This window comes from Myodes glareolus, chromosome 5 (assembly GCF_982192425.1).
Source record: "Myodes glareolus chromosome 5, mMyoGla1.1, whole genome shotgun sequence".
NCBI classification, from domain to species: Eukaryota; Metazoa; Chordata; class Mammalia; order Rodentia; family Cricetidae; genus Myodes; species Myodes glareolus.
The window spans coordinates 111,141,543-111,213,631 of NC_142030.1; the positions used below are offsets into that span (position 1 = coordinate 111,141,543).

Consider the following 72,089-nt stretch of genomic DNA (forward strand, 5'->3'; position numbering starts at 1 on the left):
GATACTTTTGAGGACTTTTCAAAGGGCTAACATTGTTCTTAAGAGCTTTGGAAGCTTTGATTCCCTATTCGAACATCACACTAAACATCACTGTAAAACAGATGTTGTTCCAGGCATTGTTGGTGCATGCCTTTAATCCCAGCACTCGGGAGGCAGAGGCAGGCAGATCTCTGTGAGTCTGAGGCCAGCCTGGTCTACAGAGTGATTTCCAGGACAGACTCCAAGCCTACAGAGAAACCCTGTCTTGAAAAACAAACAGCAACAACAAAAACCCAAGCAGGTGTTGCTACCATCACTTCATACTAGGATCCAAAAATGTGTAGAGGGTGGTTTTCTAAAATAATAGCCCATGTGGGAAAGTAAAACTGGATTTGAGGTATGAAACATTTTGGGAATCAAGGAGGGAAGGCTTGAAATGGAGGTGAGGCTTTGCTGTCCTTGTTGATGAAGAAAAAACAAAAAACTCCCCTGGATATTATTATATAGCTAAAATTGTTTACAGGGAGCAAATATATTGTTCAGTAATGACCTTATCAAGGACAATAAGCAGATGCCTTCATAGGACCAAAGTTACTTATACCCCAAAGGCCCCACGTTTTTCCTCCTCACTAGCCCTAATCTGGCCCTTTAAAGTCTTATATATTTCCTTAAGAAGCTCACTCTGCAGGCAGTGGTGTCAGTCTTAAATAGCAGAGCCGAGGGAAGCATAGGCAGGCAGGTGTCTGTGACTTTGAGGTCAGTGTGGTCTACAGAGTGAGTTCCAGGAGAGCCATGGCTGCACAGAGAAACCTTGTCTCAAAAACAAATCACTAAAAAGGGTTCGTTCTCATCCTCCCTGTAAACCACTTCTCTTGAGCAATATTGAAAGGGGAGTGTGGGGAGGCCCTTCTGAGACATCTGTAGGCTTGTGACACAAGAGTTATCAAAATTTTATACAAAGTCATTGTAACAAAACATAGCTGGGTGTTCCTGACCAAAGAGTCTTCTTTCCAATCCCTCTTTCAACTTTTAATAAAACCCACCCACTTTACACTAAGCTCTCATTGAAAGTCATTTTTATTTCTACTGAAACCACAAATCCTGCTATTGCTTAAATAGTGGGCCGTAAGGGAAAAGGGAAATCTTCAGGCCATAGTAGGTATGGATTGCAAGTGCACCTCTATCCTGTCGCTTTATCTTCATCAAACTCCACCATCAAGACTTGAAGCTCCTCTGACCTGTAGAATTGAATAATGAATATTCCCCTAATTCTTGTGGCAAAAATAATGAAATTGAAATTCACTAGACTTCAACCATATCGCCATCACTTTTGACTGATTGAATGATTTTTATTGATTATTTATTATCAAGCACACAGTCTTCTAATCTATGTAGTTGACATAGATATAAATGAAGCAAAACTCTTGCTTTCAAGAAAGGCATTGTGTCTGGGATAAAGAGAAAGCAACTGAGGAAAGAAGAGGATGTAAACCTTATTTTGAGCAGTTGAGTTGCTCATTAAGAAGGATTGCTGCTTTTCCAGAGGATCCAAATTTAATTACCAGCTTCTATGCTGGGAACCTCACAACTGCCTGTAACTCTAGTTCTAGATTGATGCCCAGTCTGACCTTGGTGGCTCCTGCACACGTGGAGTGGCACACACACACACACACACACACACACACACACACACACACACACACAAAGACCCTCTATAAGTACAAAATTAATCTTTCAAAAGGCAATGGAAGAACAGGAATCTACCAGATGAGTTTGAAGAGTACATTATGAAGAGTGTTAGTTGACACCCGATGTACAAAACTTTGTGGTAGTGGCTAAGAAGCAAAGTGATTAATGTGAGCTGTTAACTATACTGGGCCCTTATTCCATGCCACTACATTTACATGTATGTGTTTCTAATCCAACATTAATTTGATTAATCATATTTAAAAATAAAAGTTATGAGTAGGGTGAAATTCAGTGATGCATAGGAATCATAAAAGTGAAAGCCTGGAATTCATACTCTCTTGTTGCAGGCACTACGTGAATGATGGCCTTCTTCTTTTCCATGTTTTCTTTCACAGAGGCTTTGGATTGAAGGGATTTACATACCATTTGTGTAAGGCATAAATACAAAAAACAGTGCCTATTAGATAAGACAATCAATCAAATTTAACAATGCAGACCATCTGTTTTATGGTTTTCAAGGTATATGGAGGTGGCAGGATTGAAATGGGAAGTGCAGCGGAAAGGTATGCCTTTGTTTACAGATTCCAGCTCTCCTTGTGCAATGTAAACATTCTCTCTTCCATGTCTTTGGAGGAGTAAGGCATTAACCAGTTATTAAGTCTCTGAGTACATTTACAATAACGAGAATCTACTAAGCACTGTATCTTAACGCCTATAACAGCAGCCTGCCAAGGGTCTCCTTGCTCAGCCTTGATGCGGGGGTAGGGCGGGTCAGTCCTGCCTCAACTGAATATGCCAGGCCTTGTTGACTCCCCACTGGAGAGGCCATACCTTTCCTGAGGAGTGGATGATGGTGAGTGGGTTGAAGGTAGTTGGGAGAAGTGGGAGGAGAGAAGGGAGAGGGAACTGTAGCTGGTTAAGTAAAAGGCATAAAAATAAATAAATAAACCAAAAAAAACCCTACAAACAAAAAAACATAAAGAAAAACAGGCTTTGAGGAAAGTTATGGGATGACAAAAAAATATGCCCTGAGTTCATGGTGATCTTGGAGACACACTGAAGAGTTTTTGGTTCTCAACAGACGACTTGAAAAAGAGAACTTATGGCTTAACTAAGCTTATCTCTGAAGATTTCCATCCTTCTTTTTTTCCCTAAAGGCTTAGTTGAGGTATAATTTTAATATTGTGTAATTTTTTCATTTAATGTCAACAATTAAGTACTTTCAGGAATTTCACAGCTATCACCTTCCTCACCCCCTTGTTGCTGGAGAAAAATACAATCAGAAAGGACTGGATAAGATCTTAGAATGCATGCCAACCGTCTGTTGTATATTTATGAGAGATTTCAATATAGATTAGTTAGAAAGATACGGGAACTGTCGTCTCTTCCCATGTTCCAGGAATCCTGAGCTATTATTTATTTATTTTATTTATAAATAAAATTACTCTTCCTTTTGTGTTCATATTCATTTTATGGAAATCTTTCACATTTTAATTATTTAATACGTGCTACACTTAATATTTCATCTGAGATTGTTTAAAGATATTGTGATATTTCTTCAACATTTTTAGATGTAACATTCCTTTACCATCAGACCTAAGCCTTCAAATATGGACATCATACAAGATAGGGCAAAGTTTAAAGTTTGTTATTAATGTCCCTTTACTTTTCTAATTTTTTAATATTTAATGTATAATTTTTTATTATTTTGTGACTGTATGGAGTTTGTACATGTGAATGTAGTGTGCATGGAGATCAGAAGAAGGTGTCATATCCCAGGACCTAGCATTGTAAGTGGTCAGCCACATGACATGCATGCTGGGAACACAACTCAGGTTCTTTGAAAGAGGAGATTAACTGTGGAGAGTTATCTCAAGCACTAAATTTCTCTAACATTTGGTAAATATGGCTGTATCCACAGACACAGAATTTTTTTAGCATGTTCATGTGTTTGTTTGGTTGTTCCTTAATATATTTTGTTTTTGCTTAGATGTTCACAGACATGGGAATTAGCTGTTGACTTTAAATATAGAAAGAAAAAATTCTTACCCCTACCTGTTCTTGTTCTAGTGAGGAGGGAAGGAAAGCTTGCCATTGACTCAGGGATTGAGTTTTCAATCTTCTCTCCTAAGGAAAAGTGATGTGTGGTTCTCCTGCTGCCAAAGGTAGGTGTGTAGTCCCTTGGTAGAACATGGGATTCAGGCTGAAAATGATTTACAACCTTGTAAAACATCTCCTGGATTGTCTTATGTTTGAAAATGTCTGACTCTGTTTGAACCTGTTCTAACCCTCTAATCTTTTGTTTCACATAACAAAACTGTGCTTACTAAGTCAGAAAGGAGAGAAAAGTTTGAACAGCAAGGCCAGAGGGCACAGGGACTAGAAAGATCTCACCAAAGCAGAAGCTATTGATTAATAAAATAAAGTATTGTATTATAATACAACATACAACATAAAATGTATGCATCTATATACAAATGGATAAATACAAATACAGTGGATGAGATGATGTTCTAAATATTCAAACCAAATGAAGCAAAATAATGTATTCATACACTATTCTTCTCAAAGGATGTCAGAACTGACCTCCACCCCAAGGTGCAGGCTTCACCATGTATCCTTTCAAACAATAGGAGATCCTTCACTGTAGGAAGCATAACAAACAGGTATCAGTCTCAGTGGTGCTCTCAATATCAGTGCTTGCTGTGGATAGTAGGGACCTCTCAGAGGATGTGATAAGAGTATCAGATCACAGTAATTTGTTTCGGTGGCTTTCTTTCCTTATTAAATTAAAGTTTTTGTTATACAAGTCTTTCACTTGCTTAGTTAGAGCTAACTGGAGGTATTTAATTTTTTTGAGGTTATTATAAAAGATAATATTTCCCTGATTAGTTTTATAGTATGTTATTTGTATATAAGAAGGGTAGTTAATTCTATGTATTAATTTTGTATCATGCTAACATTAATAGCACTTTAAAAGGTATATGAATCCTACTTCTGTACATATATGAAAGGAACTTAAATGGATTCATTTTAAAATGGGAGTTACAATGTTCCAACTAGATATCTTATGACACCAAGTTAAGCATTCAGTGACAGGAATGGGTTACAAGTTGTTTAGTCATTGTTCAAAGTGTTGCATAGACCTACCCTACCCTAAAATCACAGTCCATTAACAAGAATTTTGTCTTATCTACAATGACCAATGGTAAGATCCTAGTGATGATGACAGAGTGTACTTTTCTCATTGAACATTGGAAACAATACGGTGCCCATCTAGAAGCTTTGCCTTTACTGACTAGCATTCGTGGTGCAGGGAGATACTCTGAATACTACTGGAGGAAAAAAGGTCGTAAATAATAACACCCAAGTACTAACTCTGTGACCTACAACAGTGGTCCACCTGTTAAATAGAATTGTATAACAGGGCCACAAATGTTATGGATACAAATAACCACATTTTATTATATTTAAGTCCTATCCCCTGAGCTGGAACCCACCCTTGGCACTGCTATTGTGGTCAAGAACTGGAGACCAGATAGGTCATGGGCTCTAGGGAAAACCTGCTACAATCATTTCTCTAAAGGAAAACAGTGACAAATAACTTACAATGACATACCAATATAACCATAGGTTAGGTATCATTCAACTCTCATCTGACATGTAGTAGATGGTAATTAATAGAGGGACCCACAACTGGACAATGTACAGTGAGTGATGTTAATGGAACTGATCAAATTCTTTCCATCAAAGCTCAGAGGAAACAGAAAAGATTGCAAGAGCTAAAGTCAGTGGATTACTTCTAGGAAACGCTGTCTTCCAGACAGAAGGCTGATACTTATGTGAATTCCCAGGAGTATGAGAGATTATACAAGATTGACACAGGTTCAAACTATGCTGGGGCTAGCTCCAGTAGTTGACAGGTCCCAAGATGATGTAAGGAGTCATCAGTGGAAGGATGAGACTGGCTTGATGTTCAGGAAACTCTTACAGCCTTACTGACTGACAGACAGAGGAATTCTATATTTTTCAAAATTCAAGAGAGCCGAGACTGATTCACAATGTTCCAAAACATAGATTTTATGAATTTTTGTTTTTGAAAATATGTTTTATTTTCTCTTGCATATCTTTTAATTATCATTAATAAACAATGAGACCATAGAGTTATATTCTACAATGATCTTTCCTGGAATTTCATAATCATAGGTAAACAGTTACCTTTTATAACAATTTTTCCTAATTAACCCCATAACCTACTTTTTAAGTATTTAGAGTCTTATGTCAATCTGCTCTCAGGCTACTAGCTTCTGTGGTTGAAAGGATACTAGACCAAAACAATCTCCAAGCCAGCCCAGAAGAAAGGAGGAATGCTACTAATTGCAAATGACTTCTTGGTTAGTGGTGAGGATTTTTGTTCACTTTCCTTTATCAGTGATTGGATTTTGTCTGGCTTTGAACAACCATATATGATGGGAATAGCAAAAGTCATAAAGTCAGTCAAGCTTCCTGATAAAGATCCAACAAAACAATGCAGTGTGAAAGCTGCCATGCTGCTTTTGGTTTTGATCTCCACCTGTTGGATACCCGAGATACTTATTATTTCTAAAATTTGAGAATATTGGATTATTGGAAAATTTCTTAAGAATAATTTATTGCGCTTCTGTGGGGTGAGCTGGCTTCGGGCCCTAGCAGGGTCCCGCGAGGAGGAGCTTGGGCGTTCCCCGACCCCATAGACGCCCAGGTCGCCCTGCAGTGCTGGCTACCCCCTCCCGCCTGCCATCCTGGCTCCCATCCAGCAGGGGCCCTGACTTCTAGCAGAGGACCATCGGTGGGGTGAGTTTCCTTCGGGCTGTGGCAGGGTCCCGGTGAGGAGGAGCTTGGGCGTTCCCCGACCCCATAGACGCCCAGGTCGCCCTGCAGTGTTGGCTACCCCCTCCTGCCTGCCATCCTAGCTCCCATCCAGGTACGAATTCCTATATTTCTCCCTTCTCCCTGGGGCCATAAAATTTCCCCAGCTCAGCTGCCTTGCAAGCTGGGCCTTGGCTGTAGGCGCAGCTTGGTTCGAGGCAGTTCCTGGGTCCTAAAGGCCTCCCTGAGGACAGGTGGTCCAGGTGCCAGCTCAGCCACATTCCTGAGCAGCAGGGGCCCTGACTTCTAGCAGAGGGCCTTCTGTGGGGTGAGCTGGCTTCGGGCCCTGGCAGGGTCCCGGCGAGGAGGAGCTTGGGTGTTCCCCGACCCCATAGACGCCCAGGTCGCCCTGCAGTGCTGGCTACCCCCTCCCGCCTGCCATCCTGGCTCCCATCCAGCAGGGGCCCTGACTTCTAGCAGAGGACCATCGGTGGGGTGAGTTTGCTTCAGGCCATGGCAGGGTCCCAGTGAGGAGGAGCTTGGGTGTTCCCCTACCCCATAGACGCCCAGGTCGCCCTGCAGTGCTGGCTACCCCCTCCCGCCTGCCATCCCAGCTCCCATCCAGGTACGAATTCCTATATTTCTCCCTTCCCCCTGGGGCCATAAAATTTCCCCAGCTCAGCTGCCTTGTGAGCTGGGCCTGGGCTGTAGGCGCAGCCCGGCTCGAGGCAGTTCCTGGGTCTTAAAGGCCTCCCTGAGGACAGGTGGATCAGGTGTCAGCTCAGCCACATTCCTGACCAGCAGGGGCCCTGACTTCTAGCAGAGGGCCATCGGAGGGGTGAGTTTGCTTCGGGCCTTGACAGGGTCCTGGTGAGGAAGAGCTTTGGCGTTCCCCGACCCCACAGTCGCCCAGGTCGCCCTGCAGTGCTGGCTACCCCCTCCCGCCTGCCATCCCAGCTCCCATCCAGGTACGAATTCCTATATTTCTCCCTTCCCCCTGGGGACATAAAATTTTCCCCAGCTCAGCTGCCTTGCAAGCTGAGCCTGCATTGTAAGCTCATCCAGGAAAGAGAAAGTGCCTTTGCTTCAATAGCCTGCCTGAGGAAAGGTGGGCATTCTGTCAGTGAAGTCCCTGCCCAAGAAGGGAACCTGACCCGGTAACAGAAGTTCCAATAGAGAACATTTGAAGTAAGAGATGGGCAGATGCCAAGGCAAGACCTCATCCAACAATCTGAAAAACAACATGAAAACACCAGATCCCAAGGACCCTACAACAGAAGGGCTTGAACACCTTAACCCAGAAGAAGTGGAAAAAAGTGCAATTATGAAAGCAATAGAGTCCCTTAAACAGGATATGAATAACTCCCTTAAAGAATTGGATGAGAAATATAACAAAAAGTTTGAAGAAATAAGTAAATCCGTGAATGACACCCTGAGAAACCAAGAAAAAACAATCAAACAAGTAAAGGAAACAGTGCAAGAATTGAAAACTGAAATGGAGGCAATGAAGAAAACACAAACGGAGAACCGGCTGGATATGGAAAACCTAGGTAAACGAACGGAGACTACAGAATCAAGCATAACCAATAGAATACAAGAGATAGAAGAACGAATCTCGGAATCTGAAGATACCATAGAGAAAATAAATGCTCTGGTCAAAGAAAACGGCAAATCCAACAAATTCTCTTCACAAAACATTCAGGAAATCTGGGACACAATAAAAAAAACAAATCTAAGAATAATAGGGATTGAAGAAGGAGAAGAACTGCAGAGCAGGCCCAGAAAATATATTCAACAAAATTATAGAAGAAAACTTTCCCAACCTAAAGAACGATATTCCTATGAAGGTTCAAGAAGCATACAGAACACCGAATAGACTGGATCAGAAAAAAACATCCCCTCGCCATATAATAATCAAAACACAAAACATAAATATTAAAGAAAAATTTTAAGAGCTGTAAAGGAAAAAGGTCAAGTAACTTATAAAGGTAAACCTATCAGGCTTACACCGGATTTCTCTATGGAAACCATGAAAGCCAGAAGATCCTGGATAGAGGTACTGCAGAAACTAAGAGACCATGGATGCAAACCCAGACTACTATACACAGCCAAGCTATTGTTCACTATGAATGGAGAAAACAAAATACTCCAGGATAAAAACAAATTTAAACAATACGTAGCTACTAATCCAGCCTTACAGAGAATATTAGAAGGAAAATCACTACCGAAGGAATCCAACATTCCCAACACGGCCTACAATAACTCGAACATCTAGCGACCATTCACAAGCACAAATCAAAGAAGAAAAACACATACACTCTACTACCTAAAAAAAAAAAAATGACCGGAGTCAACAACCACTGGTCATTAATATCACTTAATATCAATGGACTCAATTCACCTATAAAGAGGCACAGACTTAGAGATTGGATACGAAAACAGGATCCAACATTCTGCTGTTTACAAGAAACACACCTCAACCACAAAGACAGACACCTACTCAGAGTAAAGGGTTGGGAAAAGGTTTTCCAAGCAAATGGACCAAAGAAACAAGCAGGCATGGCCATTCTAATATCTAATAAAATCGACTTCAAACTAAAATCAATCAGAAGAAATGTAGATGGACATTTCATACTCATAACTGGAACAATTCATCAGGAGGAAGTCTCAATTCTGAATATCTATGCTCCTAATATAAAGGCACCCACATATGTAAAAGAAACTCTTTTAGAACTCAAGGCGGTCATCAAACCACACACACTAATAGTAGGAGACTTCAACACTCCTCTCTCACCAATGGACAGGTCAATCAGACAGAAACCAAACAGAGAATTGAGAGATCTATTGGAGGTATTGAATCAAATGGACTTAACAGACATCTATAGAACACTCCACCCAAATAGGAAAGAATATACCTTTTTCTCTGCAGCTCATGGAACCTTCTCGAAAATTGACCACATACTCGGTAACAAAGCAAACTTCCACAGATACAAAAAAATATTAGTAACTACCTGTGTCTTGTCAGATCACCATGGACTAAAATTAGAATTCAACAACAATGCTCCCCCCAGGAAGCCAACAAACTCATGGAAACTGAACAGTCAACTACTAAACCAACCCTGGGTCAAGGAAGAAATAAAGAAAGAAATTAAACTCTTCCTTGAATTTAATGAAAACAAAGACACAACATACTCAAACCTATGGGACACTATGAAAGCAGTGCTAAGAGGAATGTTCATAGCACTAAGTGCCCAATTAAAGAAAGCAGAGAAAGCACACATTGGAGACTTAACAGCACACTTGAAAGATCTAGAAAAAAAAGAAGCTGTTTCACCCAGGAGGTCTAGAAGACTGGAAATAATCAAACTGAGGGCTGAAATCAACAAAATAGAAACAGAGAAAACAATCCAAAGAATCAATGAATCAAAAAGCTGGTTCTTGGAGAAAATCAACAAGATTGACAAACCCCTATCCAAATTAATCAAACGGCAGAGAGAGAACATGCAAATTAATAAGATCAGAAATGAAAAGGGGGACATAACCACAGACACAGAAGAAATTCAGAGAATCATTAGATCTTACTATGAAAGTTTATATGCCACAAAGTTGGAAAATGTAAAAGAAATGGACATTTTTTTAGATAAGTACCATATACCAAAGTTGAACCAAGAACAGGTGAACAATCTAAATAGACCTGTTAGTCGCGAAGAATTAGAAGCTGTTATCAAAAATCTCCCTACCAAAAAAAGCCCAGGACCAGATGGTTTCAATGCAGAATTCTACCAGAACTTCCAGGAAGAGCTAATACCTATACTCCTTAATGTATTCCGCAATATAGAAACAGAAGAGTCATTGCCTAACTCCTTTTATGAAGCTACAGTTACCCTAATACCAAAACCACACAAAGACACAACCAAGAAAGAGAATTACAGGCCAATCTCACTCATGAACATCGACGCGAAAATTCTCAATAAAATACTGGCAAACCGAATCCAAGAGCACATTAGAAAAATTATCCATTATGATCAAGTCGGCTTCATTCCAGAGATGCAAGGCTGGTTCAACATACGCAAATCTATCAATGTAATCCATCATATAAATAAACTGAAAGAAAAAAACCATATGATCATCTCACTAGATGCTGAAAAAGCATTTGACAAAATTCAACACCCATTTATGATAAAGGTGTTGGAGAGACTGGGGATACAAGGATCATACCTAAATATAATAAAAGCAATATACAGCAAGCCGACAGCTAACATCAAACTGAATGGAGAGAAACTAAAAGCCTTTCCACTAAAATCAGGAACGCGACAAGGCTGTCCACTCTCTCCATACCTCTTCAATATAGTGCTTGAAGTTCTAGCAATAGCAATAAGACAACATAAGGAGATCAAGGGGATTCGTATTGGAAAGGATGAAGTTAAACTTTCGTTATTTGCTGACGATATGATAGTTTACGTAAGTGACCTCAAAAACTCTACCAAAGAACTCCTACAGCTGATAAACACCTTTAGTAACGTGCCAGGATACAAGATCAACTCCAAAAAATCAGTGGCCCTCCTATACACAAAGGATAAAGAAGCAGAGAGTGAAATCAGAGAAGCATCACCTTTCATGATAGCCACAAACACCATAAAATATCTTGGGGTTACTCTAACCAAGGACGTGAAAGACCTATTTGACAAAAACTTTAAGTCTTTGAAGAAAGAAATTGAGGAGGATACCAGAAAATGGAAAGACCTCCCCTGCTCTTGGATTGGGAGAATCAACATAGTAAAAATGGCAATTCTACCAAAAGCAATCTATAGATTCAATGCAATCCCCATCAAAATCCCATCAAACTTCTTCACAGACCTTGAGAGAACAATAATCAAGTTTATATGGCAAAACAAAAAACCCAGGATAGCCAAAACAATCTTATACAATAAAAGAACTTCTCGAGGCATTACCATCCCTGACTTCAAACTCTATTATAGAGCTACAGTATTGAAAACAGCTTGGTATTGGCATAAGAACAGAGAAGTCGACCTATGGAATCAAATAGAAGTCCCAGATATTAACCCACAAACTTATGAACACATAATTTTTGACAAGGGAGCTAAAGGTATACAATGGAAGAAGGAAAGCATCTTTAACAAATGGTGCTGGCATAACTGGATGTCAACCTGTAAAAAAATGAAAGTAGATCCATATCTATCACCATGCACAAAAATCAAGTCCAAATGGATTAAAGACATCAACATTAATCCATCGACTTTGAACCTGATAGAAGAGAAAGTGGGAAGTAGTCTACAAGATATAGGCACAGGAGGCCTCTTCCTAAGTAGGACCCCAGCAGCACAGACAATAAGAGAAACAATGAATAAATGGGATCTACTGAAACTGAGAAGCTTCTGTAAAGCAAAGGACACTGTCAGTAGGACAAAAAGGCTGCCTTCTGACTGGGAGAAGATCTTCACCAACCCCTCATCAGACAAAGGTCTGATCTCCAAAATATACAAAGAACTCAAGAAACTAGGCACTAAAACTCTAATTAACCCAATTAAAAAATGGGGGTACTGAACTGAACAGAGAATTCACAACAGATGAACTTCGAATGGCCAGAAGACACTTAAGGTCATGCTCAACCTCCTTAGCGATCAGGGAAATGCAAATCAAAACCACTTTGAGATACCATCTTACACCTGTCAGAATAGCTAAAGTCAAAAACACCAATGATAGCCTATGCTGGAGAGGATGTAGAATGAGGGGAACACTCATCCATTGTTGGTGGGAATGCAAACTCGTGCAGCCACTGTGGAAATCAGTGTGGCGGTTTCTCAGGAAACTGGGAGTCAACCTCCCTCAGGACCCAGCAATTCCACTCTTGGGAATATACCCTAAAGACTCCCTAACATACTACAAAAGCATTTGTTCTACTATGTTCATAGCTGCACTATTTGTAATAGCCAGAACCTGGAAACAGCCTAGGTGCCCCTCAATAGAAGAATGGTTAAAAAAGGTGTGGAACATATACACATTAGAGTTTTACTCAGCGGTAAAAAACAATGACATCTTGAATTTTGCATGCAAATGGATGGAAATAGAAAAGGCTTTACTGAGTGAGGTAAGCCAGACCCAAAAAGAGGAACAAGGTATGTATTCACTCATAAGTGGATTCTAACCATAATTAAAGGTCTTTGAGCCTATTATTCGTGATCCTAGAGAAGCTAAATAAGAAGATGAACCTGATGAAGATTATTTAGCTATCCACCAGGAGGTAGGAAATAGACAAGAGTCCCAGGTAACCTCGGGTGCATGGGGTGGTGGGAGGGTTGATGGAAGGGGAGAATGTTAGAGAGAAGGGAGTAGGGGAGGAACGGGGAAAGCTCGGTGGCCTGGGATGGGGGGGGGGGAGGGAGGAAGGATGAATATGGGATCAGGGAAGAATATATTTCAAGTAAGGGAGTCATTTTAGGGTTTACAGGAGACTTGATTATATATGGGATCCCAGGTCCAAGGAGAGATCCCCCAGATTGTTCTCTGGACAGAGGAGAGGGTGCCTGAATCGGCCGTGGCCCATAACCGTACTGATGTATATTTTGCTTATCACCATAGATCCTTCATCTGGCGAAGGACGGGGATACAGTCGGAGACCCACATTGGAGCACCGGACTGAGCCCCCCGAGGTCCAAATGAGGAGCAGAAGGAGGAAGAACATGAAAAACGAAATCAGTACTGCGAGGGATGCTATCACCCACTGATACAAGGGAACGGATCTAATGAGAGTTTACCAAGGCCAGTTGGACCGGGACTGAACGAGGACGTGATCTAACCAGATTCTCGGAATTTGGCCGGATTCTCTGACTGTGGCTGGCCCGAAGTCTTTCTGAAAAGCCATTGACTATGATACTGGGACCTGTTTCCTCTGCATATACTGGATTTTGGGGATCCAGTCTGTTTGCACACTCACCTTCCTGGACCTGGAGGGAGGGGGAAGGAACTGGAACTTCCCACAGGGCAGGAAACCCTGACTACCCTAAGGGACGAAGAGGGAGGAGGAGAGGGAGTGGGGGGAGTGGGAGGGTGTTGGGAAGAGGGGCGGAAATGGAAACTTTTATAATTTAATAAAATTTACTTTAAAAAAAAAAGAATAATTTATTGCTTCTCAAAGAGGTGCTGCTTCTAAACTTCCCCAGCAGATTGCCATGTCTAAAGCAATATATTTTTGTATGTGTATGTATGTTCACTCACTTTTTAAAATTTATTTTACATATCGACCATATTTTGTCCTCCTTCCTCTCCTCCTAGTCTCTCTTTTCATCTTCCTCCTACCTCTTACCTCCCACTTTTAGGTCAATATCTTTATTGATCTGACTATTTTCCTTGTACCTTGGAGGTTGTGACACACATAGAGAAGTGAAAGATCTCTTTACACGACTAAGAGATATTCCTGAAACATTTCTCCCTGTATTTATTCAGGAACAATATAATCAAAGAAAGTAAACTTAAAAATGTCAACAAGATTCAGTGAACTATAGGAATTGGCCAGAGATCAGATTACAAGTATTTTATCACTCTACACTCAGGCAACTACTAGACACACACAGCAAGAAAGTTAGACTAGTTAAAGCTACCTCCGTCCTATAAAGAGACTTATATCGTTGAGCAAAGAATGATGTAGAAAGATGATAAAAAAGAATGATATGTCAGATATTCCTATTGTAGAAAATGCAAGGCACATGCAGAGCCATTGTGATGTCCATGTGGATGTGTTACTTTGTGCACATACATGCTTGTAATCCTAAGGATGATGGGAACTTTCACTCTGAATTTCCTGTGAACTTCAAAAAGGACTCCAAATATCCAGAGAAGAACTCACCCTGAAGGAAGACTTTTGGGGGTTAAATAAAAGCCAGCATTCTGCAGGAACTTGGGAAAAGTGTTCCCATCTATCAAAAAGAGTCATTTTCCTTTCCTCTGGCAGAAAGTATATAGGGCTACCTGTGGCACCTATTAGCATATCAAAGCTCATTCTGATCTCCTGGTTTCCTCAGTATCACAGTGCCTGTTTTACTTTTTAAAGTTTATGCTCTGCTCCTAGACTTTCTTAAGTCCTTCCTCTAATTAAACTCCCTCCAGTTCAGAGGCTTTCTTCCTCCAATGTTAGAATTCCTTATTGCTGTGAATAGACAGCATGGCCACAACAACTCTTATAAAGCAAAGCATTTAATTGGAGCTTACTTACAGTTCAGAAGTTTAATCTATTATCAGCATGGTGGGAAGCAAGTCAGCATAAAGAGAGGAGCTGAGAGTTCTACTCTGGATCTGTAGGCAGCAGAAAGACAGAGTGAACCACCAGGCCTACTTTGAGCTTCTAAAACTTCAAAGTCCACGCATCTCCTGTGACACACTTTCTCCAACAAGACCACATCTCTAACAATGCCAATCCCAAAGAGTCTATGGGGGCACTATTTCCATTCAAACTATCATACCTAAATACTTATTTTTCTTATAATCCTGATACTTTAAAAATTCTCTCTTTCTCTCTCTCTCTTTCTAACACACACACACACACACACACACACACACACACACTGTTGTGCAAGCTTTGCTTTTAGATGATTGTTGCGTTCTTCATCTTTCACTCTCCATCATATTTTTATTTTTTTTTCTCTTTTGTTTTTGTTTTTCAGGATGGGGTTTCTTTTTGTAACAGTTCAAGCTGTTCTGGCCTCGAACTCACAGAGATTCACCTTCCTCTGCCTTCTTCCTTCATGCTGGGATTAAAGGCATACACCACAAAGGTCTGGTTATATTTTTATTTTTTTTTTTACGTCAGCATGTCACTAAACTTAGCTTTCAGTGATTATCCATCCTGACTGACCGACAAATCATAGAAATTCTACTGGCTCTGCCCCTGTGGCACTGGATCATGAGTTCCTGCTCAGCTTTTTCCTGGGCTAGGCATCCAAACTTGAGTTGTTAAGCTTTTGTACCAAACACTTTACCTGTGGAGTCATGTACCCATCCTCCTTTCATCATTATATGTCCTGAATTTTCAAATGTATATTGATGAGAGAGAATGAGCTAGAGCCTGTATGTCTCCTGAGCATATAGATAAGGGGATGAATGGACTCATTCAACAAGTGCTCAGCCTTTTGGGAAAGTTCTGACTGGAACCATAAATGACAACAATATTTAAACTGGACAGTAATAGAAATCAAGTCATTAAGATGAAAAGCTGATTCATTCACATCCTTAAATTAAGGACCCAGGCACACATCAAGCCATATGCCTCTGTCCCCCAGAAAACAGTCTGCAAATATGTTCAGCCCAGAGTTTGGAACAGAATCTAAATTAAACAATGAATAACCCTAGCAGCAGAGAGAAAATATCAGATGCTAATTCAAGCACCCTTGTGGATGAACTTTCAAATAAATCTGTTTTCTTAAATGTTCAATACAAATTTAACTGTATTTTTTAATAAATCATTGTACTGATTCAAACTGATCATTCAGCTAACAAGGCTTTGATCTTTAAGCAACAAAGTATCTCTCCAATGTATCCAGGCAAGGAACCAGGGAAAGCTTTAGTTAGCTCTATTCTCAGGGCACTGAACATTTCAGGGGCTGTAAATGCAGAATGATAGATTCCTGGACCCATCATCTGGTCACTATGGAAATGACCACTCCCCTGTATTTTTGAAGTATGACTTCTTTAGTAGCCTTTCCTGCCACTGTCTTAAGACCAATCTGGTTTCTTAAAAGTCAGCAACAGACATTCCAATGCCAAAAGAAAATAGCGTTCTATGAGAGTTGGAAACGATTGCCTAAAGGGAAGCATCTCACTTGGTTACTTTTTCTTCCAAAGCCAAGAGTTTGTATTTGGAACATAGGAGAGGTAGGATATTCATCTCAGCTTTAATGACGTTTCCTTGTGGCCAAGTGTGTGAATTTGGCAGACGAGCACATGAGCTTAGAGAATGCTCCACTCGGTCCCTCTACACGTTTCCTGTTTGTTCCTGGTTTGTCTCTGTCTTGATACTTAGAGTGCTCTGTTGTGCCCAACTTGTTTCCATATCCTTTCCATTTGGACTCCAAAAACTGAACAGGCAATCAACCAACACCTTGCTTACAGCAAAGCAAATGGTGTCATTACATGCTCTTTGGTGGGCCTCAAAGAGACAACCCCAATCTACTAACTCTAAATAGTATCTTTCAAGAAAGACAAGCGGAGACAAAAGAGATGAATTCACACTTATTTATGCTCACAAACTCTATTGATCCAAATGTCCACATCTGCAAATCCTCAACTTTTAAAATAGAGAAGAAACATAAGTTTCCTCATTTTTGGAAAGCTCTATTTCTGTTAGAATATGTTTAGATGCTTTTAGATGTTTGTGAAAGATCACTTACTATAAACAGTCTTTTTTTTTTTTCAGGAAAGAATGGAGAATCTAAGATGCCATTGGATTAGAAAGTGGTTGATTGATTCAACACCCATTATTTTCATGAAGATGGGTTTGTTTTATTCATAATGTGCTTACCTTGAAGCTTTGTTGAACAGATGCCTCCTTTGCAGATATATGCTCATGAATGTATACAAGATAGCTTCAGAAGACCGATTCTGCTCCTGTAACACCAGGAGTAGAACAAACTTGTTGGGATTCAGATTCTGGGTCCCCTCCATATGTACTGAATTAAACACGCTGCTGAGTAGATGTCTAGGTGTCTGGAGAAAGGGGGGAGCACATGGATAAAAAGGGTGTGTGTCAGGTGTCTTGTTTCTCAAGTGCATTCCATTCCATCATAGTCACTGAACCTGGAGCTCATTGATTTAGATACACTACAAACAATGACTTTTCAGGATTCTCTTGTCTCTGCTTCCCTAACACAGGGTTTAGAGAAATGCACCACACTACCATCTTGTTAAAATACGTCCTGAGAATTGAATTTGCATCTTCATGCTTGTAAGGCAATCACTTTACTGACTGAGCCATCTTCCATACCCTAGCCATCTATATTTGCACAAACATTCTAATTGAGATTGACTACTGTTCTGATATAAACGATATTATACTGTTAAGAAAAATAGGTAACATGGCAGAAAGGGTATGTCAAATAGCTAAGCTAAATTTTAAGGTACATTCATTCATATATCTCTGGGTACCAGCTCTTCTGGAAAATTCTCCCAGTTCTATTGCCTGATTCCACCCTGTCTTAGTTGTACATTGATTGAACTCCTATGACCCTTGTTTTGTAACTATTTAAATCCCTAGCCTAAAATTTATGGACTCCTTGTGTACATGTTTGCTTTCCATAAAAGGCCATCCTTACGATGTCATTAATGTTGATGTCTCATCACTAGGACATCTGACAAAAAAGAGTTGGTTGAATAAATGAAAGAAAACTGTATGAAAATGAGTCAGTAAAATTTCCCCTTTTCGATATCCATGGCCCACATTGCATTTCTCAGTTTGAAGTTTAGCGGCATGAATACAAATGAGGGAATAATAGGCTTGCCTTTTGCAGGGGTTTTCCACATGGAAAACATAAAGATTTGACAACACACACACACACACACACACACACACAAAACATTGACAAGTTCAGTGGGTAAAGTACTTGGCAGACAGTATGAAGGCCTGGACTTGGTGCCCAACAACCTGGTAGGATACCACCTGGTTGGAGTTTCAGCCACACTTACTTGTGGCTCCCAGACTGAGGTGCTCCTTTAGCAGAAAGTAACTGATCACAGCATTTGGGAGGCAGAGGCAGGCAGATCTCTGTGAATTTGAGTTCAACCATGATTTACACAACAAGGTTCAGGACAACCAGGGATTGAGATTCTATCTAAAAAGAAAGAAGGAAAGAAAGGAAGAAAGAGAGAGAGAGAGAGAGAGAGAGAGAGAGAGAGAGAGAGAAGAGAGGAGGGGGAAAAGGAAAGAGAGAGGAGAGTGAAGGAAAGAAGGGAAAGGAGTAAAGAAAAAAAAAGGAAAGAGAAAATAAATAAATCACATAACTCCCTTATGATCCCTGCAAAGAAAGAACCAGGACATTTTCAACTCTCAACCAAGGGCAGGATGCTGCTCAAATGCTCAGGCCCTCCTCTTGGATTCCTAATGTAATTCATCCAGTCAAGAGCTTCTACAACTATTTAGTGTGGCCACACCTCTTTCAGCCAGTGCCCTCTGCGACAAGGAGCTCTGGTTTCTTGAAAAGTCACATTTGAGTCTTCAAGCGCACAATTAACCCATTGCTTCCCTCCTTGTCTTTATTATATCAGCATATAGTTCTGCCCAGGGAACAACAGCCACTCCTTAGGAGATGCTTGCACTGACAGCTGCCTTACCCACACCATGTGCCAGTATGAGAAGCGTTTCTTTTGTTCACAGTAGTACAATGGTGACATTTAAAATCAACACTAAAAGCACCTTATAGGTATATAATAAGTTGTCCTTGTCTGTTGCTTTATGGCTTTAATCATGCTCTAAGATCTTAATTGGTAACCCAAGGAAGCTTAATGAACCAAAAATACATCTAATTCAAGCAGAATCTGCAGAATGTATCCAGTTAGCCAAAGGGAATAAGGGTTAGCCAAAGGCAGCGTGCTGCATTTATTGAGTTATTCAGCGGTGGTGAAACTCATCATGAGGACTGTCATTTGTCATCCCTGGCACCCATGGCAGGCATCACAAATTGATCAGGGAGCTTTTGGTGCTGTTCAGAGACAGGCTCCTGTGCATAGCACTGAGGCAGTGACCACCCCTTTATTAAATGTGTTATTCAGAGGGAAATACATCTGATGTCCCTGTCTCATTCTGAGGTTTTAAAATAAAGAATGCAGAGCACATAGCAAGGGCCTCTGGACAGGGGAGGATTGCCATAAAGAATGGTGGCATGGGGTCCCCTGTGTGGCCACACTACAAATGATCTGTTCCTTCAGCTTGTAAAACAACAGCTCTGGTTTTGATTACCACACAAATGCAAGGAAAGGTGGGAATTTGCCATGACATTTCCCCAGGACTCTTGGTCTATGGCGCTCTGCTTTTTAGGTGTTTTCATCCTCTTATAGGTTTAAAAAAATGTCTCTGCTTAGCCTCTACCCAGACTCCTCAGCTTTCTCAGTTTAACAGAAATCCCACAGGAACTGAGTTCTTTTCCTTCTTGCCAATGTTTTCAGGTTACTTGCAGGGCAGCGAGGGACTAAGAGAGCATCAGTGTATTGTGCTGTTTATAAATCTCACTGTTGAAGAACAGCCCCTTCCAATTTAACTTCTTCAAGGGCTTTTATATGAATGATATGGACATACGTGAACCCTTAAGAAGCTTTCTCAAAGACAGATGAAACTAAAATGAAAGATGGTTAGAAAATAGACACACAGACGGTCAGGCTGGCATGGAGGCAGGAAGGCAAACAGGCAGATAGATGATATTTCGGGTTGTATGTTCCATACTCCTCTCTGGGCTAAACACAGAAGAGAGTGCCTTGTGGTATCACCTGTTCATGCTTATCATACCATATCTGTCACTTGCAAACTTGTGTTTTGGGCTCTGTCACGTATACTTGGTGGATCTTTTGTTGATGTAGCTGTCTTTGAGTCATTTTTGCTTCTGTAAGCAACTTCCCACCTTAAACCCAGCATGACACCTTTGTTGACCATTCTGGTGGTATCTGTATTTTGCGTTGTTGTTGGTCAACTATCTTGAGCATATAGAATTTTTTTTAATGTTTCACCAAGAATAGGGTCTTACAATGACTACCCTGGAAGCCTCAGGGTCGTATGAGTCCCTAGCCACCTACGAATGATTGTTTATGGATTCTGTTTTTGCCAGGTTCTTTTTCAGCTTTTTTTCCATGATACCTTCAAGGAGGTTGGATATGAATGAAGTCATCTCAGAAAACCAGGAACATCTGTATCTAGCAGCTGTGTCACTTCTAAGTCACTTTTCCTGGCTGAAATGCTCAGGGCCTGTGAGAATTCAGATATCGAAACCAGCCTGCACATATTCTACATAGGCAAGGAGAAAAAGGCCAGGTACTCATGCAGATCCACCGGAGGAACACAGCTTACACTGAGGAGTGAGAATGACTTTTAGAGAATGAGGGTATTTATACATGCACAGGAGCAAGAGATTGAGCAGTGTGTTTTTGAGAAACTCATAGGTCTAACACAGAGGTCCAAAGAGCTGCATTCCTGGAATAATAAACAGGTTTGCTTCAGGCTGAGAGAGGGGTGCCAGGAGAGAGTTGCTAAACTATACTCTCAACAGGATGATAAAGTTCTTCATCTAAACATGTGAAAATATGAAGGATTTATTATTTACAGAAAATGAGCCTGAAAGTCAAGCCAGCCCCAATGTTGTAGTGACAATGAGAAGAAAAAGGCAATTTTGAACTTAATGTTATTTGATAATTGCCTCTGGTAGTGTATTTATAAAGGGTTCATAGACCACAGGGCTTAGCTATGTTCGCTAGTTATATTTACTGAGACTGCAAGACCTGAGCATATAGGGACTTTTAAGTGCTACAGAATGTTTCTTATAAATGGCAAAAGTCTGGTGTTAGTCACTTTTCCTCCTGCTATGATGAATTACTCTAAAAGATAAATTAGAATCTTCAGGGAGGATATGTTTATTCTGGGTCAGTGCTTGAGGTACTATCCCGCAAGAAAACTCATAACTTCAGGACAGGGAGGAATCTCTTCTTGTTGTTTTTGCAGTCAAGAATTAGAGAGAGATGGAAGCTGGTCCTTAGCACCTTTTTCATTTTATGCTACCCAGGATGCCAGACCAGGGAATGGAGCCATATTTAGTGAAAATATATTCCAGTTTCAATTATTATAATCAACATAGGTCCCAAAGGCATGTCCACAGGTCCATACCCCAGGTGAGTCTAGATCTCATCAAGTTGGAAATTAAGGATCAATCATCATAACCATCTTCTAGTTCAAGCCATTGTGGTTGAAGCACATAAAAAACCATACGTTAAGCCCGCTTGAGGCAGGGTGGCCTGTACTGATGCATTTTTCTTCCACTAAAGCATAATTTCAACTTAACTAAATCACAAAGGGCATGCTGTTTCTCTCCCCCTCCCCCAACTAGCTCTCTTTCTTTCTGTCTCAGTCTGTCTTTGACTCTGTGTGTGGGTTTTTTTTTTTTTTTTTTTGTGTGTGTGTGTGTGTGTGTGTGTGTGATGTTGCACATGCAAAATCCAGAAGTTGGAGAGTTGACAGCGGGTGCTTGTCTCAGTTGTTTGTTTTCCACGTTAATTTTATATTATCTAATTATGTATTTTACATCCCAACTGCAACAATCCATCCCTTCTCTCTTTCCACTCTCTCTCTCCACCTCCTCTCTGCCCTTCCAATCCATCCCTCCTCCATATTTGCACAGGAAGGGGTAGGCCTCCCACGGGCATTAGCAAAGTATAGTTTATCAAGCTGCCCTAAACTCAAGCACCACCAACCCCTCCACCCCGACACACACACACACACACACACACACACACACACACACACACATTCAGGCTGGACAAGGCAATCCACAATGGGGAATAGCTTCCCAAGAGCCAGACAAAGTATCAGGGCCAACCCCTGCTCCCACTTCTAAGAGACCCACAAATAGACCAAGCTATACAACTATGTCATATGTGCAGAGGGTATAGGTTATTCCTATGTGGTCTGCCTAGCTGTTGGTTCAGACTCTGTGAATTCCATGAGCCCGGCCAATGGTTTCTGCTAGATTTACTGTAATGTCCCTGACCTCCCAGGCTCCTATAATCCCTTCTCCCTCTACTCAGCAGGACTCCCCAAGCTCTGCCCAACATTTGACCATGGGTCTCTCAATCTGCCTCCATCAGTCACCAGATGAAGACTTTCTGATGACAAAGCAGGTAGTCCCCAGTTCAATCACAGGAGAGGGTTAGTTCAGGCTAAGCATCTACATACACCAGGAATCAGAGATTTGGTTGTCCTTGTAGACTCATGGAAGAACATGAGCTTTCACTGGACCTGCAACCCACCAAAACAACTAGACTGGCTGGTGAGTGAGCACGTGGGATACTTCTGTCTGCCCACTCCCACCCCCAACCAAGTTCTGGGATCACAGGAATGTGATAATAAGTCAATTTTTATTTTACACTTGAACTCAGATCCTTGTGCTTCAATGGCAAGCACCTTACTTGACTGAGTTCAGCCCCAAATTATTTTCTTTTAAAAATCTATTCTCTACTCTTATGCCTCATGAGACTAGACACAATTTTCTAAAAGTAAACACACAGTTATCCAAGTATTTTATTTAACCAAACACAAATATATAACCATAACATCAAAATGCATATATATTGCAGTCAATTATTTCATTTTTTATTTGTGTACATGTATGTGCGTTGGTTATACTTGTGTAGTGTATAGATGTGTGCATGTTCGTGTGTACCCCATGCATGCAGAGACTAGAGGAATTCTTGGGGTGTCCTGATGTATTACTTTCCATCTTACTCCCCTGAGAAATGAGCTAACCTCACAGCCAGCATGCCATTCCCATCTTCCTATCTCCAGATTCACAGAACCACTGTTTTCCAATGGGTGCTGGACACTCAAACTGAATCTTGCTGGCAGCACAGGTGCTTGTCCTCTCTGAACCATCTTCATGGCCCTTCATTAAGTCAATGCTTGTTAATCTTTCAGAGTTGTGTACCTAATAAGACTTACTATGTGAAAGATGGCATTAAAGTGGTGTATTTTACAGAATCCAGAATCCCTAGCATTTCTAATTCTTTTCTTATTGTGCATTTATGAAACTCTCAATCAGTTTTTATGGTGATTATTTGTGCTATAACAACTAAAACTTGCCTGAGGATCAGAGTGTGGAGCAAACCATTAGTTTTCCATAGAGGCCGTGCAGTGGTGGCGCACACCTTTGATCCCAGCACTGAGGGCACAGAGGTAGATGGATCTCTGTGCGTTCAAGGCTGCCCTGGGCTACACTAGAATGATCTAATCTAAAATAGGAATAGAGCCAGGAAGTGGTGGCTCACACCTTTAATCCCAGTACTTGGGAGTCACATGCCATTAATCCCAACACTAGTAAGATGGAGACAGGAAAGGTTATGGCTGGAAAGATTGAGAAATATAAGGCATGAGGAGGTAGGATCTCAAAGTGTTCCGTCTAAGAATTCCTGGAGACAGAATCTTGTTGACTTTGGTTTGAGGATTCAGTACAGGTAAAAAGTCTCTCCAGTGACTGGCTCCTTTACTTCTTCGATTTTTCAACATGTATACCAATAACTCTGGATTTGTATTATTAAGACCTATTAGAATTCACACTACAAGTTTTCACTTGGAAAATGAGCTCTATCCTGGGGGAACATTGTGGAAGCTAGGGTATGGGGCTAGGATAGATTGTAGATGATATTAATGTGTGAAATGAAACAATGAGGATGCAATCCCTAGGGTAAGGGTGTGTAGGAAAGAAGAGGTCACTCCCGACGAAGGTAGCAGCAGAAAAATGTGGGAGCGCATGGTACTTAGATGTGGAGAGTAAAGCATCTTCACTCTGAAGGTTGCTCTTGGGAACCAGAGGCCCAAAAAGCTGGTGCAGAATTTTCTCTTGCAGGGTTAGAGGATGTGATGTGGGTCCTCCATGGAGGTCAACTTAGCATCCTCTTGCAGAGCTATTGGTTCAAAATGCTAAAAAAAATGTTCTTGGAACTTTGGAATAGTGAATTCAGTAGAGCATTCTTATCAATAGCAGCTGTACCTTATCCTACCCCCATCCTTTGGAAACACAGCACAACTGTTATATCACAACTTCCATTGAGACCTGGTTTGCACCCGAAACCACATTCCTCAAACAGCATGGGGCTAGAATAGTAGTTCAGTTGTTAAAGTGATTACTTATTATAGAAAAAGGGTTCAGTCTCCAGCAACATATGAACTAGGTGGGGTGGTACTGGGTGGATGCAGAAGAATCAGAAGTTGTACAGCAAGTTCAAGGCTAACTTGGGATGCATGAGAACTGGCTCCCGTAAAGGACGGTGGAAGGATGAAGAGATGGGGAGAGGAAGAGAGAGAGAGAAAAAGATATAGATAGAGAGAGAGAGAGAGAGAGAGAGAGAGAGAGAGAGAGAGAGAGAGAGGAGAGGGGGGAAACTTATGAGAGAGCTTTCATGACACTAGTTTCAGATCTTGAGGAACTGTCTTCATGTTCTTCCTTTGGATGATGGGACACCATGATGGTCACATCCCAGAATAAAATGCAGTCATAAGCTAGAATATCCTGAGTTTCTAGGTCACTGAGTGGAGGAGATATACCAGCCAAACAAGAAAATGTACTTAGAACAACTTTTCTGGTTTCTATTATGTTCAGGCACTCATGCATGAGGTCAATTCCTTCCCACAGGGAGCCCATTGTGCCATGACACTTTGGTGATCCCTCACATGTACATTTGTGCCTTCTCGGCTCTGCTTTGTTCCCTGAGAGATTGGCTATGCAGTTCTTCTCCTGAGAGAATAACAGATTGATAGGAGAGGGAAAATGTATGTTACCAAATACTGCTCTTTGGTTTGTTCATCCCAGATTCCCTAACACGAGTTTTGTTACCAGCATCACGTTTCTCATTCACTTTTGGACATGAATGATAACAGCTTTTCACTTAGTACAGTGTGACCTACTTTAAGTTTCATTGTTTCCTTTTTACTACCCACACTTTGGTAAATAGACTTTCATTAAAATTCGTTCTGTTTAAAAGCCATTTTGGTCATATCTTCTATTCATTAATGTATTCTAAAAAAATCAATTAAGTGTGTGTGTGTGTGTGTGTGTGTGTGTGTGTGTGTGTGTGTGTGTAGATCAGAGATCAGAGAACAATTTGCAGAAGACATTTCTTTCCTTCCACCATGTAGGATTCTGGGATGCAACTTGAGTCTTCACACTTGGCAGTAAGAACATTTGTAACCGAAACAACTTGTCTGTCCATCATCAATTCTTTCTGAGACATCCCAGGAAACAAATAATATAACTAAATTCCCAGACAATTTCTTCAGTTTTCAAACTCTTCTGCCAACTTCTAAGAGGTAGAATTAAAACATTTTTCAAGATGTTCCCATTTTCACTACAGACAATAATGAGGTAAGGGTCCTTGGAAGGGAGTGTGTTTCCCAAAGACTTAGCAGGTCCATAGCACAAGGACTCTGAGTAAGAATGAGGGATTTCAAGAGGTCAGGTGGAAGAAAGAATAGTAAGTTTGGGAAGCTTGGCGAGATGGCTCAGTCAATAAAATACTCAGAGCATAAGCATAGGGGTTTGAGTGTGATCCCCAGAATCCATTTTTAAGCTGGGTATGGAGGACACACTTATAAACCATCATCAAGGAACTGGGGGTCATTGGTCATACAACCTTGCTGAATTGGCAAGACCCAATTTTTCAAAAAGAAATGAAAATTATTTGAGGAACGACACCTGGGGTTGTTATCTAGCTTCCTCACATGCGTGCACACACCCAGAAAATAGTGTGGGACTCAGGAATCTCACAGATCTTTTCCCACTGTCCAGGAGTGTCACTCTTGGATAGGTCAACTGTCCATAATCCCAGGTGAATGCCTCTGGAGTAGGCGGGGACAGCAGTGGTGGAAAGTTACCAACACGTGTGCGCTTTCTTGCTCACCTGGCGGTGTAGCGCCATCTTATGGTGGAGAGTGTGGTTGTGGCCCTCTACATCTCCCCCTAATTTTACTTCTTTGCAGAAAGGCAATTCCCTCAGAAGGTAAAGATAGAGGTCGCATTTTCCAAAATGGAAACATTAAAATGGGCTTACATGGAATCTGCCCCTAGGCTCATGACATCTGGAATTTATCCGGCCTGCCCTCTGCCATTTTTTTGGGAAAGGGGAATATATGGCAGGAAACCCTTATGCAGGGCGACTTATCTCTCAGAGAGGGCCATTTTCTGTACGATGCTCTTCAGCTCGACAACCTTTAGGGCTAGCTAAGCCAAGCATTTCATCCTGTGCCATGGACCATAGTCCTAGGGGTGTAGGAGCTGGTTGGCTTAAACCTTACTGCTTTAACATAGATAACCATATATAAGTAGAGGCTCCCTGTTCCAGGGCAGCCAGCGCTGTGCAAAAACCATTTTGTCCCTAAGACTTTGGGATTTGAGTCAGCAGACCATCTAGAGGAGAAACATTATTCCATAGCATAGGACTGTTCCAAAACATTTCCATCCCCACCCATTTTTTGAAGTAGGGGATGAAGGACACGACCCAGGACTGGAATCCTTTGGCCAAACTTATGTCCATTCGCGTGGAGTTGATTGTCATGATGGACCGTCTCAAGGAGGACAGCAAATCATCAAAATTCTCCTGCAAGATACAAAGACAATTCTCGGGACAAGTTAGCCATTTTTATAAAGTTCTCATATGGTACATTGGTCACATATAAGGCTGGAGTTTTTCATTCATAGCCCAATTGGGCAAGCTGCCATAAGATATCCATCTGTTTTTGTACTAGGTCAATTATTTGATTAAGAACCATTATTTTATCTCTAATAGATGTATCTATGGTAGTCTGCTGATCTAGGGCTGTAGTCATTGTGGTAGATAACTGATTGAGGGTCTCTGTTTTTTATGGTATAGGCCGTGCTGCCATTTAAAAAATCTATAGTGAACAGAGCCATGGCAATAGCCATTCTTGGCATCGGGGGCTTTTTTTATTATTTTCCCTTTTTTTAATTTTAACAAGAACTAGTAAGTTCTCCAGTCCAATTACCTAGAAGATAATTAGACAATTGCTTAATAATCTGGGATTGCAGGGGCACAACTCTCCAGCTGCATCAAGAAGTCTGTCAAGATTAATCTTAGTATCTAATTTTTAATTTGAATAACCATGGCATTTTGTGACCTGTCTTGAAGATACCCATAGTGTTCAGTAGAAATAACTGACAGGATAAGGGAAACTGATAGCAAGCAATAATTGACAAAACAAGGGGAAATCCAGCAGCATAGCAATGGCATAGCAACAACAACATTGCAATGTACTGCAACAACAGCATAGCAATAACTGACAGACCAAGGGCAGGAGCTGGACCATCCCTCAGGAACCCGCCAGCTCCACAGCAATCAGGTCAGACAGCTCCATAGTAGAGGCTTTGTCCTCAGGCCTCTGGACAGATGAATCCACAGCATGAATAATACTCAGATGTATGTCAGCATTTCTAGAAAAAAACATAAACAAAACTCTTCTCCCAAAATAACATTTAAGAGTATTAAAATACTCAGTGTAAAAATTTAGCACAGTCAGTACTGGAAGTAGGCTGGTCTTAAACTTAGAGACCTATAGGTCTCTGTTTCAAAGAGCAAATCTTGTTTGTCTGTGCCATTACAGCAGGCCTTAGAATTAAACCGTTTTAAATTTGGCACAGATGAGATTATTGCTCCAAAAATATGAGAAAACCGTTTTCCTGTTTCCAGCCTGGAGTCCTAAGATGACGTGGCCATTGGGAATCGAACTTGCAACCTCTGGAAGAGCAGGCAGTGCTCTTAACCTCTGAGCCATCTCTCCAGCCCCTCTATTCAGATGAAAAAAAAAAAACCTCTAGGTCTAGCATTGTTTATCCCACCCGTTGCCTCAGGCAATAGGTCCACCTTTGTTACCTAGGATATGGGTAATCAGGTTGACGCGCTTTTATTATGATAATTACGACCAGTCCTGCCTGAAGTCAGCATAGTTTAGCATAGCCAAATGGAACCAGAGTCATTTTAGCCTCAGAGACCCTCATAGTTTTAGGTACATTGTAAGCCTTCTGGCCTGGCTGCTTGTGGCATCGCTCTCATTTTTGGTACTGCTGTGACATCTTTCAGGCCAGGCACCAACTGAGCCGGCGCAATGTGCCCCCCACCATATCCATCCAGCAAAGCTCCGTTCCAGCCACCCTTTAGCTGTAGCTGCATTTATTCCGAGCCCAAACCGGTGTATGGAGCATTGCAGAACTCAGAGAAGCAGGCTTGCTGCTCTGCAATCATTGAAAGGACCTCATTTAATCTTTTAGGGAATTTGGGCGTCGTCAGTCTCTCTGGCTATTTCCTGCTGAATTGGGACGTTGCATTTTAGGGGTATACATTACAACATTTCAGGAGGTCTCGGTGATTCAAACCACATGGATCTCAAGCACATACTTAGGCTCCCATCCTCTGTGGAGGCGTAAACAGAACCTCTCCTCCAAAACATCATATTCTTAAGCCCATGTTTTAAATTTAAACTACCTTTTTTAGCAGTTTCTAAATTCAAATATCTTTCTCCTGTCCAGTACATAAAAAACAACGCAAACAACATTTTTTCCCCCATTCTTTATCAGAGGGTCATTTTTAACTTATCTGGGTGCACGCACAACCTCCCATTGCTGCTCAGTTTTTGATATGCTCTCTGGACTTTAGAGCGTACCTCTCTGAGCATGCACACCTGCAGTTCTGAAATCCTCCTGGTCTCCGGTGGTGCAGAGTTTGTCTTCTTCCCGGATTTCGGCACCAGTTGTTCCGCGCTCGGTCTCGCCAGCAAGAACCACGCGGGACACAGGATTCTTTTGCAGAAAAGCTTTAATGCCTCTTGGGAGCTAGAGCATAAGCCACATGGCAGAGACCCAGAACAAGGTGAACCCAGTCCTATATAAAGGAAGCAGTCCTTGCTTCGGACGTGTCACTCTTGGATAGGTCAACTGTCCATAATCCCAGGTGAATGCCTCGGGAGTAGGCAGGGACAGCAGTGGTGGAATGTTACCAACACGTGTGCGCTTTCTTGCTCACCTGGCGGTGTAGCGCCATCTTATGGTGGAGAGTGTAGTTGCAGCCCTCTACACAGGAGAATCATCCAGGAAAATGTGCCTTGAGGTTTGTCCTTAGACAGTGAGGAACTGCGGAGAGGTGTTGTCTCCTGACTTGAGACACCAGAATCTGAGCACGCCATTCTAGACCTTGTGCATTTGGGGGAGTAGACACATGTGTATCATGATAGCAAATATCACAGGTTATATTCAGCTTGCTTTTGGGAAACTTTTTGATATCCAGAAGAGTTTTTAATTAGCATGTAAAGAGGGGAAAAGAGATTCAGAATCCTAGCACATAGTTCTGATCAGAATTGAAAAGGTCATCCTGTAGTTCCCGTAATAGCTGGGTTGTTTTCCACTCTGTCCCTGAAAAGCCTCTTTGTCACATCAGAGCCTGAGCAGTGTAAGCCCTAACAAGCCAGGCTTTGTCATCTGCTCTTAGAACAAGTAAAATACAATGTATACTGGAAAGCAGAGAAAGGCAACTTACTCAATGTGACCAGACTGAGAATAGGTTGAGTGTTACCAAATCCTATTTGCTTAGGAGACATTAAATCATACTAAGTAGCATTTAGCTAAGGAAACAATGCTTCCAAATATCCCAAACATAAGCAGTCTGCTAACCTGGCCTCTTAGAGACAAGCTTGACTTGGGATGCTAGGATGTCAATGTTTGTTCACCAAGTTTTCCAGCTATTAGGTCCCATTCCCATGGCAAAGAAGACAATACTGACTTGCAATCAGTCATTAGGCCCATGGATATATCAAATAACATCCTTCTAACAGGCAGCAGTAGAGAAATATGGTGTCACAATCACTATGACATCCTGCCCAGCCATAAAGTCCCTGGTTCTTTTTTTGAGAAAAGCATAATTTTGCCAGGGAGGCAAGAAAATTCTGGCTAACAACTATATGAAAACAATAACAGCAACAACAAACCCAAACAATACTGGTGTATTTGAAATAATTCTGACAGTATCTGTACTGTGCACCTAAGTGGCCAGACTTGCACTCTCATGACTCTGTTTAACTTTACAAAGTGTAACTTGGGGCTTATGTTTGAACTAGATTTCAGTATGGCAGCATATGTAGAATGCTTAAGCTTAGCATGTAAATAAGCTAGCACAATCCTCTACTCAAGGTTGGCTCCACTTTAGGCATTAGACAGAGCTGGAGATGATTAAACTGCTGTTATGAAAGAGCTTTCTCCTTTACCGATCTTCAAGTTTGCTGAGTGATTTCTCACTGTGAAGACATTATTATGTCTTTAACATTTCCAATCCCAGGACACTGGCATCTTCTAATAACACCAGGCCAACTTGGAGAAGATTTGGCAGCTTGTGTGATTACAGTCACATCTGAAACGGGAACCTCAACAGCTGCTCAGGACTGCATAGGCCACTGGTGCTCCGAAGCACACAATCTGCTGACACAGCCTTAGGAAGCAGGCACTCTGCTGTCCCCAACTGGATTCTAGCATTCTAAGTTTGAATTTTGGAGATTTGAACCTAGAGTGACACATCAGAGCTTAAGATTACTTGTTGTTCTTGCAGACATACTGAACTTGGTGTTCAGTTTCCAGCAACCACTTCAGGAAGTTTACAACAGTACTTTACATCAGTGCTCTATTGTCTCCTGTTCTCATGCTTAGATGCTCTGTAGCCCCCTGCTCCTGTCACTAGATTACACTGGTGCAACACTGCAGGCAGTGGATTAACCACTGCCATCCTGAATGATTGGACTTACAAGTCAAAATTTCCCTTAGCCTTCTTCTGTCTTGTTTATACTATACTCCTTGGCTTCATATATTGCCACTCTGTGATGTGGGATCTTCTGTATATGTGTTGCTTTTATTCATTAATGAATAAAGCTGCCTTAGTCTATGGCAGGGCAGAATATAGCCAGGCTGGAAGAGATATATAGAGAGGGGGTAGGTGGAGTCAAGGAGACACCATGTAACTGTGGAAGGAGAAAGACACTGGAACACGGGGGAAATCTACCAGTAAGCCACAGCCTCATGGAAATACACAGATTGATGTAGGTGTGTCTTCTTTCTATGTGTTGCTTTCATTGGCTAAATAAAGAGACTGCCTTGGCCTTTGATAGGACAGCAGCTTAGATAGGCAAAGTAGACTGAACAGAATGCTGGGAGTAAGAAGCAGAGTTAAGCAGACAACATGGAGCCAGCCTCCAGGTCAGACACACTGAATCTTTCCTGGTAAGCCACAATCCCATGGTGATACACAGATTACTAGATATGGGTTAAACAAATATGTAAGAGTTAGCCAATAAGAGGCTAGAACTAATGGGCCAGGCAGTGTTTAAATGAATACAGTTTCCATGTAATTATTTTGGGTAAAGCTAACTGGGGGCTGGGCTGCAGCCTGCTGCTCCTATCAGTACAACAGATTAATAGAAACGGGTTAATTTAAGATATAATAGTTAGCCAGGAAAATGCCAAAGCTATTGGCAAAACAGTGTTGTAATTAATATAGTTTCTGTGTGATTTTTCGGGTCTGGGTGTCTGGGAGGCGAACACACAACCTCTGTCTACAACTCTTTTTTTCACCATTGTTAGGGTGCACTTCTGATGTGGGATTACCCTCTGTATGCTTTGAATATCATTGGTTAATAAAGAAGCTGTTTAGGGTCAGTGAAGGCAGAATAAAGCTAGGTAGGGAAATATTAACTGAATGCTTGGAGAGAGAAGGTGGAGTCAGGTGACACCATGTAGCCACCAGAGTGGTAAAACTCAAGCTGCAAGCTAGAATATTGCCAGTAGGCCATGAGCCTCATAGTAAAATATAAAACAATGGAAATGGGTTAATTCTAGATGTAAGAACCAGCTAGAAATATGCATAAGCTATTGGCCAATATAGCCAATACAATATAGCCAGTATTGTAAATAATATAGCTTCTATGTCATTTTTTTTTTCCAGAGTCTGGGCAGCGTAAAAAACAAACAAGTGGCCTCTGTTGGCAGACTGGTGCTCAACTTGCCATTTATGGCATTTAAATGTTTTAAGAATTTAGTACTTTTCATGACAAAGAAACCCATCTGCTTCTGGCAGCACCTATCAACTTCAAGAGGATGATGGGTATTGAAGAGGCTCCTTGTGTAGTTTGCTGGCCATTGGAAGAGAAGACTGCTCTTGCCTGGACTGCTTGATATTATGCTGTATTAGCTGGACATGCAGGACCCACAAAGAAATAACTGCTGAAGTTTCCTAAAGAAGGCGAGACAGTCTTTTGGGGTTCCTGTTTCATGAAAGAGTCCGTCAAACATTTTGCAGGGTACAGAAAAACGTGACTGACAAACTGCTAATATAGGTGGAACTATCCTTGCAATTTCCTGCTTCATGGAAAAGTCTGCCAGACACTGTGGGCCTGTAGTCTGAAGATGGACGGATGCCCCAATGATACAGAAAAACTTTGGGTGACTGTACAGACAGCAAGAAGTCTCTGTCAATTCTAGAGTTTTTGGAAGTTGCTTACAATTCACTTTCTGTTTACTTAGGTAACATTACATCCTTCTGGAGTCTTTGATGGAGTTGAAGAATAGATAGTTATAATTATAGTTTTTCTAGTTATGATAAAAGATAAAGTATATATAAACACTGTAACTGTAATTTTTGCTTGATACCTGCTTTGTTATATGTAATTTTACTACATTAAAGTTAAAACCTTCCTTTTTATTTAGACAGAAAATGAGAGATCATGTGTGATTCCCCTCTGTATGCTGTGAATATCATTGGTTAATAAAGAAAAATGTTTTGGACCTGTAATCGGGAAGAATAGAGCTAGGCATGGGTGGGGGGAACTAAACTGAATGCTGGGAGAAAGAAGGTAGAGTCAAGAGACACCATATAGCAACCAGAGGGGAAAGACACAAGCTATCAGTTTGAACCTTGCCAGTAGGCCACAAGCCTGAATGTAAAATAAAAAATAATGGAAATAGGTTAATTCTAGATATAAGAGCTATCTAGCAAAATGCTTAAGTTAATGGCTAAACATCATTACAAATAGTATAGCTTCTGTGTGATTATTTGAGGAGTCTGAGGGCCAGGAAAATGAACAAGTGGTGTCTGCCAACACTCTTCTAGCCCTAACTATTCGAAGTGAATCTTCTATGGACTCTACTCTTACCTCTCCTGTTAAACTATGATCAGGGGAGCTGGATGCCTCACCTAAAGAGAATTTACCAGCTCTTAAAGGTAGCCAACTCCACTCACTCAACCATTGCGTCTACCTGTCCACTAAAGCGCAGGGTTCCTGGGCTGACCCTGCCCTCCTCATCACTATGGATACACATTTGTCTCAAGCTACATCTTTATATAGTGACTGATCCCTTGCCACATCTCATTTATATAATAGACCTCCCATGATGACTCTGCTTTTTCCAGCCTCTTGTAATCCCCTATTCTTTGTAAATCCCAAATGGTGAGCTATTGCTCTCCTCTAAGTTCTCATTATTGTCAACCTGCCCATTCTGACCCACATCACCCTTGCCACCTACTGTCAGTGATTCAAGATAATACTGAACACTCCCCTCTACTCCCTCCATACTGGAACTCCTGTTTATAGAAACTCACTTCCTCTCACAGTCTTCATTTTCTCTCTCCCACTTTTATTTCTAACAATTGTACTGCCACACTACTGGATAATCACCTTTAAACCTGTAACCAAATCAACCATTTTCAGGTTCCCAGCAGTTTTTTTCCAGAAAATTCTCTAGGAGTACATGATGCCAATACCACAATCCACCACAGCTGATCAAGCTAATGCTGTCCCTCTGCTATATGAAGTCAATACAACCCATGCCCCCTAGATCCTGAAGACAAAACCCCTCATCCTTCAGCCCTTCTGCATGAAGTAGCCAATAAGTGAAGACAGCTTCCCTTTTCTTTCTAGTTGTCTTCAGCATTTGGAATGAAGAGCTAATTAGCTAAAAGTCACAGGTGGACTGAGAAGCCCTGGGCAGGGAAGTTGACTTGACGGACCTGTGGAACCTTCTACTAGGGAGATTCACATACGAGACCTGCTGTTTTCTGCCACCTCCAGTGGTAGAAAGTAGGGAAATGGGCCTGCAGATGGAATATTCTACCTCTAACATTCCCCCTGTTTATCCTAAAAAACCACAAACCCCAACACCATATACACACAGCTTTGAGTCCATGGAGAGACTGCAGCCCGTCAGCTGTTCTGATTAAAGAACAATTCTGCTCCTGTTGTCAATCTTCTTTCCTTCATTTCCACATTGTTTCCATCAATCCCAAAATAACATGTCCTATTGATCAGTCACAAAACAACAGTAAGTACTGCAGTGAGTTGTCAAAAATGTCATATATATGCCAATTAGTTCACCTAAAGTCAGTCAACAGACTTTCCATTCTTATTTTATATCTTTGATCTCTCCCCAAACATATACATTCTCACAACCTTATTAAGAGTGAGATAATTATGTAGGAATTTCTCTACATAGCAAGCATGCCTGGAAGGAATGAGTTCTCATTCACTCTAGGTACCTGAGCTGCCAACACAAGTATTCTGCATTAATGTTAATTGTCCACACTTGGTAGACTCTAGAGTCTCCTGGGAGATTAACCTGTGGCTATGCTTATGGGGATTAACTTGATAGCATTAACTGATATGAGAAGACCCATCCTAATTTTGGGTGTTACCATTCTCTGGGCAGGGGAATCATGGGTCTTCTAAAATGAAGAAAGTGCAGTTAGTCAAAGCATGAAAATGTATTACAGCAATGAGAAAAGAAGTTAAAGTGCACAGTTCCCTGGGGAGGTAGAATTTTCTCAGAATTCTCATTCTGGGAGAAGCGAAGGTGTCTGGTGTTGATTTTAAAAAGGTATCACAAAAGGACACCGTGTGACAGAACTCACATAGAGGGGTTTTTGATTAGGTGAAAGGGAATGTAAAAGGGGGAAGAAAAGGAAGGAGAGGAGTCTCTGGGGATGGGAGCAGCAGAAGAGAGGAGAGAGAGGCAGAGAAAGAGAGAGAAGGGGGAGAGACAGTAAGACAGGCAGAGAAACAGAGAGAAAGGAACAGACAGACAGATAGACAGAAAGAGAGAGAGATATGGGATGTGGGCAGGGCCCTTTTAAAAGGGACCTAAGTGAAAGTGCATAGGTGACGCTCTTAGTGCCTACAGCTGAGGATGTGTCCTACTAGAATCCCCAGGGTAGGCCAGTACAGAAGCCTGAATACTAATGTCTGGTGCCAGCAGAAGGGTTCATGGGGTGAGGGTTGTCCAAAAAAGAGAATTAGATTTGACAGTTGTGGAAATTCTGTCAGACTAGTTCCTTGTAGGAAGGCTCCAGTCTTTGATGGACCAAGGATGGGCAGGACCCACAGCTTGACAAAGTACTTAGTTATCCACAACCATGGGGAGCCATGAATTTAAACATAAGCCTCATGTCAGTTCCCCTAATTCAGCTCCTGGACGTCATTGTTCCTCGTCCTATTGTGACAACTCTGAATTAACATCTTTTTCTGTCTTTCACTATTAATATGAGCTGTTGGGAACAGCATTTGAGCCAGATTTGTTAAGGTTGCTGCCTGCAGCAACAATACCTGTATACCTCATCAGTCAGCAGCCTGCTCATTTCTAAATCAATGCAAGAATTGAAAGCCATATAAGATTTAGTCAAACCACAGAAGACTAAAAAAAAAAAAAAAATTTACAGCTCATCTTCCCTGACCCCTCAGCTTATTCCCAAACTTCAATCTAAACACAAATCAGACAACTGTCCCTCTCTATTAGCCTCATCTTCTGCTGTCATTCACCTGTTTACCTTCCCATACCTATGGAATAGTCAAAGAAGTATTCCAATTCAGTCTCATCAGAAAGTTCAAATAATGTGATGTGGTTCTTTCTGCTGAATTTATATAAGATGTCCCACTTTTCTAACCACAAACTTGGAGAGGGAAAAAACAGTAAAAGACATTTTATTAAAGAAAACGTGTTTTAGGATATAATTTTAGAACTGAAATAGAACTATAAGACCAGACAATTCAAATTCTTGTTAGATAAGTGATTTGGCTTTCAGAGAGGTTAAGTGAATTCCCTGAGCTCACAAAGCAAGACATTTAAAATTTGAGATTATAGTAGGGCATTAAAATTTCCAGTCAAGTTTCCATTATCTCTTACAAAAATCCATTTTCTTAACAATCCCTCAATAAGTACACACTTTAAAATAATGACTTGTAACTGGGGACAGAAAGCAAATATTATAGAGCCTGCATTTAAAGATCTATGCACTATCTCATGAGCAATTAAGACATATATGTACTTGTTTTATTTATCAACACTAATATCAAAATTAAAATCTCTCAGCAAGTTTGTGCTTTTCAAAGTTCATAATAATGCTTAATTTGAAGTCAGTGACTTATTCGTGTGTGTATGTATGTGTACATATGTATGTGAAAACATGTTCACATGTTCTCATGTAGAAGCCAGATGTTAACAGTAGATGTCCTCCTCCATTTACTCACTAATGGGCTAATCTATATTCTTATCTTGAATCTTTTCTATCTCCCACAGGCCTACAAAGTCCATATCACCTTATAAATGATGTGGGATTCCCCTCTGTATGCTGTGATTACCATTGATAAATAACAGAACTGCTTTGGGCCTATAACAGAGTTATAGGGGAACAGAGCTAGGTATAGAACATTAAGCTGAATGCTGGTAGAAAAGAGGGCAGAGTCAGAAAGAAGTCATGTAGCCCCACTGGAAGCAGATGGAACTTTAACTGGTAAGCCACAGCCACCATGGCAATACACAGATTAATAGAAATGGGTTAAATTAATATGTAAGAGTTAGCCAATAAGAAGTTAGAGCTAGTGGGACAAGCATTGGTTTAATTAACATACTTTCTGTGTGATTATTTTGGTTCTGGGCAGCTGGGACAAACAAGAGACCTCTCTACTACAAGTTGGCACATTAATGTGGTGGACTAAATCCATGTAAAACCCAAGAGGGTTTGAAAAGACTCTAGACACTAGAAAACAATGTTTAGCCACATTTATTTTCCCAAATGGGCTTTGCTTGCTGGTGACATGCTGCAGTGTAGAAGGAGCAGTGGGCTGCGCTGCTCCTTTTTGCAACACTGCAGCATTTTTAAGAGAGGTTTTCCTGATTCAGTGGTAGCACACACACACACACACACACACAAAATCCATGATTTTCAAATGCTGGCTTTCTGGATTACGCTGCTGGTACAAACTCTGACTCTTTCTGGAGGTCTGGTTACAGAGCATTTGAGTGCAGTCTGTGAGCAGATGGCTACAACTTGCTTAATGGAAACATAGACTGGCTGTGTACCTAAAAATGGGACTATAAACATGGCTCTCAGAGCCAGTGAATAGCTCCACAGTGCGGAACTGGTCTGGGCAAGCAGGAAGTGTCATAGTTACCCTAGTAATGTGGCCACTTATAAGAAGGCCTTAGCATTTTAAAAAGTGTTTCTGAACAGTAAAAAATTACAGATACACAATAGTACAGATTCAGACATAAAAGAAGTCTAAATGTGCATAGGCTTGGGAGAGAGAAGGAAAAGAGTACAAAGAGTTATACAAAGAAGTAAAAGGCTTTTTAAAAGATAAAGTCTCTAAAGAGAGAGAGTACAGTCATAGATTAAAAGGAGTAAAGAAAAATAAACCATGTAAAGATGGAATATGCAAAGAGAGTCTGGATTATATATACTATTTTGGTCTAAGGATATGTTGCTTTGTAAAAGAGGTTCTTCTTTTGTTTCTACAGAGAATTAGAACCTGTCGATTGATTCCAGACTAATATGATTTAATGGACCCAGATCCCCTGAAAGACACTTTAAATACACCTCAAAAAATTACATTGTGAGAGAACTGCACATCTACCTTCATATCCAAGCATTTGTGGTGTTGATCACCTGCAAGTGATTTAAAAATGGGTGATGTTGAGAAAGGTAAGATTTTTGTTCCGAAGTGTGCCCAGTACTACACTGTGGAAATGGGAGGCAAGCATAAGACTGGACCAAATCTCCACAATCTGTTTGGGACAAAGACAAGTCAGGCAGTTGGATTCTCATACACAGATGCCAAGAAGAACACAGGCATCAACTGGGGAGAGGATAGCCTGATAGAGTATTTGGAGAACCCCAAAAATGATCTTCACTGGAACTAAGAAGAAGGGAGAGAGGGCGTTCCTAATAGCTTATCTTAAAATGGCTACTAATGTGTAATTCCACTGCCTTATTCATTATAAAACAAATGTCTTATGACTTTTAATGTGAACTGTATTTTAATTCATACACCAAAATTCAGATCAAAACAATGCTTTGTTGGACAGTCCAGATTTCAGGAAAACTGACTTGTAGAAAAGTCGATAAGATCTTTCTTAAAAGTAACAACTCCAATTGCATAATCACTATCACTGCTCTCCCTTTCTCAAGATAAGATTACACTTAATTATTAAAATTCTACTTTCCACAAAGATGGGTGTGTCACATCAAACCTATTGACTGGTTTTACAATTAAATTTAGATAATTGGACATATGACTATGTTTAGCACTGGGGAAATTCTGTCACCATCTCAGAAACAAGAAGACTCAATGGTGTTATTTTAATTAGAATTCCCTAAGTCAAAGGATACTGTCTTTTACCATTGAAAGGCACTTACTATGGTCTATATATAATATATCAAATAAAGAGTATTTGGCACATGCTATAGTTGATCTATTAAGTTAAAATGCTTTTAGAAATCAGCAACTTAGACCTTGTTTTTTAATTCTTTATTATCTAAGACTAAATTGTAATTTGGAATTGTCCTTAAACACCCTTTAAGAAACAAAACAAAGCTGGAACGTCTATACATGTGTGATTTCTGGTGGCATTCTTTGCTAACTTTTGATCCAAGTATTAAACTAAAGGAGATGTTTGCAGCAGTAAGAAGGTAATTAATCACAAAAGATTATTTTGCCTTTTCTCTAAACAGCAGAAGCAGTTTAGAGAATAACTATGCCCATATTCCCAAATTGCCATGCCAGCATGGCAGCTGTAGTTTTGTGAGCAAGGGACCTCCACCTGTCCAAAAACATGGGCTTGCTGAGGCTATAGTCTTAAGAAAATCCTCTATAGTTCTCTGTTTGACCAAGGTTCCTTGTTGCTCTAACAATTTAGATATCTGATATATCAGTTCTCTCTTTCTGCTTATTGATCCCATTTTACCCCTATCCATCCTTACCAGTCTAAGATGACCCCTTCCACTACACCTTCTTTCCCAGATCTCAGTGGAACCTTCACTTTGCCAGGCTAGCATGGAAACTGTAGTTCTCTGATTGAGGGATGTCAAGATCAACAAACAGCAGAACTTCAAGACTTTATTCCATTTTCTCACACAGTATATATAGACCTTAGCATGGGAGGCCAAGCCAGCAAAAACAAGAAGCTCATCGCCGTAGGGGTAAACATCTTTAGAAACATTGCTGAAAACAACAGATTGTTCTTGTTTTTGTTCTTGTTTTCGGAACAACCAAACACAAGAGTGTAAAACAGATCAAGTGGGGGTGCAAAGGCCTGTCCTCAAAGGACCTAATACCAAATATTGTTTATAACATTCTTTTACATTTAAAGGGAGATATGCTACAGAGATTTGCATTGATATGGATCTTGGTTTATTGATACAAATTTAAGGTCAATTTTGTTATATGTTTATTTCTGCTCTTGATTAAGATATTATGTTTGGAAGCTCATTTAAAAACATAATGTATAATTTAGATATACAGGTTAATAAATAATCATCTATAATAGTCAAGCTTGTAGTCATGCTAGTTAAATTTTTCTAGATATTCAGAGATATATTTCAGATGGATAGGCATTCTCCAAACCTTTCAAAGACTATAGAATATGGTATTTAAAATGTTTTCAGAACTTAAAACTTTTCATGACAATGAGACACATCTGCTCCTGGCAGCCCCAATCTATTTCAAGAGGATGACAGGCATTGAAGATTCTCCTTATGAAGTTTGTTAGTCATTTGGGCAAGAAATTGTTCTTGACAGGACTGCTTGATAATCTGGACATGCAGTACCCACAGAGAAATGACTGCTGAACTTGCCTAAAGGTGAGACAATCCTTCGAGGTTCCTGCTTCATGAAAGAGTCTGATAGACATTCTTCAGTGACCAAGAGACTGCTGTTATTCCTTTGCGGTCGCTTTAAGAGCTAGCCACGCCCACCCCCCAGCCACTTCTGACCTCCCTCGTCGCCATCTTCCGTTGTCTTGTGTTTGTCTCTTGTTGTGTGTACATGCGTCTTTGTTTTTCTCTATGTTTCTCTTATGTCTCTCTGTTTTCCTCTTCTTTAAGCAATAAATGTCTCCCTCTTCTTTAAATAATACTATGTCCTGTGAGCCTTTTATCCGCCATAACTGCCCGTCTGACTCCCCCGACCGCGTGACGCTGCCACCCTGGAGATCTTGCAGGGACCCACAGCCATCCTTGTCAGACAGAATCTGCTCTGTGAGCCGCCCGGGGCATCCCATCATTATATTATTTTTAAAGAACAATAACTGCCAATATAGGTGGAAGTGTCTTTGAAACTTCCTACTTCCTGGAAAAGTCTGCTGGATACTATGGGCCTGTAGACTGAAGACGAATGCCCCAAAGGTACATAAAAATTTTGGGTAACTGTTCAGGCAGCAAGAAGTCTCTGCCAAGTCTAGAGTTTTGTAAGCTGCTTACAATGTACATCCTGTCTACTTAGGCAATATTATATCCTTCTAGAGTCCTTGATACAGTTGAAGAATAGATGGTAATAATATACTTTTCCTTAGTTATGGTAAAAGATAAGATAAATATAACTGTATTCTTGCTTGATAAATGTTTATGTATTTTTACTATGCTAAAGTTAAAACCTTCCTTTTTGTTTAAACAGAAAAGGGGAGGTGATATGGGATTTCCCTCTGTAGGCTGTGATTACTATTGATAAATAACGGAACTGCTTTGGGTCTATAGCTGAGCTATAGGGGAACAGAGCTAGGAGGGGGAAAACTAAGCTGAATGCTGGGAGAAAAGAGGGTGGAGTCAGAGAGAAGGCTTGTCACCCTGTCAGAGACAGAGAGAACTTTAGCCAATAAGCCACAGCCATATGGCAATACACAGATTAATAGATATGGGCTAAATTAATATATTAGAATCAGACAATAAGAAGCTAGAGCTAATGGACCAAGCAGTGATTTAGTTAATATGATTTCTATGTGATTATTTTGGTTCTGAGCAGACAGGACTAACATGTGACCTCCCTACTATAGAGAGACAATAGCTCTTACCCTCATCATCACCAAAAAAGAGCTCAATTATTTGTGGAGTTGAACAGGTAATCATGATAGCATGACTTCTCTTGGATAAAAAGGATATCATGCCCACTGAATCCCTATCCATCCACTCCTATTCTTAGTCCATAGCAAAATTTCTCCACCCCCAGGATGTATCTCAACTTTGGGCCCCTCAGAAAACTCTGGAGTTATAGGTATATTGAGCCTGACAACGAATTTGTATAACTATTCCTTTGAGGCTGGTACTGCTTTGGTGCCTGCCTTTCAGCAAAACTGAGAAGGTATCCTTTTCCTAACCCTGCTTAGGACTCATTCCTATGCCTGATTTTTGACATCTTGGTGTCAACACCAGTTCTCCAGGAAGTGTTGTGGGGAAGCCTCTTGACTCCCTTAGTTGAAATATATTCTTCCCGGATCTCATATCCATCCTCCCTCCCTCCCCCCATCCCAGTCCACCTAGCTTTACCCATTCCTCCCCTACTCCCTTCTCTCTAACCCTTTTCCCTTCCAACAACCCTCCCACCACCCCATGCACCTGAGATTACCTGGGACTCTTGTCTATTTCCAATCTCCAGGCAGATAGCTACATGATTTTCAACAGGAGCACCTTCTTATTTACCTTCTCTAGGATCACGAATAATAGGCTCAAAGACCTTTAATTATGGTTAGAATCCACATATGAGTGGATTCTATATATGCATACCATATTCCTCTTTTTGGGTCTGGCTTACCTCACTCAGTAAAGCGTTTTCTATTTCCATCCATTTGCATGCAAAATTCAAGATGTCATTGTCTTTTACCGCTGAGTAGAACTCTATTGTGTATATGTTCCACACCTTTTTTAACCATTTTTCTATTGAGGGGCACCTAGGTTGTTTCCAGGTTCTGGCTATTACAAATAGTGCTGCTATGCACATAGTTGAACAAATGCTTTTGTAGTATGATAGGGCATCTCTTGGGTATATTCCCAAGAGAGGAATTGCTGGGTCCTGAGGGAGATTGATTCCCAGTTTCCTGAGAAACCGCCACACTGATTTCCACAGTGGCTGCACAAGTTTGCATTCCCACCAACAATGGATGAGTGTTCCCCTCATTCCACATCCTCTCCAGCATAGGCTATCATTGGTGTTTTTGAGTTTGGCTATTCTGACAGGTGTAAGATGATATCTCAAAGTTGTTTTGATTTGCATTTCCCTGATCGCTAAGGAGGTTGAGCATGACCTTAAGTGCCTTTTGGCCATTTGGAGTTCATCTGTTGTGAATTCTCTGTTCAGTTCAGTACCCCATTTTTTAATTGGGTTAATTAGAGTTTTAGTGTCTAGTTTCTTGAGTTCTTTGTATATTTTGGAGATCAGACCTTTGTCTGATGAGGGGTTTGTGAAGATCTTCTCCCAGTCGGAAGGTAGCCTTTTGGTCTTACTGACAGTGTCCTTTGCTTTACAGAAGCTTCTCAGTTTCAGTAGGTCCCATTTTTTCATTGCTTCTCTTATTGTCTGCGCTCCTGGGGTTCTGCTTAGGAACTGGTCTCCTGTGCCGATATCTTGTAGACTACTTCCCACTTTCTCTTCTACCAGGCCTGTGTGCTTGGGTCCCACATTGGGAAGACAATGGAGGCAGGTCTGGCTGCCCTGAACTCACCCTCAGCATAGCTATTTCCAGAGAACAGATATTATTTGTGCAGAGTACTCTTCTTCTTCTTCTTCTTCTTCTTCTTCTTCTTCTTCTTCTTCTTCTTCTTCTTCTTCTTCTTCTTCCTCTTCCTCTTCTCCTTCTCTCTCTCTCTCTCTCTCTCTCTCTCTCTCTCTCTCTCTCTGTCTTTCTCTCTTCATGTATGTGTGTGTGTGTGTGTGTGTGTGTGTGTGTGTGTGTAACATGTGTGCAGATGTCAGAAGACAATTTCCACTGTTACTTCTCATATGCTTTCAATTGTTAGATTGAGACTGGGTCTTCCCTTGGCCTAGAAAATCATCAACTAGGCTGGGCTCTCTGGCAGGGCAGAATTCCAGGAACCTGTTTCTTACCTCCTCTGTTATTATAGTTTGGTATACTAGTGTGCACCACTCCACCAAGATTTCTATGTAGGTTTTATTGAGCTGAAATTTTTGTGTTTTCAAGAAAAACTCTTTATTTGCAGAGTTTATCTCTGCAGTCTTCCTATCAAGATTTGTTATTGCATATGACTCACATGTTCCAGAATTCACAAGACAAATTCAAGAGTCTTTGATGTAGTTGGTTGAGATCCATGATTGCCAAAGATGGCCTTCATAGATTTTTTTCTTTCTCTGAAGCTATGTGCTCATTCTGTCTTTACTGAGGCATTCTTATCATCATGCCCACTGAATTTGGTCAGTTTTATGAATTTACTTGATGGATTTAACTGGTAGGAATCACAGTGAACCAGTTTTGAGAATGACCTTCTAGAATCTCTGAGTTTCCTTTTGTTAAGGATGAGGAGGAAAGATAGTGGTTCTCTTCTATTTTGTACTATAAGGACACATGTGTATTCCATATTGTAGACATTAATCTATAAATACTTGTTATTAACTTAAAACATTCACACTGTTAACAATTGGTATATTCTTAGTTACTTCTCTTAGGCTAGATCCCCTGGAAGAAACGGTTGATACCAAGGGAAACTAACTTTACTCAGTAGTTCAAAGAGACCAACATCAAGAGAATGAGGAGTGAAAGGGAGGACAACAAAAGAACCACAGATGTCCCCCAAACTCAAGGACATGCCTTAGACTTTGATCAAAAACGCCAAGCTGAGCACCAGAGTGACTGATTAACTTTGTGTCTCTCCGTTATCCCTGTATAATCTCCTGACTGATGATGAAATTGAAAACACATATTATTCCACTACTTTTAAGAGTGCCTTCCCCCTCAATAAAACATAATTTTATGATTCAATTCTCATCTGTGTTCATTGGTTTCTCTAAGTGATGGGTTACAGCAACCAAATTCTCATTTCACTTTCACAAAATGAAATTGGATGCTATTTAAGATTTCTTATTGCACAGAATCTGACATGTTTAAGAAAGCCCAAGATATGTACAATGAGGTCATGGGGTGGAGCACCAAGACTTTCACATGGGCAAAGCCATATTGATGTTTTAGACTAATGGACTATTAACTTCATATGTCCAGATAAGTAATTATTTTCTGAGATAATCTACCACAACCAACCAATAGTTAAAAATATAATATTTGAAATTTGGAGTTAATTTTCAGTAAACTATATAAATACACACATATACATGTCTGTACATGTACAACAAAATATATATATATATATATAGTATATGTATTATATGTATAATACTAATAGTATATATATACGATTAATGTAATGGATTATATGCAGCCAATATTATTCTCAAAAGACTAAATTTATACTACGAAACATAATTAATATTTATGAATTCATGATAAAGGCGATAAAGGCAGTAATCTAAAAGATAACTTTCTCTACTATGATCTGAAAAAAAATCATAGATATTCTTTATATAGTAGTTCAAAGTAATGAACACCACTTATTGCACACATGATATGTATTACGTATCAATCAACAATTTTCTCTTTCAATCCTCATAAAATGTCATTGCATAAAAATTGGAATTCCTTGGATGAAGAGATGGTACTAAGATTAAGAGCTCTCAGTCTCCAATTCCCATGACCCATGTCAGGTGGCTCATAAATGACTGTAACACCTGCTCCAAGCAATATGATGCCTTATTCTAGCCTCCATGGTAATTGCATTCACACACACACACACACACACACACACACACACGTACAGAGAGGGGGGAAGGAGAGAGACAAAGACAGACAGACTCAAGGACTTTAACATCTCAGTAAATGGAGTGATGCTACCTATATTCAGAGTGACTCTTCACAAGTCATAAATCTAATTCAAAGACTCTAATGGGTTCAGTGATTTGTTTCCCAGATGATTCTTTAACTTACCAAGTTTCTAATCAATCTCTAACTAACACACAGCATTTAGAGTGTGGGATTTGACACTACCTGCTAAGAGAACAGAAATGGTGACTTCCAAATCAAATAATGATTTTATCACCCATGAATCTTCTATTACTGTAGCCAGAGATCTTGTCCTTGTCACCAAGCCAACACTGGCACCTTCTCTTTCATTATCTGTCCTAGGTGTTTTTATAGCAGCCTTGTCCCTGTTTCCAGCACCCATAGACAAGAGGAATGGACCTTATTTTAATTTGAATGAAAGACAACTGATTTAGAGAACTTTAAACAGATGTCTTTCTCTGAGAAACCTGGAGGCCTTTGTGTCCTACTGAGGTCCAACTTCTCCAAGGCCAAGAAATTATTGACACTGAAGCCCTCTCAAACCACCAATTAGTGTTACACAGAGATACCAGCACACCACATGACACAATTTGAGAGAAATGCTGCTGTAGATGAACTTTCTAGCAGATCAACTGTTTCATTTTTTTTACAGAAGCAATTGTCTTAGGAAGAAAATGAGCCAGTGCACAGCTGCTGTCCTATTTATTACTATTTCATTTTGCAGTATACTTAATATTGTCACAGACCATTTTAAAACATAAAGTAATGTGTAGCTCCAAAAATATAACATAAAATGTATTTCTGCTTTGGTGATTGTGACAGAAAGAGGCCACATACCAAACAAGAGAGGAATCACAGTAAAATTGTGTTTGTTTTACCTACTGGGCTCACGGTCATTTTTGATGTGAGGCTAGTGGTAGATGCCACACACAAAACTTTTGTATTTCATGTCCCATTCCAAAAAATAAAAACCAGTCCTTCTACTCAAAGCATAGGTATAAAGATGCCATCATTGACAGCCATGACCCCTGTGTCTCTGAACACCAGAGCCATAGCTCTTGCTGTTCCTGGAGAGGTAAGTTTCTGGGTTCCTGGCTGAAGGTCCAGAGCTCTAGACTCTAGCCCTGAGAGGTACATCCTGTGCCCAACCCCCACCCAGCAAAGCCCCACAGTCCTAGGACCAGTTTCCCTACAACTTCAGCTATCCCTCATCACATCTCTGACCACTGGAGCCTTGTCCCTGGCTGTCCCTGGAAAGGTGAGTGTCTGGGTTCCCAACTGGACAGCTCTTTTCTCCAGGCTCTTACCCAAGAAGGAACATCCCATGCCCCACCCCCAATCACCAAATCCCAGTGACGGAGGAAAAGCCTCCCCATACTTGTAGCAATACTCCACTGCTCCTACAATCACTGGAGTTTTGGCCCTGACTGTACTTGGAGAAGAGCCCTGAAAACCATATCAGCAACTACCATAGCCACCGTCCCATCTCTACCAGGAGGAAGAATGACCACCTAAGTCACAGGACCCACCTATGGTATGGGAGAGTTGTCTGTATTCTGTCATTCATATTTTAAATAAATGTTGATTGGCCAGACAGGAAGTATAGGTGGGTCAACCAAACAGGAAGTAGAGCTGGGGTGAGGAGAACAGGAGCATTCTGGGAAGAAGGAAGCCCATTCCTCCCACTCCTGCCCAGACTCCAAAGAAGCAAGATGTTACTGGCCCTGTTGAGGAAGGTACCAAGACATGTGGCTAACATAGATAAGAATAATGGGTTACTATATGTTACAAGAGCTAATAAGAAGCTTGAGCTAAAGGGCCAATCAGTTTATAATTTTATGGAGTCCTCTGTGTGATTTTCTTTGGGGCTTGTCAACTGCTGGGTATTGCGTGGGACAGAAACCCCAACAAGCAGGCCCACATGTTGCAGATTGGCGCCCATGTGGACAATTGCTTCTACATAAAGCCTAAGAGAGCTCATAAAATAATTCTAGACAGAAAAAAAATAGAATAAAGCATGGCTTCTTCATAGGAATTTCTCTGATCTACTCTGCTTACTAGAGGCAAGCAATCCGTCTCATTTAAGAGAGGCTTCCTGACTCAGTTTTAGCTGCAAAACCCTGAAGCTCTTTTAAAGGGTCCTACCACGAAACACTTAAACAGTGTTGATGAAAAGCTAAACACATGCTTTTTGGTTTTCAGCCATAGCAGGAAAAAAACTGTGTCATTTTAAAATGCTGGCTTTTTGGACTGTCCTGCCAGTGCAAACTCTAACTCTTTCAGGCAGACGGTCTGCCTATGGAGCACATGAGTGTGGTTTCTGAGTGCACTGCTGCAGCTTGCTTGCTGGCAGGGACTTTAAAACATCATAGAGTTGTGTCAATAAACATGGCTACAGCCAGTACCTCCGTCATGAGACTGGAGTCATAAAAAGCCAAGGAATGGGCCGGATCTAGTCGTCAAAGCCATAGCATTAATCCTCTTCTTACTGCTTAGTTTGGAAGAGGAAGTAGAGCTGGGGTGAGGAGAACAGGAGTATTCTGGGAAGAAGGAAGCCCATTCCTCCCACTTCTGCCCAGACTCCGAAGAAGCAAGGTGTGACCTGCCCTGCTGAGAAGGGTACCAAGCCATGTGGCTAACATAGATAAGAATAATGGGTTAATATAAGTTGCAAGAACTAATAAGAAGCCTGACCTAATGAGCCAATCAGTTTATAATCCTATGGAGTCCTCTGTATAATTTTCTTTGGGGCTTGCCAACTGTGAGGTACCAGGCAGGACAGAAAACCCAACAAGCCGGCCCTCATGTTACACATCTGCACCAATTGGAGGAAAAGAGACCCCCCCCCACGAAGCAAGGACCCACCTGTATCCCTACAGAGATGGATAGTCACCAATGCAAGAATGTATTCAACAACCTAAAGAGCAATATGATAACACCTAAAACTACTGATCCTACAAAATAAAGACCTAAACATCCTAAACTAGAAAAAGCATCAGAAAATGTTCTTAAATAGAGCTTTCTGAAGATAATACACACCCACAAAAATGAAATTAAAAGTTCTTTTAAAGAGATGAAGGAAGAGACAAGCAAAAAATTGGAAGAAATCAATAAATCTCTTAAAGAAAGCCAAGAAAAGCAATCAAGCAGGTGAAGCAAATATTTCCAACAATTCAAGACTTGGAAATTGAAATAGAGTCAATAAAGAAAATGCAAACTTAGGGAATTTGGGAAATGGAAAATCTGTGTAAACAAACAGAAAGTACAAATGCAAGCATAACCAATGGATTATAAGCGCTGGAAGAGAGAATTCAAGCACTGAACATATGATAGAGGAAATAGATTAATGGGTCAAAGAAAATGTTAAATGATACAAAATTCTTAAAAAAGTCCAGTAAATCTGGGACCATGAACAGACCAAACCTAAGAATAATAGTGACAGAAGAAGGAAAAAAATATACAGAAGTATATTGAACAAAATCATAATAGAAAAGTTATAAAGGCAGACCAATCAGAATCACACCTGATTTCTCAATGGAGACATTGCAAGCCTGAAAGTCCTGGACAGATGTGCAATAGAAACTAAAAGACCATGCATCCAGGCTGCTATACCCAGCAAAACTTTCAATCAACATCAATAGAGAAAACAAGATATTCCATTACAAAACTAGATTTAAACAATACCTTGCCACAAATCCAGCATAACAGAAAGTACTAGAAGAAAACCTGTAAGCCACGAAAAGCTAGCTGCACCCAAAGAAGCACAGGCAACAGATAACTTCATACCAGCAAACTCTAAAGAAGGAGAACATACTAACACTACCACCAAAATTAACAGGAATTAACAATGTCTGGTCATTAATATCTGTTAATATTCATGGACATGTCTGGTCATTAATATCTATTAATATCCATGGACTCAATGCACCTATAAAAAGACACAAGCTAATAGAATGGATATAAAATCATGATCTTTACTTCTGCTGCATATAAGAAACACAGCTTAACCACAAATACATACTTTACTTCAGAGTAAAGGGTTGGGAAAAGATCTTCCAATCAAATGTACCTAAGAAATATGCAGATATAGCTATCCTAATATCTAACAAAATAGACTTCAAACTAAAATCAATCAGAAGAGATGGAGAAGGCTACTTCATCCTTATTACAGAAAAAAGTTCATCAAGATGAAGTCTCAGTCCTGAAAATGTGTGCCCCAAGTACAAGAGCACCAACATATGTAAAAGAAACATTAGTAAAGCTTAAGTTGCACAGCAAACCCACACACTAATTGTAGAAAACTTTAAGCCCCACTCTCCACAATAGACAGGTCAACCAGACAGAAATTTAACACAGAAATAAGAGATCTAACAGATGTCATTACTCAAATGGGCTTAACAGACATCCATAGAACATTTCACACAAATACAAAAAAAAATACCTTATTCTCAACACATCATGGAACTTTATCTAAAATAGACCATAACAAAGCAAACTTCAACAGATGCATAAAGAATTGGAATAACAGCCTGATTCTTACTGGATCATCGCGGCTTTAAGTTAGACTTCAATAACAACACAAAAGAAAGTCTAAAATCCCATTGAAATTGAATAGTGTTTAACTGAATCACCCCTGGGCCAAGGAAGAAATAAAGAAATTAAAGACTTCCTAGAGTTCAATGAAAATAAAAGCACAATGTATCCAAACTTATGGTACACTATGAAAACAGTGCTAAGAGGAAAGTGCATAGCAGTAAATGCCTACATAAAGAAAGAGGAGAAATCTAACACTAGAAACTTAGCAGAACACTTGAAAGCTCTAGAACAAAAAAGCAGACTCAGAAGGAGGAGATGATGGGTAATAATCAAATTGAGGGCTGAAATCAATAAAAGAGAAACAAAACAGTACAAAAAATCATTGAAATGAAAAGTTGGTTTTTTAAAAAAAAATCAACAAGATAGACAAACCCTTATCAGAACTAATCAAAAGACAGAAAACAAGTCTTTTGTTCCAAATTAACAAAATCACAAATGAGAAAAGGGGACATAACAACAGACACTGAAGAAATCTGAAGATTTATTAGTCCTGTACTCCACAAATTGGAAAATCTAAAAGAAATAGACAATTTTCTGGATAGATACTAATTAGCAAACCTAAATCAAGACCACATGAAGAATTTAAATACATCTTTAACCTGTAAGTAAATAAAAATAGTCATCAGAAGCCTCCCAGACAACAAAAAATCCAGGGCCTGATAGTTTCACTGCAGAATTCTACCAGAGCTTCAAAGAAGAGCTAATACCTAGACTCCTTAAATTATTCCTCACCATAAAAACAAAAGGACCATTGTCAAACTCTTTTTATGAGGCAATAGTTACCCTGATACTCAAACCACACAAAGATTCAGTCAAGAAAGAAAATTACAGACCAATCTCCCTCATGAACATTGATACAAAAATACTCAATAAAATACTAGCAATCCAAATCCAAGAACACATTAAAAAATTATCTATCATGTCATGTTGGCTTCATCCTAGAGATGCAGGGCAGGTTCAACATATGAAAATCTATCAGTGTAATCCACCATATAAATAGACTGAAAGAAAAAAAAGACATATGACCAGCTCATTAGATGTTGAAACAGCATTCAACAAAATCCCACACCCCTTCATGATAAAGGTTTTGTAGAGATCAGTGATACAAGGAACATATCTAAATATAATGAAAGCAATATACAGCAAACTGACAGCTAACATCAATTAAATGAAGAAAAACTCACAGCAATTACACTAAAATAAGTAAAAAGATAAGACAGTCCACTCTCTCCATATCTATTCAACATAGTACTCCAAGTTCTACCTAGGACAGTAAGACAACAAAGGAGATTAAGAATACAAATTGGAAAGCAAGAAGTCAGACTTTTGTTATTTGCAAATAATGTGATAGTAAACATAAGTGACCCCAAAATTTCTATCAGGGAACTCCTACAGCTGGTAAACACCTTTAGTAATGTAGTAGGATACAAGATCAACTCAAAAAACTCAGTAGCTTGCCTTTATACAAATGATAAAGTGGCTGAGAAAGAAATCATAGAAACATCATCCTTCACAAAAGTTACAAATAACAAAATATCTTGGGGTAACACTAACTAAAAAAGTCTTTAAAGAAAGAAATTGAAAAGGATATCAGAAAATGGAAAGATCTCCCATGTTCTTAAATAGGTAGGAACAACGTAATAAAATGGCAATGCAACCAAAAGCAATCTACAGACTCAATGCAAATTCCATCATAATCCCAGCACAATTCTTTGTAGACTTTAAAGGAGGAGCTGGCTACTTGTTGTCCCACCCAGCTAGCTTACACCAGAAATAATCACACAGAAACTGTATTCCTTTAAACACCACCTGGCCCATTATTTCTAGCCTCTTGTTGGCTAACTCTCACATCTTGATCTAACCCATTTCTACCAATCTGTGTAAAACCACGAGGTTGTGGCTTACTGGAAAAGATTCTAACCAGCGTTGGTCTCAGGCAGGAGCTTCATGGCATCTGCCAGTCTGCCCTTCTTCTCAGAATTCTGTTCTGTCTTCCCCACCTACCTGAGATCCACCCTATCAACTAGGACAAGGCAGTTTCTTTAAATAACCAATGAAAGCAACACAAATACAGAATGACCTCCTATATCACAAAAGAACAATACTCAAATTCATATGGAAAAACATAAAAACTCAGGATAGCCTAAGCAATCCTGTACAGTAAAGGAACTTCCAGAGGCACCACCATTCCTGACTTTAAGCTCTGTTATTGAGCTACAGTAATTAAAATAGCTTGTTATTGGCATAAAAACAGATGGATCAATTCAGTCGATTTGAAGATACATATTTTGATCCACACTCCTATGACCACTTAATCTTTGACAAAAGCTAAAATTATAAGATGGGGAAAAAAGCATCTTCAACAAATGGTGCTGGCAAAACTGGATGTCTACATGTGGAAGAATGCAAAAAGAACCATATCTAGCTTCATGCACAAGACTAAAGCCCAAATTGATCAAAGATCTCAATATAAATTCAGCCACTCTGAACCTCATAGATTAGAAAGTGGGAAGTAGCCTTCAATGCATGGGTACAGGAGACTACGTCCTAAATATAACACTAGAAGCACAGACACTGAGAGCAACAATAAATAAATGGAACCTCCTGAAACTGAGAAGCAAAGGACTGTCAATAACACAAAAGGTAGCCTAATACATAGGAAAAGATTTTCACAAACTCCTCATCTGATGGAGACCTGATCTCCAAATTATAGAAAGAACTCAAGAAGCTAGACATGAAAATACTAAACAGTCCAATTTAAAAAAAATGGGGTACAGATCTAAAATGAGAATTCTCAACAGAAGAATTTCAAATGACTGAAAGACATTTAAAGAAATGTTCAACATCCTTAGCTATCAGGGAAATTAAAATTAAAATGGCTCTAGACAACATTTTAAACCTGTCAGAATGGCTAAGATAAAAAATGCCAATGATACCTTATATTGAAGAGGATGCAAAGGAAGGGGAACACTTCTCCATTGCTGGTGGGAGTGCAAACTTGTACAATCACTTTGGAAATAAGTATTGCAACTTTTCACAAAGTTGGGAATCAACCTATCTCAGAACCCAGCAATACCACTCTTGGACATATACCCAAAGGATGCTCACTCATACTATAAGGAAGCTTACTCAGCTATGTTCACAGCAGCATTATTCATAATTTCCAGAACCTGGAAGCAACGTAGATGCCCCTTAAGACTGGATAGAGAAAATTTGGTACATGTATACAAAGGAGTACTACTCAGTGTTAAAATATCTATGACATCTGGAAATTTGAATGCAAATGGATGGAACTAGAAAAAAAAACATTTCTGAGTGATGTAGCCCAGACCCAGAAAGACAAGTGTGGTATATAGTCAATCATAAATGGATATGAGACATAAAATAAAGGATAGTCCATGACCCCAGAGAAGCTAGGTAACAAGGAGAACCCTAAGAGAAGCATGTATAGATTTTCCCTGGAAAGGTAAAATAGAAAAGATCTCCTAAGAAAATTGGGGGTGGGGAGTACAAGGAGAGAGGAGAAGGAGGAGGAGAACTTGAGGGAACAGGATGTTCAAGATGGGGGAAGGACAAAGAGAAAGAAGAAGGAGAGAGATATCTTGATTGAGGGAGCCATTATGGAGCTTGCAAGAAACTTGCACTAGAGAAATTCCCAGGAATCCACAAGCATGACCCCAGCTAAGACCCTAAACAATTTCAGAGAGAGTACTCAAACTAACCTTACCCTGTAGCAAGATTGATGACTATCTTAAATGTCACCATAGAACCTTCGTCCAGCAACTGATGGAAGCAGATCCACAGTAGAGCACTGGGCTGAGCTCCCAAAGTCCAGTGGAAGAGGGAGGAATGAGAATATGAGCAAAGGAGTCAAGACCATGGTGGGGATAGTGACTAAAACAGCTGAACTGAGCTAATGAGAGCTCACCTACTCTAGCCTGACAGTGGGGGAAACAGCACAGGACCACACTTGGCCCTCCAAATGTGGGTGACAATTGTATGACTGGGACAGACTGGTAGTGAGAGCAGGATTTATCCCTACTGCTTGTACTCTCTATTTGTAAACTATTCTCTTTGAAGGGATACCTTGCTTAGCTTAGATATAGTGAGGAGGGCCTTGGACCCGCCTCAAAGCAATGTGCTAGACTTTGCTGACTCCCCAAGGAAAGTCTTACCCTCTAGGAGGAGTGGATGTGGTGGTAGGGTGGGGAAAGGTGGAGGGAGTGGGAGTGCAGCAGGGAGTGTGAACTTAGATTGGTATGTAAAATGAGAAAAGATAATATTTTTTTACAAAAATGATTAAAAAATAAAAAAGATGGCATAATTGCGTGGGTGTATGAATGCACATGTGTGGGTGCAGGTGTATGCAAGTATGCACATGTGTTCATGTTAAGCATAACTGCCAGAGGAACTGGGTAGATGTAGTTCCTCAGGATTGCCCAGGTAGTTTTTTGTTTTGCTTTTTGACAGAATTTCTCAGCCTAGAACTCAAAAAGTAGGTTGGGCTGGATGTCTAGTGAGAGCCAGGAACATTTTTATCTGTACCTCCTAGCAGGTGTTATAGGAACACATCACATGGCACTTTACTTCAGTTTTGTGAATTTGGCTTGAATATTCATACCGGCACTGCAGGCACATTGCCCACTGAGCCATTTCCAATCCTAGAGCATTCTCATTGTAACAAAAATCATTAATTTGTGAAGCACTGGGAAAGGCTCCTTCTGGTTCAGGAAGAAACACAAAGCAGCTGTTCCTGAACAGAGTTTAAATAGTTGATTGGGGGATAGCAGAGGTCAGTCTCAGTTATCATGATAGAAATCTGAAGTACAATAAGTGTGACATCTCAGCATAAGAATCTGAGGCAGGAGAGTATCTGTATATGGAGACATGTTGGGACTGCAGGTGATCGTTCCCAGGAGAAAGAATTGGATGGCTTGTTTAAACTTCATGCATATGATGGGTTGAGAAATCATATAATATCTTGATTCCTTCTCAACTAATCTTTGTAATGGCCTCATAGATTATTTAATGACCCTCTACAGGATTCTTTATAGTAAGTGAACAATATTTCTAAAAATTTTGGTTAAGTTTCTGACTCTTGAATTACCTTGTTTCCCTTTGATCTTTAAGATAATTAATTTTGCCTGAGTGTACTTAATATTACAGTGTTTCATTTTTGGTTAATTGTGTTAATGGGAAATTTTAAATGTTCTGCTTATTTAAAATGTTAAAAGTAACAGCTAAGTCTGGTGAGGTGGCTCAGTTCATAAGGGCCTTGCCATGCAAGCATATTTACCTAAGCTATGACCCCAGAACTGATGTAATCTCAACACTGGAGAAATGGAAATTAGAAAGATTCTGGAGCTCACTGGACAGCCAACTCAGTCAAAGCAGTAATCTCCAAGCTCACTGAGAGACACTGCCTCAAAAACTAAAGTGGATAACAATTGTTGTCAACCTCCCATCCTTCTGCAGTTATATATAAATATATATATATATATATATATATGTATGTATTTATATAAGTAAGGTCATACTCACGCATGTGTACTTGTACACACAACACACACACACAACAATGAGTAAAAGTGTATTTGAGAGGTATAATGAGTCAGAATATGAAATCAGTCAGAACTTCTGAGTTGCAGATAATAGCTAATCCTCCAAACAGTATTTCATATGTACATGCACATGTACCATCTATGATCATGTTTACTTTACATATGCACAACTGAAAATGCAGAATTAATTAAAATACCTTTATTCATGGCATTTTTGTTAACTTAAGATGAATTATCATTTTCTTATTTCACAATGCTCTTATGGAATCTTTGTCAAAGACAAAAATGCAGGAAAAGTGTAATTGTTCACAGTATGTGATTATGCAGTGGGCTTGTATCTTTGATCTAGTTATTGCATTTTGCATAGGAAACATGTAATTTGGTACCAAGTCAATTACCCTCTATCTGCACATTCAAGTGCATCTTGATCTAGTTTCTGCTAGTTACAGTGATCAGAACACAGTAAGCCAATTAATTTAAACAACTGTTTATAAGATGCTTTAAGGTGCAAAATTTTATGAAGCGTACCTATGAAATACCTTCAATGGAAACAAAACACATTGATTTGCATTTTTGTATTGTTTGCATCATGTAATTAAAGTTCTCTATCAGTAACAAAATAAGGAGTTGTGGGGAAAGTGATGCATACCTACAATAAATAAAAGTTGGGGTTTAGAATGGGGATGTTAGTTAGTAGAGGACTTTTGTAACATACGTACAGCACTGGGGCCAACCCTAATCATTGCCTAAAACAGATGCAATGGCACATACTCATAATTCTATTACTTAGGAGGTAGAGAAAGGAAGATCAAAAGTTCAAAATCATTTTTTATTAATTTCTCATGACAGCTGACGTCATCTGTGCCAATGTCTCTAGTGCAAAGATAGCAGGTGATCAAACATGAGGAATAAAATAAGATCTAACTGCATTAATGGATGGAAACAATGTACAGGATAACTCCTAGATAAAAGATGCATAGATAGATGCTAGACAAACAGATGAGTATATAAGTAGATTATAGACATATAATTGATAGATAAATAGATGATATATAGGTAAATAGACAGATATTTTAAAGATGTCAGATAGATAATAAGAGATAAAAAATAGAAAGTTAGATGACAGGTGATTCATTGCTATTAGGTACAAATTAAATAAATAATAGATAAGCAATAATAGATGATAAATATAGAGAGATTGCAGTGAAAGAGAAATAAGCATATTGATAACAAATAGGAAAATATAAGATGAGTGCATGAATAGATGGATGGATGTATAGATGAGACAGCTAGCTGGATGATACATAAGTAAGTCAATGAAATACACAAAATTATCAAAACTTCCAAAATGAATATACAAGTACAGTAATGTGTCCATTTTGAACATTCTACAATCCATAATGAATTCCATTAAAGCACTTGAAAAGCTACATTTTAAGATCAGTGAGAACATGCTGAAACCACTTTTAAGTTTGAGTCACTATAGTCCCACAGAGCAAGTAGAACTGTTCCTACTACCTAGGGCTAATAATATAGGGTTAGATCAGTGGAACCTAAGAGTGAGCACAAAAACAGACACCTGCTGCAAGAGCATGTGTATGTAGAAGTCATGACACTAATTCATAGGGAAATGATGGATAGTCTAATAAATTGTGATTGCCCTGCAGACCAGCCATCTAGAAGAAAATGTAATGGAAGCCCTTTATTAGATAAGTACCAGGTTGATTAGTGATATAAAGGGAAAAAAAGGAAGGAAGGAAAGAGGGAGAAAAGGAGGAAGAAGGAATTAAAAAAGAAAGGAAGGAAGGAGGGAGGGAAGGAGGTAGAGAAGGAAGGAAGGAAGAAAGAAAAAAGTCTGGAAACTCTATGGACACCTTCCAGAAAAATTAGTTAAGAACATATTTAATTTCTTTAAAAAATATTGAAATGACCTATAATGAAAAATCCATAAGTCAACCAAAAACACCCCCTAACTATGGTGTAAAACAAATAGAAACAACTACTAAGAAACAATTTGAAGGATTAAAAGAAAAACAAACATTTCTTTCAGACTAGGTTCATTCAAGGAGATAACTTACAGAAATAAGAACTTTCATTCATGAAGGGACTGCCACCAACAAAGTGTTTTAATAAAATAGTGATTATGACACAAAGGTGAAGAACAAAAAAACTAGCTAGAGCCAGAGTAACATACATTTCAGTTTACATTTTAATGAATGTATGAAATAAGTTTAGAATGAGTTTTTAAATGTACATCATATATTTTATTCATATCCACAGCTATTTTCTTCATGTTATCCTTCTCCCTGATGCCTGCCTGCTCTTTTAGTAATTCTCTTCCACTCCGAGAATATTTGTGTGTGTGTGTGTGTATGCATGTGTGGTACATCTTATCAGGTCCCAAAGACAACCAGACAAATGGTTGACAGAGGTGATTATCAGCATACCAAAGTAGAAGCTGGCCTCCAGGTTCACTTAGTCCCTGTGAGTCCACTCATGTCATCCCACTCCACCACACCTACTCTAAACATCTCTAGCCCAGGGACTTTGTCTCCCTTCCCCACCTTCTTATTTCTGTATAAATCTGCCACTTCGGTCATGCGTTCTCTTTGTTCTCTTTTGCCTTCTTGGCTTGATCTTGCCTCTCTTGGTCTAGTTGTTGATCTCTTCTCCCCCTCCCCTACTCTCTCTCTTCTCACGGCCTGGCTCAGTCTGTACTCTTCCACATGAGTTGGCTGTACTCTCCCTCATATCTACAATAAAAACCCTCTCTTCAACCATACCTTAAAGTGAGAGAAGGAAAGCAAAGCCCCTGGTTTAGGATAGGAGGCATGGATGAGAATAGCAAAAAGGTGATGAACCAACTTTCTTTCATATTAGGTTTTAAAACCATCTCATAGTAATGAAAAACTAGTTTATTCTTATTTATGATTAAATATTTTTCAAATATTGTACTGTGTCCCACCTGCAACCTTAATTACAAATTCTATACTGCCTTTTACAGGAGATGGCAACCATGTTTCTATTTCAAAAAGTTGATATAAGCATGTTGCAACATCACCTTTGTTTCAAAAAGGTTACTATGACCACCTATTTGTGGCTACCTTATGAACACCTCACAATCTTTTCATTTTTTTATATTGTTATGACTAACTTGTTATGCTTTGTTCTGCTCTTGTAACCTCACCTATTTTGCCTGCCAATCCCCTTCTTGGAAACCCCCTACATGTGAGCTATAAAATTTTTGTTTTCCTCAAATCCAGGGCTGATATCATGAGCCCTGTCTTAGGGGGAGACAGCTTGTGTACTCAACTGAAAAGCTTGCTTTACTCAATTGCTTGCTATGATGAGCTTAGCCATAATGATTTGGGTTGGAGGTCTTTCTCCATGCATATTTGGGATTAACAATGAGTCACGCATGCTGAGTGAATCTGGTGGCCAGCATGTACTTTCGTATGCTATTAAGCACTTCAAGCCATTTGTCCAGGGGCTCTTCAGAACCTGACACATATTAAGTCCAGATTCTACATATGAAAAAAATGTTACATTTATTATCTTCCTGTCATTTTTATTTCACATAACCATACTAGTCTCACAAGTTCTATTCATTTTTTTCTACAAACAGCAAAATTTAATTCTTCTTTGTTGCTTCAGTATATGTGTGTATGTCTGTGTTGTGTGTATGTTGCACAATATTTTCTTTAACCACTGCTCTGTGTATAGGTATCTAGGCTGATTTCGTATCTTTAATATTGTTGTAGTTACAGACAGCATGGCCACTGGTAGGCAGGCATGAAGATGGAGCAGTAGGTAGCAAGTAATACCTTGATCCACAAACAGATAACAGGCAGCAAACTGAAATTTCGGATTCCACTCATAGTGACATAGCTCCTCCAAAAAGAATGTACCTCCTTATCCTTCCCAAACAGTACCACTAACTAGAGATCAAGCTTTCAAGTACATGAGCTTCAGGAGGATCTTCTCACACAAACTTCCACAGACATTGTGAACAGTGCATATGTGAACACAGAAGTATGGACATCTTTATGGTGTACTGAATTAGATTCCTTCAGAGATATACCTAGATACTAATGGATTTGAAAAGAGATCCACAATAGTGTTATTTTTAATTTACTTTGGTAGAAGAGATAGATACTGAACAAGAAAAATTTCATATATACATCCCTCTACAAAAGATGGCACACATACTTAGAAACATGAAAGGATGCATAATTATATATTGATATATAAATTTGTTTACTAATAAAAGATAAATACTATCACACATATATTGATGTGTGTTTTATATATGTTCACATGTAAGTATGCATGTGTATTTATATGTTTGTACCTCATGGGAACATATGTAATTATATACTCACTAATATTTAATGCATAAACATTTATCATTTCATATACTGATTCCTATATATTCAGATATACACTCTCAAACCACATAGTGCTGAGGACCTTATGTGGAATTAGAAGGTTTGCAGGTCCATTGTCTTAAGGCTAATGTCATACCAATTTTGACTATTCATGAGGTAAAAATTTTAAACAGATTCATATGTCTCTTTCTAAACCAGATATGATGTTAATTAGAATGCAACGCCCTGTTTGTCTTAATCATCTGCTTTGCCTGTGGTTTTCCTAAGTGATTACTAGAGTCTGTATCTCTCTGGGTCCTTCCCTGCAAGGGTTTATCTGCATCACTTTCAAAAGCATCATGAAGGTGAAGGTGCAGATCACTTATCCTGCTTCTCTGAGCATTCATGTTTCCTCCTCTGAGATGATGAAGATAATATTTTCTTTGACCCTATTTCAAAGGGATAACATGACAATTGATAGGGAAAATAATTAGATAATCCTACTGAAGGCACATTCCGCATATATGCTTTCAGACTCCCTGAAAGCTTTCAGCTCTCTAAATTCTTATCACTGTGTGTGTGTGTGTGTGTGTATGTGTGATACATGTGTGAGCATATATGTAAAGGCCAGAAGTAGACATTGGGTGATTTCTTTGGTGACTTTACACCTTAATTATTTAGATGGGTTCAGAACAATACTGGCTAAGCACTGGGCCCTAAAGATCTGCCCATCTCTCTCTTCCTTGCCAGTTCTGAAAGTATGAGGACACACTATCATATTTTACTTTTTTTCTTAAACATTAGTTTTAAGGATCAAGCATGGACACATAAATTTTAATTATATTGAGATCATAATATAATTAAATCATTTTTTTTCCATTTCATTCCTCCAAATTTTCTCATTTATGATCCTACCACCCTCCCCCTGAACACTCTTTCAAATTCACAGCCTCTTCTATGTTGGTGTATATGTGTGTGTGAGAGAGAGAGAGAGAGAGAGAGAGAGAGAGAGAGAGAGAGTGTATGATGTGGTAAGTGCTTATGTATATGTGTTGCTTTTGTTGGTTAATGAATAAAGAAACTGTCTTGGCAGTAATAGGGTAGAAGAGAGCTAGGCATGGAAAACTAAATTGAATTCTGGGAGAAAGAAGGCAGAGTCAGAAAATGCCATGTATCTGCATCTGGGGACAGACGAACTGGAACCTTACCAGTAAGCCACAGCTATGTGGTATACACAGATTAATTAAAATGGGTTAAATTAAGATTTTAGCCCTAGCCAATAAGAAGCTAGAGCTAATAGGCTAAGCAGTAATTTAAATAATATAGTTTCTGTGTGGTTATTTCGAGTATGGGCAGCAAGGAATAAACAAGCAGCCTCCTACAACAACTTGGCACTCCCATGTGTGCTCATTAAATCCACATAAAATCTGAGAGGGCTTGGGAAGAAATTCTAGACACTGAAAAGCAAAGTTCAGATGCATTTTTTTCAGATGGGCTCTGCTTGCTGACAGTGTGCTGCAGCTCCTTTAAGAGAGGTCTTCCTGATTCAGCAGTAGCAGAAAAAAAAAAGCATGATTTCAAAACAGCAGCATCTGTTTACCAGCACAAATGGTTCTGATTTCTTTGGGAGGTCTGATTATGGAGTATTTAAATGGGATTAGTGAGCAGAGTGCTACTGCTTGCTTAATGTCGACAAAGACATACTGTGTGCCTGAAAATGGGGCTCTGAACATGGCTTGCTAAACATACCTCTGCCCCGCCATGTTAGACTGGGCAGAACCAAAAGGCTAAGCAGCAATAGTCTTAGTAATGACACTTAGCATTTTAGGAAGTGCTCCTGGACAGAAAAAGATTTCATATACACAATTAAGACAGATTCAGGTTTTAAAAGGCATCTAAATGAGTCACAGTGTTGCATAAATGCACATAGGCTTGGGAAGAGAAGAAAAAGAGTAAAGTGACAGTAAATATAATATAAAATGTCCAGAAAGTCATAGACTAAAGGAGTAAAAATAATAAAATAAATATTAACCTTGCAGAAAAAGTAATAAGCCACGTAAAGATGAATTATACACAGAGAGTCTGGGTTAGGTGTATTATTGTGTTTTCTCTGAATTTTTTGACTGTATGGGCTGCTAAGCTAAACCAGAACATATATTTTAAAGCTATCATAACTTCAGAATTTGAGTCTAAGAATATGTTGCTTTGAAAAACAGGATCTTCTTTTGTTTCCACAGAGGATGAGGACCTGTGGATTCCTTCCAGACTAATGTGGTTTGATATTCCAAGATCGCCTCAAAAGGTTATCAAGAACACCCCCAAAAATACTTCACTCAACAAAAAGCAGGAAGCAGTTCGGAGAGAATTATGTTTAAATTCCCAAATACTGTTAATAAATGTTTGTTTACATTGAAAGGGGGATATCCTATAGATATTTGTATTGGTATGGATCTTGGGTTACTGATACAAATTTAAGGCCAATTTTGTTATATGTATATTTCTGCTCTTGACTAAGGTATTGTGTTTTTGCAGCTCATTTAAAAATGTAATGTAAAATTAAGAAATATAGATTAATAGAGGGTCTTCTATAATAATAGTCAAGGTTGTAGTCATGTTAGTCAGGTTTTCTAGATATTGGAGATATATTTTTGTTAGATAAATAAATATTCAAACCTTTCAAAGATCTATGAAATATGACATTTAAAATGTTTTAAAAACTTTTGTGGCAGTGAAATACATCTGCTCCTGGCAGCACCAATCCACTTCAAGAGGACGATTGGCATCAAAGAGGTTCCTCATGGAGTTTGTTGGCCATTTGAGCAAAAACTGCTCTTGCCTGGACTGTTTGATGGTATGCTGTATGAACTGGACATGCAGGACCCAAATAGAAATGACTGCTGAAGTTGCCTAAAGAAGGTGAGATAGTCCTTTGGGGTTTCTGCTTCATGAAAAAGTCAGTCAGACATTCTGCAGGGCACAGAAGAAAATTGCTGACAAACTGCTAATATAGGTGGAACTGTCTTTGAAATTTCTTGCTTCATGAAAAAGTCTGTGAGATATTATGGGACTATAGGCTGAAGACTGGATGCCCTAACATTACAGAAGAACGTTGGGTGACTATACAGGCAGCGAGATGTCTCTATCAATTCTAGGATTTTGGAAGTTGTTTATGAGGTACTTCCCGTTTACTTAGGTAATATTATATCCTTCTGGAGTCTTTGATGGAGTTGAAGAATAGATAGTTATAATAGTTATAACTATAGTTATCTTATATATATAGTTATTATATATATATTTATATATATATATATATATAAATGTTATAGCTGTAATTCTTACTTGATACCTGTCTTGTTATAAGCAATTTTACTATGCTAACACTAAGACTTTCCATTTCATTTAAACAGAAAAGGGAAAATGATGCAGGAAATTCTTTTGCATATGTGTTGCTTTTATTGGTTAATGAATAAAGAAACTGCCTTGGCCTGTGAAAAAGTAGAAGAGAGCTAGTTGGGGACAAGTCATATGAATGCTGGAATAAAGAAGGTGGAGTCAGGAGATGCCATGTAGCCCTGCCAGAGGAAAGAGACACAAGCCACCAACTGGAACATTTCTGGTAGGCCACAAGTCTTGTGTTAAAATATAAAATAGTGGAAATGGGTTAATTCTAAATGTAAGAGATTAGCTAACAATACTCTTAAGCTATTGGCCAAACAGTATTGCAAATAATATAGTTTCTAAGTGATTATTTCTGGTGCCTGGGCATCTGGGAACAAAAGCGCAGCATTGTGTGTGTGTGTGAGGGGGGTGGGAAAGTGTGGGTGTGGGTGTGTATTCTAAACACTGAAATTGTTCCTTACCTAATCAAAACTTTTCTGAGTAATCCATTTTCACATTAGCCAAGAACTAGTCTATACTTTGTCCCATTTCAGAGAAGGAGAGAGATTATTTTTGCCAGTATGAAAATTGATCCAAGTGTCCCTGATTACACAGGGATCCTGGGCTCAAACTTGGGATTGACCGTTTTTACATCGTGAGTCTAAAGTTGGTCCAGGTAAGAAAGGTCGGGGGAGCCATGAATACTGACTTTTATGTACAAAGCATATTTTAGCTAAAATGTTGACAGTGCAGTAGGGATGCTCTTCAAGGATGGGAAACTTTTCCTGACTCCCTCACAGGAATCTACTTCCATCTATCTCAGATTCTCTATCTGTTAAGTTTCTAGAGAGATTGAAGTGCATCAACTGAGGCAGAGAATACTCCAGCAGTTTAGCTCACCTGCTTCCATGGTCAGTTTGCTCTTCCTGTTCCTGCATTACCTCTTCAACCATTTGGCTTTAGGAGTCTTTGTCTTGCTCTCCCCAGGACCACCATAATTTACCTCTTATGAAATTGTTTGTGCTTTTATCCAGTTATCAATTTTCTGTTTCTCACCAAAAAATCCAGCCTCCCAAGTCATTGAACTATACCTAAGAACTTCAGTAGATATCATTCAGTTAATTTTCTGCACTTTTCTCTGCACCAAGGAGAACTTTTTGCTGTAATTCCCAAGTCTCTGAGGTAGGAGAGTGCTTCAGTTCCCCGTCTTGACCATGATGATGGGGGACAATGGAATTCACCCAGTGCTGAAACAAGTTCATATTGAATTAGCTTCCCCATAATTTCACTCCAGATTGTGACATGAAAGAAAATATTTTCCACTTTGAGCTTTGTGGATTTCTACAACAACAGAAAATAACAAGGCTTTTTACATTGCCCTGACCTTCAAAAGGAACTCAAGGGCTAGATTTTTTTTTTTTTTACTTTTTTTAGGTTCTATTGCATTCAAACATGAGTTCTTATGATTGCACTTTACCAACTGAGCAACATCCTCAGTCCTCAGCTCTATGAGTTCAAATGTAAAACTTTCAGTTGCTTCAATAAATAAAGAGTACCATTACAATAAAGTACTAGATAAGTTTTTGGAAATCACAAGAAATCAAGGTAAACCTGTTGACAGATAGATTGCTTTTATCTTGCAACAACATAGCAAGTGCAGCTAGGTAGCAGTGTGGGTTTATCTGTCAAAGGGATGTATACATATACATACACAATGCAATCAAACTTCAGGCTATTCTCATCTGCTCCTCTACAGGGAACAACACGAAGTTCCAGACATTCTTTGTCCATTTCTTAGGTTGATTCCATCGCTGTTCAGCTTCTATGGCATCCACAGAGTCTTTTGTGATATCAACAATGCTATCCTTCTGAATTAGGGACTATCCCCTTAATGCTGAAATGTTTCTGTTGATTCCTTCTTGCTTCTGAATGAAATGCCCACTTTTCCATAGCAGATCAAATTCATACTGTGTGAAATGGTTACCTCCATCCTTTCAAGATAGGTTCTAATGTGTCCCAGGCAAGAACTTTCTGGCATCACCTCTGTAGTTGTAAGTATGGCCCACCATGTCTCATTCATTCTGTGCTGGACATAAAAACCAGAACTTTTTACTTTCTGATTCTGTCAACTGAATTAGATGCTGAGCCATGGCTCTCTCTTTGTGATGAGACTCCTCCCCTTTCTCACTATTCATATATTTCTTCTGTTGACCACTCATCAGGTCACTGTACAGTGTGAACTTCAGAAACAGTGGAGAAAGGTAGATTTCACTAGCAGTGCCCTGTAGGTATCTATCTAAGCTGTGCCCTAAGGTCTCTGTTAGTACTACTACCCATTCATCAGGGACTGATGCGTCTCCAGAAATGCTGCACCCCACTGTAAGGGTGGGTCTTGCCACTTCAATTAACCTTGTTAAGAACTCTCTTCGTGCAAATTTCAAGAAGTCATTATTATTTTTAACCACTGAGTAGTATTCCATTGTGTAAATATACCATATTTTTATTATCCATTATTTGATTGAGGGGTAGGTTGTTTGCAGGTTCTGGCTATTATGAATAATGTTTCTATGAACATCATTGAAGAAATGTCTTTGTAGAGTGATTGAGTATCCTTTAGGTATATGCCGAAGAGTGGTATTGCTAGGTCTTGAGATATGTTGATTCCAAATTTTCTGAGAAATTGTTATACTGATTTTCAGGGTAGATGTACAGTTTGAATTCCTACTAGCAATAGAGGAGTGTTCCCCTTTCTCCACATCATCTCCAGCATAAACTACCCTTGATGTTTTATTATCTCACCTATTCTGACAGATATAAGATGAAATTTCAGAATTTGCATACAAATGCATGAAACTAGAAAAGAAAACATCCTGAGTGACGTAACCCAGACCCAGAAAAATGAGTGGATACTACCTGTAAAACAAAGGATAAGAAATCCAAGACCCCAGGGAAGCTAAGTAACAAGGAGAACCCTAAGAGAAACATATATAGATCTCCCTGGGAAGGTGAAATAGACAATATCTCCTGAAATATTTGGGAATATGGGGGTGGGGGAAGAAGGGAGGAGAGAAAGGGGAGGAGGAAGGGCAAAGGGGAGGAGGAAAAACTTAAGGGAACAGGATAGGTGAGATGGGGGAAGGACAGAGAGGGAGCCATCATGGAGCTAGCAAAAAACCTGACACTAGAGAAATTCTCAGGAATCCACAATGATGACCCCAGCTAAGACCCTAAACAATAGTGGGGAGAGTACCTGAACTTGCCCTGTAATCGGATTGATGACTATCTTAAATGACACCATAGAACCTTCACCTAGCAAGCAGAGGCAGAGATCCACAGTGGATCACTGGACTGAGCTCCCAAAGTTCTATGGGAGGACTGAGAATACAAGAAAAGAGGTTGATACCATAATGGGGACACCCACTGAAACAGCTGACCTGAGCTAAGGGAAGCTCACCAACTCTGGCCTGCAGGGAAGGAACCAGCATAAGACCAAACTAAGCCCTCTGTGAGTGACAGTTTTATGGCTGTGGTAGACTGTGGGGCCACTGGCAGTGGAACCAGGATTTATCCCTAGTGCTTGTACTGACATTTTGGAACCCATTCTCTTTGGAGGGATACCTTGTTCAGCCTAGATACAGTAGGGAGGGCCTTGGTACTTCCTAATAGCAATGTGTTAGACATTGTTGATTCCCCATGTGAAGTCTTACTCTCTCTGAGGAGTAGGAGGGAAGGTGGAGGGTATGGGAGGAGGGGAGGGAGTGTGAATTTAGATTGGTATGTAAAATGAGAAAAAAAATGTGTTTTTTTTTAAAAAAATAAAATAAATAAAAAATACTTCAAAAAGAGCTCTCTTTATAGGTTGTCGTTACAGTTAAATATAATCTATGAAAATCCTCACTGGGACTCCTTCTGAGGTGATGCCTACGTTCTGGCAAGTCAACCATGATAACTAATCATCCTGAACCATTTAGGTAGCAATTGCTGTTTCTTTGTACAGCTGGGGTATCTACCATTTAAGTCCCTTCCATAAACAGGTTATTGTTCTCTTTCACTTCATCTTCCCAAAAATCCAAAGGTATAAAACCCCATTATTGCTATATAAATGAAAATGAAGACACTCAGAACTTTTCATTACCTAATGTGTACAAATTATTAGAGACAGATGCCCCTCAGCACTCAAGCCTGCCCCAAACCCACCTCTGCACTCTTTTCTTTCACCAAGCTTCCACAACACTTCTTTCCTTCCCAAAGCCACTGTGTTTCCAGTTTTGCTGTGTGCAAAGGCGGTTGGACCATACAGAAGCAATTAGCTCATAGGGTCTCTGCCTTTAAGAATGTATTAACACTTTCTCCTTAGTGTAGGTCAGGACATGCTACAGGGAACCATCAGAAACTGACATCCTGTCCATCCTGCCAGGACCTCTCGCTTGTCTGAACACAGTTCCACTTCTCTGCTGAGAGTCGCAGTAGCGCCAAGCCTTCATCAGATGCCATAGCCCAAGCTTGGGCTTCGTAAGCTCCCACATAATGAGCAAAATTACGCCTTTTCTCCTTCATAAATTACCAACTTTCCGATATTCAGTAATAGTAACAGAAAGTGGGAAACGACACTGCTGGGTGATAACAGTGTCTTCTTCTTTCCTGATCCTCCGTCACCTTACTCTCAATGCCCCCACATCCCTCATATCTCAACCACAGGGAAACACATATGCAGTTGTCAGAATTTTGAAAAAAGGAATTTCTTACGTGCACTTGGCAGCTTTCCACTTTGATCAAAAGTCCAAGCATGTACCACTTAGCACAGAAGGCACCTCTGACAATCGGAGTCCAAGTGCACAGCTATTCAGTAAACGCTGATTAGAAAGTTCAGGGATTTATGACAAGCTGTGACCCGTGGGACCCCATGGAGCAACCTTCATCATAATTAGAGCTTGTCTAGAAATCCCACTCTTACTTTGTACTAACAGATAGGATTTTAATCACAAATTTGCAGCTCCATCTCATTATGAAGGAAAAAAAAATCCCTCACAATGTTGTTAATTGACCTTAATCTAATGTGGTGTGTTATACACTCAGCTGGAGCCTCAGGCACTCTCAAAATAGAACAGTAAAACACCTCTTAAATCTAAATTATATTTGAAATAGCAGATTAGATTATTCACAGCATCCTCAAACAAATCACAGCTTGTTGAAATTTATCTTGTGCTTTCCAAACAAGCCAGAGACCCAGGCTAACAAATGCATTATGCATTCTTCTCCCTTGAAAGTCATATGAGCAAGTCTTCCCAGTTGGCTTATGTCTAGTCTGAGGATCAAATTCTATATCTGTGCTGACCCTGAGGTCAGGCTGTCTGGACAATGACCAACTGGTCTATTTCAGGATCTCACACCCTGGATTCATGGTCAGTTCAGCAGTTGGCAGTTCTATGACCTTGGACATCAACTTGGAATCACAAAGGCCTTGGTTGTCCCTTATAAAGTAAGTCTGGAGATCTAATAGTCCAGGATCATTCTGAGACTATCCAGCAGCATATTTTGCATTTGTTTTTATCATCCCCAACCCTCCTGGGAATATGCAATGGTAATGTATAGAAGTGACATTTTCCGTCTGTATAGAAAATAATCATCTGCTGAGCCATCTCACCTGTCGAAGTTGATTCACTCGATTGTTGACTTGATGATCCATGTGGACTCACCTTAGAGCCATGCCTCTGCTCCATCGGGTGTGTAAAGGCACATCACAGGAGAGTTGATTGAAGGGAGAAGATTTTCCCCAGCAGCAGATAGTGTCTTTCAGCATCAGCTCAGAAGTAATGCGGTGCAAGAGTAAAACAGTGTCACTGGCCTACAGTTGTTGCTGTCTGGTGAGTGTGTGTGTCCCATGGATGTCAGTCCTCCTTTTGTTGCCATCCTTCGCTGACCTCAGAACCCAAGTTAACCCAGTTTCTTCAGACTGCTAACATGGACTGCTAACCAGCAGCTCTATGGGAATCTTCCAAGCCTTTAGCACCAGACTAGCCCTGCCCAGACATCCAGATTTATGAATGGAATAGTTACTGCACCCTTGGGACTGGAAGGAGTTCTCAGGCTCTCCAGTGTGCTGACATCCATTTTTGGACTACCTAAGTCCTATTGTATAAGTCAATCTAATAAATCCCCCTTCATTTATTAATCTACTTAGTTAATTATTTAGTTATGAGTACTCTTTTTGCTCCTCTGCTTCCACATCAGAAGACGGCATCAGATCGTATTTTAGATGGTTCTCAGACAGCATGTGGTTTTGAGGAATTGGACTGAGGACTTCTGGAAGAGCAGTCAGTGCTCTTAACCCCCAAGGCATCACTCTAGTCCCATCAGTCACCTTTTATAATGTATTAAGTTATCTTCCTCTACAGAGTCCCAACCAATAGATTGCATGTTCTGAAGAGGTGTACTGATGAACCTTGAAGAGGGTTCTGAAAGACAATTGTCTTAGTTTGCTTTCTGTTCATATAAAAAATGCCACAACCAAAAACAGCCTAAGGAGGAGGGATTTATTTACATGGCCTCTTGAAAGGAAGTCAGAGGCACAAACTCAAGAGGAGCCCTGGGGGCAGGACCAATGCAGAGGCTATGGAGCAACATTGCTTTCTGACAATTCTACATTGTTTGCTCAGCCTGCTTTTTAAATTTAATCCATGACCAGGACCCAGGTATGGAAATGCTCATAGTCAGCTTAGCCCTCCCCATCAATCATTAAGCAAAAAAAAATGCCTCCCAGATGACTTCAAGGGCCAATCGGATGGAGGCAATTTCTCAATTGACACTTCCTCTTCCTCTTCCCAGATTATTCAACCATGTGCTCTATTGAAACACACATACACACACACACAAAAAAAAATTAACCAGCACTGTAACTGACATTGAGTCATCCAAGGACTCTCATGACAAAAAGATAAAATTTAGACATGTGACAACCTGTGTGTGAGAAGAGAATTCCGAGATTTTTCACATGGTCTCAAATGGTTTTCTGTCATCCTATAGAATTTTGATGACCAAGTCTCTCACAGGTATAAGCATTCCTAAGAGGGTGAGGCTCTTCGCACTCATATGGACAGACCTTCCTCTGTTAAACTGCTTCAAAACTGGAACTACAAAATGAAAATGAAGAGTTAAAGAGCTGATTCTCTGAAGAAAATGATTTTCTGAGGCAAATATTCTCAGTGGCAAATCAGAAACAATGTATCAAGCTCAAAAAGAAAAGAACTTAAGAAGGAAAAGGTAGGGAGTAGATTTTATTATTTCATTCACAAATATCACAAATATCTCATTTCATTCCTGTAAACAGGGTTTCTTTTTCTATATCAGAAAAAAAAAGATACTACAAGCAGGAGATTAGGGAATCTATATTGTATCCAAACAGTGTCAAAGAAAGTAGCAAATGCTGGGCAGTCCATCCTGTTCCCTTGAAACTAAATTGATTTTTCAAGCTTTCCTAGAAATTGCAGCTACATTGAAGATAAAAATCATTTTTCCTCTTTCTGATGCCAGCACATTATAAATGTATGGTCCCTCATCTATCCACCGTTTTAGTGATTTTCTCCCACTATTGGACAGATCTAATTATTCAAATAGCTATTTAAAGAGTGCATTGTCAGTACTGTCTATACAGAGAAGCTGCCAGGGTTACAGGTGTCTGCACCCTTAAACCACAGCTTCTTCTTGTCAGTTCAAATGAAAACTGCCCAGCAGAGCTCTCTGGTTCAAACACTTGAATTACTGAGATTTATGTGACTGAATTGTTTCCAGATATCTTTTACTGTGACTGGGGAAATAGCCTAGTTCTTAAAACACTTGCCATCTAAGTATGAGAATGAAAGTTCGAGTTCCCAGAGACCCAAGGAATGATGAATGAACCTGGCTACCCATCTCGATATTTAGCCCCAAATATGGAGACAGGGAATCCCCGGAACAAATTGACTAGACAGCCGACACATATAGATGAGGTGTGGTTTTGACTGAGACTCTGCCTCAATGAATAAGGTGATGAGTAATCCCCTAAAGTTCCCTCTGGTGTGCCACCAAATATGTGCAAATCCATGTATGTGCACACTCACATAAACATACACCCACATACTTGTATACATACACATGCACACTACACACATACACGAAAATGAAACCAAGAAATACATTTTTCTTTCTTTCTTTTTCTTCTTTCTTTCTTTCTTTCTTTCTTTCTTTCTTTCTTTCTTTTATTTGCGTGTGTTCCTTCATGAAAAGGGACTCTTATTCCTGGGAGCTGGAACTACAGGCATTTGTGGGATGTACAGCTTCCTACCTGGGTGCTGAGATATGAACTCTAGTTTTCATGACTGTGCACCAAGAATTTCTAAACACTGAGAAACCTTTCCACATCCTTAAATTTTTAATTGCAAAATACAGTAACTTCTGGCTATAACAGGTGCTCACAAATGTTTGTATGGGGTGTGATTAATAATATAACAGGATATGAACCCAAGTAAGTCAGCAAAGCTTATTTTTCCTGATATTTTTATGAACACACAGTGAGTTTGGAAGATTCTGCTGTGCAATGCCGTTGTGTTCAGACTTGCCTGGCAGCTGGTACTGAGCACCTTTTTCCTTGAAAAGCATCTGACAGAAAATCGTAAATTTTCCAAAATAATGGTGTATAGCTTTGTGTGAAGAATTGAATTAGGTTCTGGTTTAGTTAGGGT

General features: G+C 39.8%; 1 pseudogene; it reads left to right on the top strand.

The window, feature by feature from the left end:
- Window positions 1-38,261: 38,261 nt before the first annotated feature.
- LOC125406702 (cytochrome c pseudogene) lies at window positions 38,262-38,595 on the top strand (annotated as a pseudogene).
- Window positions 38,596-72,089: the final 33,494 nt, after the last annotated feature.